General features: G+C 38.4%; 2 long non-coding RNA genes across 2 annotated transcripts; one reads left to right on the forward strand and one right to left on the reverse strand.

The window, feature by feature from the left end:
* Positions 1-20,814: 20,814 nt before the first annotated feature.
* Positions 20,815-28,012, reverse strand: LOC122740065. The gene is made up of 3 exons (XR_006354707.1): positions 27,899-28,012; positions 24,746-24,837; positions 20,815-21,087 (listed from the first exon to the last, which is right to left on the reverse strand). It is a non-coding gene; the product is annotated as an uncharacterized LOC122740065 (long non-coding RNA).
* A 909-nt stretch (positions 28,013-28,921) lies between these two features.
* Positions 28,922-52,352, forward strand: LOC122744287. Its single transcript, XR_006355063.1, has 4 exons — positions 28,922-29,164; positions 30,322-30,458; positions 39,044-39,187; positions 51,645-52,352. It is a non-coding gene; the product is annotated as an uncharacterized LOC122744287 (long non-coding RNA).
* The last annotated feature ends 19,737 nt before the right edge of the window (positions 52,353-72,089 follow it).

Raw genomic sequence — 72,089 nt, forward strand, 5'->3', positions numbered from 1 at the left:
GGTTGAGTGCATGTAAGACCCCCAAATATATTATTATTTTAAAAAGTAAAAATGGCTAAACTTTTAAAAAACAAAAAAAAAAAACAAAAAAAAAACCTGAAGCAAACAGAGGTTAAGCAATTTGCCCAGGGTCACACAACTAATAAGTGTCTTAGGCAAAATTTGAATTCAGGTCTTCCAGGTTCATTACTATATCCACTTCATGATCTGCCCGTTTTTATGCTCTTAACTTCAACACTTTTCCTCCTAGAAATTCATCCTTAATAGACATTCATTTCACTAAGTATAGAGTTAACTCTCAATCTTCCATGTCAGTGGATGAGAGTAGTAGGATGGAAAGCTCCAAACACAGATAATCCCCAAATAATTTCTCTTTGGCTTTAGAACATCATATATGATTTCACTGGTAGCAGATTTATGTTCCTAATTATGTTTTGTGCAAGTAAACATGAGCTTGCATTCCCGGAGTACAGATTTGCTGTTGGCAGGAAAGGCAACCCAGGAACATGCTGGGTGTCAGAGAAAATCCACTTGGGGATTAAAGAACTTGCAGCAGACTCTCCTAAAGTGCATAATCCTTGGGTGGATAATTGAGTGTTGACTGCAGGTGAGAGAAATGGAATGACAGGAAGGGACCAGAGGGAGAAAAAGAGACACATTCCAGAAATGTGGACAAAATTTTACAAAAGAACAGTTTGAATAGAAGCTAAGGACCATTTCACTTTTTGGTAGGCTCTTTTACCATGATATGACCTTCAAAATAGCCATAATTCATCTGGATTTTTTTCTTGATCCTACATATTTTGAATGTTTCATGAACAAAAAAGAATGTATTTGAACAAAAGACACACAACTCCATGGTGAATGAAAATGACAATGAAGAGTTTGAGTACTTTTCAAAATGCATTGTGAGATAATTTAGTGACCAATAAAAATGTTACCATTTTGAGGTTTGCTCTCTTTCTAGGCTATTCTCATCCCTTAGGATATTATTTAATTTCCACAGTGATTATCCCTTAGCTAGAGTTCATTTAAGATAGTAAAATTCTGGGTTCAAATCTTTGTTCCAAGATTTAATAGCTATTCTGGTTAGGCAAGTCATTTAAAATCCCTGTGCCTGATTTTGCTGAAGGGAAAAATGATTCCCCTAGCTTTTAGTGTGCCCCTCTGAAAACAAAGGTCCAACTACCATCCCTAACTGTATTGGTCTAGGGAAATCACTAGTGAGGAAAACTCCTCCTGCCAATGCAGGTTAGCATCTTCCCTGTCATGTATAATTTTAAAGCAGTGATTCTCAAAGTCTGGTCTTCGACCCTACAAGGTGCCACAAGCCCTTTTGGGCCATCCACAAAGTCAAAATTCTTTTCATAATCCTAAGATATTTTAATTTATAATATAGTAAACTCTCATTTCTTTCTCTTTCTTTCTTTAGCTATTGTATGTGTCATCTATATTTCTCTAGTCATCTATCATATCTATCATTTATTTTCCTCTCTATCTCTCTTTACCATCACCTTTCTATCTTTCTATCATTTCTGTCATCTATCTACCTATCATATACATATACACACGTATATGTTTGTGCATATGTACATATATGTATGCATACATATATGTATATAAACATCTATACATACATACGCACACACACACACACACACACACACACACACACACACACACACACACTTTGGGCTGGGTTCCTTAATAATTTTTAAAAGTGTAATGGGGTCCTGAGACTATTTTAAAGAATTTCCTAGAGCAGTGAGAGGTCAAGTAGTTTGACTAGGGTCACACAGCAAGTTTGAGTTAGAGATGAGATTTGAACCCTGATGTTTTGGACTCGAGGACAACTTTTTATTTACTACTCCATACTACCTGTCTATGTAATTACCTTGTCATTACTTTTCTGTGTAGATGTTATTTTCTCCCAATGTAAGATTATTCTTGTTTGTCCTTCATTCCTTTTTTTTTTTTTTTTGCAGGGCAATGAGGGTTAAGTGACTTGCCCAGGGCCACACAGCTAGTAAGTGTCAAGCGTCTGAGTCTGGATTTGAACTCAGGTACTCCTGAATCCAGGGCCGGTGCTTTATCCACTGCTCCACGTAGCTGCCCCCTGTCCTTCATTCTTGAAGATGACCATGACAGATGTCATGATTTGCAATGAATTGGATTTAAGTGAGGAAGGGCTGTGCAAAGTCATCAGTCTCACTCTGTCCTCCAGATCCATCTGGGTCCAGTGGCAAGATATATTATCAGGACAATTAGAGATGGCCCTAAATGCAGTGGGAGACCTTGACATTTTAAGCTCGAGGACACAGACTATTGTTTTTTGTTTTTATATTTCCAGTATTTAGTATAGTAGTTAGTGATATTTCTGTCTACATCTATGATTTCATTGCTGTAGGAGAAATTCTCATAAAGACACTCTCCTTACTATTGTAGGTGTGCAAATTTTCTGTAGTTTAGAGTATTAGAGTCACCTAGAGGAACTGAGAGGTTAAGTGACTTGCCCAGAGTCAAACAGCTAGACTATAGAGACAATGTTTGAACACAGTTTTTCCTAATTCCAAGGTCAGCTCTCTGACCATTATACCATGATGCCTTTCACTTGGCATATAGTAGTTGCTTCATAAATTTTTATTGAATTGAATAAAATAAATTGTTTGGAGGAGGCGTTGGCTATTATCCTCATTCTTGAAGAGGACCAAACTGACATCAATATGTTGGGGTCAAGAAACTGTATGTCAGACTGTTGCTGATCAGACCAATAAAATCTCAAAAGACTCTATTACAGGTTAGGCACAAATAGTCCATATGAACATTTAGAGTGGAGATGTGTCTAAATTTGTGCATCTCACATTTCTTTTGAGATACTGCAATTCTTTGTTCATGGGTGGAGGGATGAAGATATAGAGAAGAATGCATTATAGTTATTGACGAGAAACAAATTTAAATCACACAACATTGTTATATTTGGGATAAAGCAGAGAACTAATATAACATATCTTTCTATTATTATTGCCTAGGATCTTGTACATCTCTGGTAATCCATTGGATTTGTGATCACAATGATGTGAGTATTTTTGCCAACATCACACATTTCAACCTATTCATGGAGACTCTTGTCCTTGCCTCTTGTTTATGTCCCCAATATCTATGGTGATAATAAGTAGCACCTACTTCCCATAGTTCTTGTGATGAGATGATGTGTAAAGTGTTGAACAGAGTGCCTGGCACATAGGAGGCACTCAAAAATGCTTAGTCCCTTTCCTTCCTTCCTATTACAAAACTCATCCTTCCCCTATACCACCTTTTATCTATCCTCTTTCTTTTGAATGTGGTATGCCCATCCAACGTCATTGTTCAGCTGAGGGTTTCATCGGAGATACCTAAGGTATGCCATATTATGTGTAAACCAATGCACAGTTTCCCCTACTGTCTTCAGTGGTGGAGATTATCAGCCTTATGGTATTGATCTACTTGTGGGTATTTATACCTCAACCTTTAAGCACCCAGTTAATACTTTTTACAGCCAATGATGACTTCTTAACAATGTGACAACCCTACTGGAATTCCTTTTCTGTGTTTCAATAATTCTACAGCTAAAACCAGAGCCACATCTTATTGCCCCTTAGCTTTGCTCAAGTTTTAATTTTACCAATTTGTTCCAGCCAGCAATCCAAGCAATTGATCCACTTAACCAATGTTACCTTTTCATACTTAGTTTGCCTTGGCTTGTCATCTACTTTTTCTTTATTCTTCTTTGATTATCCTGTGAGTCTACCACCTCAGGTTCTCTCTAAACCTTCTCCCTTGAAAGTCAGAAGTAGAAAAAAAAATATGATTCACTCTTTTTGTATTAGGTCACTGCCTTATATTTTAGCAGAAAGGATTTCCAAGGATGAATGCTGAGATGAGTCCTACAATGAGTGATAGAGGAAAATTATAGCATTAGTGTTTACAAATTTCTTTGAGAAAATAGTAAATGTCCATCTTTGGATGGATCAGGAGTAGAGACAGTGAATGTGGGTCTAGGTGATTTCCCTGTATCCTTAGTCTTTTTATTCTCACTGGGAAAGATAGTGAGTGAAGTGTGTTTGGGTGTGTGTGTTTATGTAAAGGGATTTCTGAACATAATATTTCCTGACTGGTAGAAATTCATTCACTGTGAGGACACCAAGTCAAATATTAATTATGCCATTTTTGGATTGATAGTAAATATAATTTTGAAGCTACATAATTAAAGAACATTAGAGCTATAAGTGACCTTAGGGGTCATCAAATCCAGTTCTCATGGATGTGCTACTAAATGTTTAACAACTGGCTTTCTGACGGGGGGGGGGGGGGGGGGGGGGGGGGGGGGAGGCCAAAATCACATTTTAAGTTGGATTTGCATTATTAACATTTCCTCCATCACTTTAAGTCTAAGCAATCAACAAAACAGTAAAATCATTCCCTGATTTGTAGAGTTTATAGATTTGTAGTGTTTATAGATCTGTAGTGTTTATAGAGGTGTAAATGCTCTTTCTGAAAATTAAACAGTTGGCTTTCTGGAGTGGGTTCAAGCTGGCTCCAACACACCCCTACGGGGCTGAGAGAGATTAGGTGATTTTTCTTAAGACAAATAGCCAATTAGGCTTGTAAGATAATAGTCTATGTAGAGAAAATGATGGCTGACTCTACACTATGAAAGAAAAAGTGGTTGGTGTATAGTGCATGTTCTAAAATCTGTGACTCACTCCTTTTGGATGAAGTAAGTGTTGACATTAGACAATTTCGTGGGCTGCATGTATTTGTCTATTTATTAAAATGTCAGCTGGAACACTGGGAACACCTCCTAAAAGGCAGGCAGGTGGTGGTCTTCAAAACACAGCACTAGAAGAGGATAAACCCTCTATGCTGGCTTCATGGGATGACCAAAACTGAGTTAAATATATCCAGGATATCAAAAGCAAGGACATTTTATAAAAATGTATAAATGCTCTCAGAAGGAGTAGTGGATAGTATGTTATACTCTAAGTCAGGAGATGTGGGTCTGAACCTGGCCTCAGATGCTTACTAGTTGTGTGACCATAAACAGATAATTTAATTTCTCTGAATATCAGTTTCTTTACATGTAAAATTTTAAAAGCTTATACTATTTACCTAATAGGGTTATTGTGAGGAAAGTACATCACAAACCTTAAAATATTATACAATCATGAAGGTTTTTTTAAAACTAAAAACAGATACATAAATACATTAAGCTATATTTATAAGCAATTGTATGTTAAATCAAGGGAAGGCAAACATCCAAAACATCTACTCTTTGAGCAAGTTCATTAAGGCCCTGCCAATATTTAATGTTTTGAAAATCACAAATTATACATGTCCCACGAAAGGTCAGTATTAACTCAGGTGAGTGCTAAGGCCATGTAGTCATTGTATCTTTGCTTGATATAGAACTGTAAAAAGCCAATTGCCTAATTTGGTTTTGGTGGTCAGTTCTGTACTCTGTGGTGCTCTTTTAAGTGACTAGGACTCCAAGGGACTGACCAATTTGGGCTTGGCTTATTTTGTTGCTGGCATATGAGCACTGTTTTCAGGAGTTCCTTGGTATACAAAATGAAGTGGAAAATGGAAGCATTTCCATTGATTGCTCAAGCCCCCAATGGCTTCTGCCTCAATCAGTTAAATATTTCAGCTAAAATTAAGTGAAATTGATACACCCTCAATTCTCTATTTCCCTTTGCATATGTATGGAGAGTCCACAAGAGCCAAGTGTTTGCTTCTGGGAAAAGTTATTTTTGTAAAGTTAATGTAGTTCAGTCAGTGTCCTAAGAAGTGATCTGCCTCTGGAAGGATTTGAGCGGAAGTGGTAAAACACAAACCGTAATGATGTTATTCTCCTAATTCTGGCTATAGGCTAAGGCTCAAAGCAGGCTAGATGTTATAACCTTTCCTGTCTCTCCCAGAAATCTTTGGGAGAAAAAAAAGATGTTGGCTTGTTCAAATCACAGGGAAATATAAACGGAGGGCAAGAAAACCACAACATCTGGAACATGAGTAAAGATTTTGCTGGAAAAGACTTGACGAACTCTGAAAACAAAGTTCTAGACTTTACTAATTTGTTTTGGCTGCAAAGTCGAGCTCCATGCAAAGCTCAAAGAGGATTTGTCTGAGGCTCCTTCTGAAGAAATAAAACGCCAACATGAACCAATATTAATGCATTGACTACATAAACAGTCAAGATAGTTATCTGATACAGGAGGAATATTGCTATACTGAGACTTTTTTGTTATTTATGGGGTTATTATTGGAGGAAACAGGGCAATTAGATACCTCCTCACTCTCAGAGCTAAGGAAAAGAGGAAAGGTGTCAAACATGGTTTTTCAATTTAACTTCTTGATCATTTCATTCTTGCTACACTTTGTAATTAAAATACATATGTCCCTGTTTTGCTGTGCACTGTAAAAAACCTTTTTTCCCTTTTCACTTTATATATTACAAATATTTTTTATGGATTTAAATAACGTATGGAGAGTTTTGTCTTACTATATGTTCATTGAAAACAAGATTTCTTTTGATGTGGTGAGACTAAATTTCTCAGTACCTGATCACAAGCATACCATAAGAGACTTCAGCCTCTTGAAGGTAGTAGTCAATCAATCATTGTGTTTCAGGGAAAGGAACACTGACTCAGCAGTTAGAGTTCATTGGGACTCTCATTCAAATTCTGCCTCTCATACTTACTATTAGACTGTGAGCTCCGTAAGAACAGGATATATTTTCAATACTTAGTACAGTGCCTGGCACATAGTAGGCACCTAATACATGTTTATTTATTGATCTCTGTGACTGTGTAAGTCACTCAACCTTGAAGATACGTGGTGCAGTGGATAGTGGGCTAGGTCTAGAGTCAGGAAGATTTGAGTTCAAATCCTACTTCAGACTAGCTATGTGACTTTGAGCAAATCACTTAAGCTCTGTTTACCACAGTTTCTTCAATTAAAAAAATAGGAATAATAATAGTATCCGCCTTGCTGGGCAGTTGTGGGGATCAAATGACATAGTATTTATAAAGAACCTAGCATAGCACCTAGAATATAGTAGACACTATATAAATGTTAGTACATAAGCTATATAAACACTATATAAATTCTTGTTGTTTTTCTTCTTGTTCTTGTTTTTGTTCTTTTCCTTTTTCCAAATAAAAGGGTGAGGTTCAAAGTTATTATATGACAGGACAGCTAGGATTTGAACTCAGGTCTTCTGACTTCAATTTCAATGCTCTTGTCACTAAACCATCCTTTTTTCCCTCCTTGTTTTATCTTCCTTCTCCATGGTTTATATTTATTTCTTGATCCTCCTGGGGGTTGTCTATACTTCTCTTCATTCTGTGTCAAGCTCATCATTCTTCAGGTTCTAGGTCACATGGTATTTCCTCCCTGGGGTCAAAGCCAGATGACAGGTCTGTTCCATTTCGCAGTCTAGGGCAATACTAACTTAATTCTGGCTGAAACAACCCTTCATCGATTCCCTATGAGCAGTTGGGATGAAACAAGGTATCAGTTAGTTTACCCAGGGCCACTCAGAACAGGCCACCTGCCAAAAAGGGATACCATGTGGTATTAAATTCTGTATGATGGGATATAGGATTATGTTATGATAAAACTTCCAGGGATATATATATAAGCAACCATATGGAAAAGGGTGAAAATCACTGCCAGTGAAGTTAATATATGTGTTGTTCTAAAATGTACAACTAGAAATGAATATAAAATGATTCAAATGTATTCTCTACATCAAGCTGACCTACTCTGTGAATAGAAAAGAAACTACCAAATGCAGTCCTTCATTTAAAAACAAACCAACAATCAAACCTAATCATCACTAGGTTGCTTTTCCCTTTTGCTTTCAAAAAACTTTAACTTTCTGTCACTGAGAGCTACTGGGTGACTAGGAGTAGAGACATTAGCCTTGACTCATTGGTAATGAGCCTGCATTTTCTTCCTAAGTATTTGAGTGAGTGAGTGTCAAACTGTGTTTTTTTTTTCCTTTGCTACAGACTTGAACTAAGATTAAAGAAGACCAATGTGGGTAAGAGGTATGTCTGAGTCGGCAGCAGACTGTGTTGACTTCAAAGGGGGAGCATCCAGAGGGTGATTCACTCTGAACCATTCTTTTTTTGCCAATAGTTTACTTCCATGTGGTGAGAGGAGTCAGATAGGACAAAGATATTTGAAAAAATAAGCCTTATTCCAAATTTGGCTATCTATATTTAACTGAATGGAAACTAAAATATTGTGGAGGGATATACTATAATTTTATTGGGAAGTGGTCAAGTAATGATTTCCTTTTATCATGCAAATTCAATATCTATTTAGCGACCTTGTAGCCATTTACTGGTATGATTGAAAGGACTTGGTTGTCTAAGGCTACCTCCTGGTCCATGGGCATCCATAGCAAGGGATGTATTTTTTATGACTAAATCCAATTTACTACCTACAGTCCTCTCTGCCCCAGAGTTAATGAGCCAGCAGTTGCTGATCATTAGAAGGGAAAATCATCAGAAAAGAGTGAGGAATTCTACATCACCATCCCTGTCACTGGGGGATGACTATTCCACTTTATTTCTTCAGACTGTCCTTTGGCTTTCCCTGAAATAGCCTGAGGTTATCAGAAATGCTACTGGTAACATATTCTATTTCCAGGGCCCCTGTTACTGAAGCAGTAATGTCCAGTGGGCTGGGAAAGATGAAGTCTACACTAACCATCAGATCAAGAAGTGAGCTTCCTTCACATAAGTGGACCTGACCATGGCTACATCATTAATTTTCTGGCCACAAAGTCCATGCTTGAGAAGAAAAGGTAGATATGGCACGGCACCCCAGCAATCAACCAAACTTGGAAAGAAACTGACATCTACTTTTGCTCTTTAGAAGTTGGAAAGTACATTCAATAAGGGAGGCAAAAATAGTATGTGTGTTTTATAGTATTGAATTTCCATATATTTATCATATTACTAGCCAGAGAGATCATTTGGAAGGAGACAGAAAGAAGTTTGTTCTGTCTGTATGGGCTATTGGCTGATTGTGGGTTGTTGTTTTTTATGTTTGAGGAAGATTTGGGTAGAGAACTACTTACAATGCAATGCTGACCAATGCAGAGCCAGCAAGAAGAGCTTTTTGGTTGAAACAGATCATAAGGCTAGGCTGTTCTTGCCAAACTCCATTGATCCACAGGATTGCAAAATATAAGAGGTAGAACAGACCTTAAGATAGATAGCTCATCCAGTGTGCAATATGCTCCTAGGACAGGTGAGGAAACTAAGGACCTTAAATTAAAGTAACATGCTAGAAAGTGGTAAAGTCAGAATTTGAATCCAGGAATCCTGGCTTTACAAGCAGTACTCTTTCTACTGTACCACAGCCCTGTTTGACTTCAACTGGGACTGGGACCCTCTTTAGTTAGGGTTATTCATTTGTAACATTCCCAAAGTTTACAGAATAGCCATTGGTCATCTCATTAAAGGCTTCAATAAGATAAAAAATCACTTCTAACTTTCCTCTTCTTCCTGGATTCAATTTTGATGGATTTCAGTAAAATTCAATGAAGGGGTGAAGTTCAGAAGGCTATGCTCCAGGACTACAGTGGTCCTTCTAAACAAAAATTGAATGCCTCTCAGGGAACAGAACTACCTCATGGGTGTTAGGAAGCACTGTGGTTCATCTAGAGTACTTTTTGATTGAAAAGCAGTACTAAGCTGGCTAGATCCTATCTGAATTTGAGGGGTTTGACTGGAACCAAACTGTTGGTTTTTTTTTTTTTAACAATTTAAAGAGTTGAATGAATAACTTAATGAATTCTAATTGCTTGATGCATCTGCTTTCTTATGGACATGTTGAGCATCCTTCAAAATCATGTTACCTGGAGTCTTCCTGTTAAGTCACTCTAGCTACTCAGTTTTCCCTGGGAGTTTCAAAATTTGATCTGTATATTTTCTCATGAAAAAATCAAGTAAAAGGTCAAAGGACTTTTACCTCCCATGTAAAAACTTAGGCTTACAAGACAGTAGCCCTCTAATAGTCCTATCTTCATCATCTATATAGTCCACATGATTCAGAGCATCAATGAAAGGATGGGTATAGATGCTCTTGCTTTTTAACACCCCCCCCCCCTCGCCCGAGGAACCATATGGATGCTTAAGCTTCTCCGCAGGGAACATGGTCTATCTTGACTCTTTGCTTTGTCATTCCTTGTACTATCTTGGTTTTTCCTCTAACAGGGGTTGGTGCTTCTCTCTCTTGTATCAGTTTCCCTTTGGGTGAATATTCAGAATTGTAGAAACTTAGAAGGGGGGAGGAGAATCCATTTAGTTCAAAAGATACCTGAATAAGGATCTTCTAGACAACATACCCAGTAGTTAGTCATCTAGTCATACCTCAAAAACCTCCAGTGAGGGGCAATCCTCTCATTTTATAGGCAACCAACCTATTCTACTTTTGGATAGTCCTGATGGTAGGAAATTTTTTCTTACATAAATCCTACATTTTCTTCTTTATAGCTTATAGCCGTTGCTTTTAGTTCTGCCTTCTAGGACCAAATAGTGAAGACATTTAATTACTTAAAAATAGTTATGACCTATAGAAAAAGAGATGGTAACAAGCCTGAAGTTCTCTTCTCCAGGTTAAACATCTCAGTTCCTTTGATAGATCTTCACTTTCGGAGAGGACTAACCAACAGGGGCCAAGACCTTGAACCAAGTGTACATATTCTCTATTAAGTTCCAGTTCAATACCTGGAGCTTCAAAAGTCAGTTTTGGTCCATGATCATTTGGGGGTTCTTGCTGTGTGATGACAAAAAATCTTCTACTTGGCTATAGATTGAGGACTGATGACTCTGGAGGCAATGAGTCAAAATGAATGTGCTAAGTGAACCTGCTTATCTCTCAATCTCTTTTCCTTAAGATTTAGAGTGAGGAAGATTGCTTTGAGCTGATGGGTGGGGGAAGGGAGCAGGCCACTCTCTTAATTCTCTTCCCTCTCCACATGTCCATAAACACTGACACTTTTGTTTCTTCTTTCCTGGTCCTAGATGAATTACTCTTGATCTTAGGAGGATTATGAGATGAAGGGTCTGGGCAATCATGTATTTGAAAGATTATGAGGTCCCCCCAGCAGTGACAGTGGCAACTGGAGTCAGTAGCAAAGTCCACCAACACTGTGAACAATAGCCAGGGGGCTGTGTGTGTGTGTGTGTGTGTGTGTATGGGGTGTATGGGGGGGGGGGATGCCTGAGCAGCAAATCTTGAGATGAACCTGACCAGGAAATGGCCTTGCAAGATGTAGAAAGATTTCAGGGTGGTAACTGAGTGGCAGCAGAGTGAGCTAGCCAAGCATCTTCCCCTTTTTGTAACCTGAGCAGAAGTTCCAGAGAGGGTGGGGAGGGAGTGGCTACTAGAATGGCAATGGTCAACAAAAAAGGAAGCATACTAATGGGAAAAGACAGTCACTTGAGGACAACAAGGATTATAACCCTCCCCCCCCCCATTGAAACAAGTAGTGTGCATGGACTCTACAAAGGCACTAACTCTCCAAGTCCAGAAGAAAGCTATGCCCAAGGGGAACTTCATGAGGACTCTATGAACAGGCTTTCATTAATCAAGAACTATGAAGAATTTTTTTTCTGAAGTGTTTGAAGATTTTATTTCTATTTGAAACCTCTATACCTTAACTGTGTAGGGGAGAGTAAACCTGCTGTTTGGGAAGAAGATTCTGTACCAGTAGTTATTCCTATACCTTCTTTTAAAATCTTTTTCCTTAGAAGTTAGAGTTCAGTTGGTTGATTTGTATTGGGAGCACACCAGTAGGGCCTCAGGAATTACAATATTAGACTTCACAACTCTTCTGGATGTAGAACTCTGAAGAAAGAAGTAATAAAATGGCCTTCTGGGAATCTCAGTCCTTGAATATGAGTGCCCAGTTAGAATGAGCTCAGAGAAATCATTACACAAGAAAGACCCAAAGCAAGATGGTTTACTATTTTGTTAGAGTATGTCTTGTCTAGGAAATGCCATACCTTGTCCAAAACACAATAGAAGGGAAAGAAGCTTACCTGAATTCTCATCAGGCATGTCTAGCTACTTTGAGATGTGTGTGTATGAATGTTTGTATGTATGTGTATACATATGTTATTGTTATATTATATATATACACATACATACACACAGATATATACATATTTGATTTAGAAGACACATAAATTAAGTTGGTTAAATACCATAATCTGACCTATTAGACATATTCAGGGTATATATGAATATTCAGGCATATTCATACTCTTCCTCTTCCTCTTCCCCCCTCTTTTTATCATGTCTCTCCCCCTCTCCTCCCTTTCTTTTTCCTACCTCCTTCCTTCCTTCTCTTCCTTCCTTCCTTCCTTCCTTCCTTCCTTCCTTCCTTCCTTCCTTCCTTCCTTCCTTCCTTCCTTCCTTCCTTCCTTCCTTCCTTCCTTCCTTCCTTCCTTTCTTTCTTTCTTTCTTTCTTTCTTTCTTTCTTTCTTTCTTTCTTTCTTTCTTTCTTTCTTTTTTTCTCCTCAACAATTATGGTTTGTTTTGGGTTGTTGTTGGTGGTGGTGGTGGGTTTTTTTGTTTTGTTTTTGCAGGGCACTGAGGGTTAAGTGACTTGCCCAGGGTCACACAGTTAGAAAGTGTCAAGTGGCTGAGGTCAGATTTGAACTCAGGTCCTCCTGAATCCAGGGCCGGTGCTTTATCCACTGTGCCACCCAGCTGCCCCTTTCTCAACAATCATAAACATGTACTGAGTAACCTACTCTGCTGAAGACACTATGCTAATCCATTCCAATCCATTAAAAAAAATTATTAGATGCCTACTATGTTCCAGGTACTTTGCTAATACTGGGGATACAATTATTAAAAAGAAATATGGTCCCTGTCCTCAAGGAGCTTATATCGATTTTTTAAATTTATTTTATTTTTTTTAAAAAACAGAAGCATGTTTTATTTCAATCCTGTTGGGATGAAAAAAAAAACACAAAATGAAGTATTCTTTACATATGTGAAATCAAAACCAACTTGCATGGAACAATACTCATCTTTTTCCTGCCTCCTATATGGGATCCAAGGCTGGTTGGGGAGGGAAAATGGGGCAAGAGTTAAGACACTATTGGCACAGTAACATGGCCAATGCACTAAAAGACAGGAGAGAAGATAACTTCCCAGGAAGCCCTGGGCTTCAATGGTTTCCCCAGCAGAGGGGGAGTGGAAAACCTTTGACTCATCAAGAGTAAAGTTGGCAGGGATCGGGGTTCCCCTCATGGGCCAAGGAGCTTATATCTTAAAGGAGGAGACAACACACCAAAGAGTTGAAGGGGCATCTTGTTCCATGGAGTTGAAACCAGGCAGAGGAGCAGAGATAAAGTGGAGAGAGCTGGTGCTATAGCTCTGTGGGGAATACAAACAGGGAAAAGACTTGATCCCTCCTCTCAAAAGGTCTATTTACCAACATTAAGATAAAAGGATAATGGGGATTTACAGGGCAAAGACCTATAGGAAAGCTTTATCTATGTGTCATCTCCAGTAGATTATCCAGGACAGAAAGGAGTCACCATGATAAGTGAATGTCCCATTCCTTCCTGGCTGCTCCCTTGTAAGGTGTATGGTTTATCTGTGAATCTCAGAAGACTTCTTGCTCATTCATCCCTTCTGGCAGTACAATAGTCCTTTCATGTCTTATGGTCTGAGCAGGCTAAGGCTTTTCTATACTCAGCTTCAAATTATGGGATTTGGTGATGTTGTATCTTCACTTTGACTCTCAGTTAAAAAACTGGAAGCTCCAGAATTTGTCATTTCTAGATATTCAGTTCCTCACCATACAAACAATCCCATTCAAGGTACAGGATTGAAATGGGAAAACATTTAATTGGGATAGAAATGACCAGGAAAGCAAAACCAATCACTGCCAATATCACTAGGAATTATAAACTTTGTCTTTCTCAAGTCCTCTAAATTCCCATTTCTAATAGAGAGGGCATGGACACAGCACAGACTTCAAAGTTTTCAGAATCCTTCTCTCAATATTTTCCAGCTTATCTGTGTCCTTCTTAAAATGTATTGTCCAGTACTAAAACCAAATCAAACAAACAAACAAAGAAAAAAAGTCCAGATACAATCTGTCTGAGGCAGATTATAATAAGACTTTCATTTCCTTACTTCTGGGAGTTATGTTTTTTCATCTAGACTAACATCACATTAGCTTTCTTCTTTGCTTTACCGCCCTATTGACTGATATTGAAATTGTTGTCCACTAAAATGCTTAGATCTTTTTCAATCTGCTGGTCAGTTATGTTTCCTTATGAAGTTGAATTTTGAACCTGAGTTTTCAGACTTTAGATCTATAACTGGTCATTTTCCTTCTATTATATAAGGCCCACTGTTGTAAATTGTCAAGATCTTTTTTGAAAGCTGATTTTGTGTTAACTATTCCTTACAGCTTTCCATCACCTGTGAATTTTATATGGATGCTATTTTATCTCTAATGAAGTCATTGATAAAAATGTTGAACAAAAGAGCAATAAGAACTATACTAGAGACTTTATCAGTTGACAGCAAATCCTTAATGACTACTCTTTGGATCCAGCCATCTAGCTAGCCCCAAAGCTATTTAATTGTATCATCATCTAGTAGATAAATGATGGATGGAAAAGATAGATCATAGATGAGATATAAATAGATGATAGTGAGGTAGCTAGATATATGAAAGACAGATAAAATGAAAATGCAGGCTTTGAATCCTGTCCTAGACACTTAATAGCTATGTGGTGATCATGGAGAAGTCACTTAAATTCTCTGATCATCAGTTTCTTCATCTGTACAATAAGAGGATTGGATTCAATGACTTCTAAGGTCCCTTCCAGCTTGAAATCTATGACACTATGATGCAATAATTGTCTCCATCAAAATCTGTTTGCTTCTGCTGATCTTGATCACTGCAAGGTTAAGTAAAACAACTAAATATTATGTATAGTCATCCCTCAACATTTGTAGGTTTCACATTTACAGATTTGCTTATTTGTGAGTTGGTTATTGATAATTAAGTGGGAAGTTTTGGAGATCTGTGCATACTACAGAAAATCCCAGATGATGGGCACTCATAAAGAAAACGAAAAAAATCAGCAAGTCATAAATGCATAAATACTGTATAACATTCATCTGTTTTACTATTTACTAACATAAGTATACGTGCATACATTTATTATAAACTGTTAAATTTTATTAAGTGTTTTAGTACACTAAGTAACCATAGGCTGCTCCCTTTGGGAATGCATTCTCTTTGTCTCTCTTTGGGAATTCCTCCTCTTTGTCCCTCTACCACCTAGACTCAATCATGTTCCACTGTGATCATTGTATCTTCTGCTTTTTGTAGGAGAAGGAAATCCATGGAGCAGTTGTTGCAGCTACACACCACTGCTTTGAAGACTCTGCATAGTGTGAGAAATATTAATTTCTCTCACATAGAAACATTTTATGTGTGTAGTGTGTTGTTGTACTTGTTTTACGTATTAAATAAATATGATCAGAATGATTAAAAACAAAGTTTTGTGGTGGGGACATGAGTTATTAGTGGTTTTTCACCTTTGTGGGGGTCCTGTACCCATAACCCCCACAAATGTTGATAAATGCCTACATACATACATAGAGACACATACATATGCCAATGTGTATCATCAGCTCATTGGAAAAAGATTAGACATTGATTGCCAACCATTAAATTAATGTTTCTAAATGTTCTTATTACTGTATTATTCTTAGCATCTTTGCCCTCTTTTTGGCTATTATACAACTGTCACTGAAGAAGTGAAAGGGTGCTGCATGAATTTGGGTCTAGCTTGTGTTTTGTCCTTTCTGTCAACAAGTCAATAAATATTTGTTAAGTGCTTACTTACTATGTGCAGGCACTTTGCTAAACACTAGAAATATAAATACCAGCAAAAGAAAAGCTGTCCCTACCTCCAAGAAGCTCAAGTTCTAATTAGAGAAGACAACACAAAAAAGGAGCTGAAAAACACCAGTGAGGGTGGGAGAAGGTACCCTGAGTTGGGGCATGGTGGCAAAGTTTGGAGAGTTAGAAAGGGGACCAGGAAAGGAGTGAAAGATTGATGGCTTAGGCACTTCCTCAAAATGGAGGTTCCAGAAGGAACTCATCAATATGAGGAGGGGAACACTGGGATGGAAGAATCTTCCAGGGGAAGAAAGCTGTAGGCATGAAAGGATCTTCCATGGTGAGATGGAAGCTGGGGTATTATGGTGAAATCCAGAGAGTCAAGAGGGTGGTTAAAAAAAAAAAAAGAGTGAAGAATGATGGGTCTGGGAACTTCCTCAAAAGGAAAGTTTGGGAGGAACTTGGGAGGTGGGAGCCACAAAGGTATAAGGAGCTTCTTGGTGAGAAGGTACTTGAGGCATGGGTATGCATTTCTATTTGCTGTATTAAAGCTAATTAGGTAATAGTCTCTTGTCTCTGACACGTGTTTAGAAACCAAGAACTAAGAGTCATATTCAGTTCTCTATAGCACCTAGTATAATTCACCTTAAGTATAATAGATGTTTAATAAATATTTGTAGAATGAATGAAAGAATATAAATGAAAATTTATTAGGTACAAACTTCTCAGTTGCCATACTCACCACCACATATAACCCTATTTCCTGCATTTATGAAAGCAAATATGGAGTATTCAAATAGAGTCATTATTTTGCCAGAACTCTCCCTACTTTATCATACATTGCTCAAATTCTCACTTCTAGCCAGGTTAATGTCTCTGATGTCTGAAAGCACACTTGACATATTCTACTCTCTTTTTCCTTTTACCCTTCTTGTTCTTCAGAAGGATTTTTTAAAATCTGTTCTATCAAAATCCAGTTCAACTCCTCTTTTTAATGATCATTCTATATGTATCTATAATGTATTCCCATTCGTACAGTAAATTTCTTGATATTAGGGACTGTTATGGGATTAGGATTAAAGTTTAAACTGACCAGCTAAACTAAAGGACACGAGTCTGGGGTAACTCTCCTTTATAAGCTAAACTCAAGGACAAACACACCTTGAGAAACAAGAGAGATAAGCCCATTAGGCATGCCTGCTGCCTGAGTGGTGCCAGGGGGATGGAGATGGCTTCAGAGATCAGAGCAGTCCACCCCCAATATGACCATCTATAAAAGCTATGGCATTTCTCCTGTTCAAACAGGTATCTCAGAGAATCATTTCTCTGCCATCTCCCTATTATGTTTCTTTTCTCTAGGGCTTAAATAAAACATTATTTCTCTTTTCTTTCTTTTTGTGAGGCAATGAGGGTTAAGTGACTTGCACACAGCTAGTAAGTGTCAAGTATCTGAGGCTGAATTTGAATTCAGGTCCTCCTGAATCCAGGGCTGGTGTTTTATTCACTGCGCCACCTAGCTGCCCCCAAGAGTGTAATTCTTTAAAGAGGAACACTTAAGGACTCCCACACCAACCACTCCACTTCCCTGTGACAAGGACCTCATCTCTTTTAATTTCCCAGAGCACCAGACACAGTGTTTTGTATATAATAGGTACTGAGCCTTTGTATATAAGAGGTGTTTAAAGATTTGATTACTTTGGAGGCCACTGGTTCTCTGCCTTTATCACCACTCTTATTCTTTTAAACTTGATTCAATGAGTATTTATTAGATAGCTGCTATGGGTCTACTGTTCTACTCTCCACTGTTTGGTGGCATAGAAGAGAAATGTATGATTTAGCTCCTGCCTTTTAGAGGATTTTAATTTAGTTAGTCAGGGAAAAAAATCAGTTCACACAAGATAATTAAAGAATAATGAAAAATAGGGGGCAGCTAGGTGGCACAGTGGATAAAGCACCCTGGATTCAGGAGGATCTGAGTTTAAATCCAGGCTCAAACATTTGACACTTACTGGCTGTGTGACGCTAGGCAAGTCACTTAACCCTCATTGTCCTGCAAAGAAAGAAAGAAAGAAAGAAAGAAAGAAAGAAAGAAAGAAAGAAAGAAAGAAAGAAAGAAAGAAAGAAAGAAAGAAAGAAAGAAAGAAAAAGAATAATGGAAAAATATAAGCAAAATGGAAGGGTCTTGATCTGAAAGAGGGAGGAAAGTACCCCTAATTAAGCCACTATTCTTGAAATATTTATCTAAACTTGCTGTTCCAATAAAAAGTGAACAAAGAAGAAGCAATATTGTGTAGTACCTAGAGAATGGCTGTGTAATCAGAAAGATGTGGGTTCAAATGCCATTTAGGACACGTTAGCCAAACAACTTTGGTCAAGTCAACTTAACCTCTTAATGTGCCCAAGGAAACTCTCTAAGATTGTAATTTGAAAAGAAGGTGACAGTCTATATTGTTTGAGAAAGTTTCTAATGTTTAGTGTCCTCCACAAATTAAATCACAGAACGACTACCCCTCTTCACACAAAGTCAAAGAACAACCTTGAATCCATATTTGAATAAGGAAAATAGAAAAAGGTAGAAAGGGGGCAGCTAGATGGTGCAGTGGATAAAGCCCTGGATTCAGGAAGACCTGAGTTCAAATCTGGCCTCAGACACTTGACACCTACTAGCTGTGTGACCCTGGGCAAGTCACTTAACCCTCATTGCCCTACCAAAAAGAAGAAGAAGAAGAAGAAAAAGATAGAGGAAGAAAAGTTTTTCTTCTCATTTCTAAAATTACAGGGAGAAATCTTATGAACCATATCAGTAGATTAATTAGAAAGACTCAGTGATATTATTAAAAATACTGGTGTATTTTCCATTCTGATTGATACAACTTGAGACCATTCCTCCTACATGATACTCTATCTCTTATTTCTGTGTTTTTATACTAGTTACATTCACCCCACCGCACCCCCATGCCTGAGATTTACTTCCAGGGTTAAGGAAATGTCCGTTACTATAAATCTTTAAAAGGGAGAACTTTGTATATTTTCATATTCTTCCCTCAGTCTGAACCCAGTTTTGCTATCCTGGGAATGACATGTTGGGAATCTAAGTCAAGATTGGACCAGGTATGGCAAAGAATTGAAAATCGAGGGGGAATGGCTGAACAAATTTTGGTATGTGATTATGATGGAAAATTATTGTGCTGTAAGAAATGATGAGCAGGATGCTCTCAGAAAAAACCTGGAAAGACTTACATGAGCTGATGCAAAGTGAAATGTACTGTGTACCAAGTAACAGCAATATTGTAAGATCACTTGTGAATTACTTGGCTATTTTTAGCTATATAATAATCAAAGAGAACCATGAAGCACTTATGATGAAAAATGCTGTCCATCCCCAGAGAAAGAACTGATGGTGTCTGAATAGAGATTAAAACATATTTTAAACTTTATTTTTCTTGAGTTTTTTTGTCTGTTTTCTTTCACAATATGACTAATATGGAAATGTTTTGCATGACTATCAATGTATAACCCATAGCAAATTGCTTGCTTTCTCAAAGTGGGGGGAAGAAGGAAGAGAATTTGGAACTCAAAATTTTTAAAATAGATGTTAAAATTGTTTTTATAAGTAATTGAGGGAAATAAAACATTAAAGAAAAAAAGAAAAAAAAAAGATTGGACCAGGTAGTTCATCAAAACGACATGGAATGGGACATGGGTGAAATATACCAATGAAAGATGAGAGAGCAGGAGAATTTAGAGATTCCAAATAGTTGCAGGGTTGAGAACTTAGTGGAAAGAAAAATAGTTGTATAGGAAGAGAGTTCTTGTAGTTCTACAAAATTGCAAATCATCGCCTGTCCTTTTAGGCTCTAAAAAAGTCTTTAATGTTCATGATCATTGTTGGCATGACCAGATCATGACTTTATCCTTACTGAACATAATGGGAAATGTGTCTCACTATGGACCCTAATTTTCTGATTTAGAATAAATGTGTGAGTCTTGTTCTAAGGGAAAGTGGGTTCTAAATAGAGGTATGCTAAATATTAGTTCCTAGAGGTAATTTCCCAGAGAACAACATCAATATTTTGGGAGTAATAATGATGAAGCCGTGACATATGTTAAATGAATGACACTGTTCTGCCACCTATAATCTCTACACAGGAAAAGAGGGAGTTTTGCAACAACAACAACAAATATTTAATAAGTATTTAATATGTTTTGAGCACTATAACAAGAGCTCGAGGTAAAAAGAATGGCAAAAATAGTCCTCACCTTCCAGAAAGTCACATTCTAATGGGGGAGAACACAACAAATCCTAAGTCAAATGGGATTGTGGTTTAGTAGCAAGTGGTGAAATAGTTGGGAGTTTATGTGAGTGGATCTTTTGCTAGATATCAATCTAGTATTAAGTGCTAAAAAATAGACTGTGGGGTCAAATAACTAGCCAAATAGGGTCCAGGAAACATGGAAAATTCAGCTGGGCTAGGATTGATTTCATGGAGTGTATAAGCAATAGCTTTATGTTTTTTTGCTCAAAGACTTCTGGGATCCATATGCTTTTCAAGCTCTTTCAGTTCTTAGAGGGATGATGAGACTCAGCTGGGACCAACACCATCCCAGGTACATATGCCTCCATTACAAAAATTCATTCTTCTTCAGCATACATTAAAGCAAAAGAACTTGTGTTTTGTTTATTTCACAAAAGGCAGATTTCATATTTGAAGATACATACTTTATTTTAAAAGATTTAATAGCATGTCTTTAAAATGTTTCTGATTACATTTAAGATGTTAAAACAAATCTGGGTGTAAGATTAGTTTTCATTTATGTGAACTGAATAAAATTTCTCATTACTGTATCTTCTTGATATTTTATTTTGAGCTATTTGAACAAGTTTTGATGGCCATGTTGGGTCCAAGCAATAGTCCTCTCTTACCCAGCATGTGTTTACTTTCATTATATCACTGGAAGGGAAGACTTTAGTGAGTGCACAGGGAATATTGATTTTCTTTTTTTGGATTCAGTGTTCCTTTATCACACATCATCAACTTGACCTTCTTTTTGCATTCCATTCAGGTTCCTTCCCTCAATTTCTCTAATTGCTACCCTTTTATCTTTTTCCTCGAAGTCATTTGAAAAAGAATGAGAAGGTCCTAAAAAAGAGAATTGTATTCAATTTAATATATTATTTTAAAAATAGCCTATCTACCCATTTTATGATTCCCATATAGGGTTGGCCTTATGTGTCAGGGAAACTGAAACTCTCAGAGGTTAAATGATTCTTACACACAAGTAGTGAGAATCAGAAGTGGAATCTGAACACATTGTTTGGCTAATTCCAAGCCCTAAATTCTATAGGTATGCTGCATAAATTGGCTCTTATTTCTCCATCTGAAAAATAAGATAATAATACTTATAACAGTCAGTCAGTGAACATTCATCTATTAAGTCCTTACGATGCGCCAGGCACTTTGATAAATGTAGTTGCATATAAAGGCAAAAGACAGTCTCTGCTTTCAAGGAGTTCATGGTCTAATGTGGGAGACAACATGAAAACAACTTTGTACAAACAAGATATTTATAGCATCTGCCTTACAGGAACGTTATGAAAATTAAATGAAATAATGTATGTAAAATGTTTTTGCAAGTCTTAAAGTATCACATCAACTAGGTATCCCTAAATACTTTCTTCTCCCCAACTCACTCAACATAGCACCATTGTTAGTGATTGTTGAGTTAAACAATCAAGAAAAGGTCCATTGCTTAGAAATTACTTATAAAATGCATGTTATTTTTGACTCATGGAAGAGACCTTGGAATTTCATTCTTCTTTCAAAAACATACTGGCCCTGAGAGTTCTATCAAGTTAGCCTATTGTAGCTTTTGAAGTCACAAAGAACCTGATCATGAAGGATTGAGATAAAAATTAGATACATTTAAAGGGCTGGGGCAGCTAGGTGGTGCAGTAGATAAAGCACTGGCCCTGGATTTGGGAGGACCTGAGTTCAAATGTGACCTCAGACCCTTGACACTTACTAGCTGTGTGACCCTGGGCAAGTCACTTAACCCCAATTGCCTCACCCACAAATAAATAAATAAATAAACGAACGAACGAACAACTAACTAACTAACTAAATGAATGAATGAATGAATAAAATGTTAAATTTAAAGGGCTAACTGAAGAATGAGAACATACTTAGACAAGGTATAGAAAAGGGTGTGTGAAAGGTCAACTCTGGGTCAGGGAGGGAACGCTTAGGCCATGGGATGCCAAGGCCTTGAACCTAAAGGAGTATAACAACAACAACAAACAACAAACAATAGGTATAGCTCTTTCTAAGGTTTGCAAAGTGCTTCCGAAATATTAATTTTTCTCACAATAATCCTGGGAGACAGGTGCTATTATCATCCATTTTTTACACATGAGAAAACTGAGGCAAATAGTAGTTCAATGACTTGCCCAGGATCACACATTTAGCAAACATTTGAGGTCAGATTTAAACTCAGGTCTTCCTGATTCTAAGTCCAGTGCTCTAACCATTGTGATACCTATCCACCTTGATGAAGGATAAAGGCAGAGATTCCATGAAGTAGAAGAGTGAAAAGAAGGAAATATGGACTTTTAGCCCAGAAAAGAGATGATTTGGAGGGGACAGAGAGGGGAAAGATGTTGTCTTCAAGTATTTGAGAGATTCAATTTGTTTTGTTTGAGCCCGAAGTACAAAGCTTAGAAGAGTGGATAGAAGTTGTAGAAAGGCACACTTAGACATGGTTTAAAGGGTGGGGAGGGGGGGGGGAAGAACTTCTGAACAATTAATTATCCCACATTGGAACTGTTTGTCCCAGTGGAGCTTCTTTTTCATTGGAAGTTTATATAAGTAAAGGTTGTATGAACATTTGTTCAGTTGGTTGTAGGGGAAATATTCTTGTTAAGGGATGTATTCTTCCCCAGTTCAATGTATGTAACTCACTTAGGACCATGATTTAAACCAATACTTTATTCAGAAAAAATTCCTCTCTCAATCTTGTAATCTGTTTGGGGACCATTCCTCTATTTGGTAAGAACAAGGGCACTCAAAAGCTCTCAGATACCCACCATAACATTACCAATAATGTTAAAGATAGAGACCTTGCCTGACCTGAGATTTGAGCCAGATGGCCTTTGTGACTCTCTGATTTGGAGATTTTGTGTTTCTTATTCTATCAGTCTCTTTTTTTTTTGGTGGGGCAATGAGGGTTAAGTGACTTGCCCAGGGTCACACAGCTAGTAAGTGTCAAGTGTCTGAGGCCAGATTTGAACTCAGGTCCTCCTGAATCCAGGGCTGGTGCTCTATCCACTGTGCCACCTAGCTGCCCCCTGTGTTTCTTATTCTACATACAGTGGTGAACATAGGTTGGAAAAAGTACCTTAATTACCTTGGTTGGTTGTTGTCCTTTGTGCTCAGAGAGGACCAAAATGACATCATCATTTTGGGAATAAAGTACAGTGTGTCATACTGTAGCTGATCAGACCAATATTAGCTCAGAAGGCTCTACCATAGGTTGTACACAAATAGTCCAACTGAACATTTGGAGTGGAGATGGATCTAAATTTGTACATCTTGAGTTGCTTTTGAGCTACAGAATTCTGCTTAGCTCACAGAGCACAGCACCTTCTTTGATGTGGTCACATCATACTGGATGGTCCTGTGCAAGTGACTCGCATGTCTCACAATCAATTCCAAAGTTCTTCAGAGGGAACTTGAGAGTTTGATTGTATTGATTCTTCCCTCACTTGTCTTCTAGCCCATCCCTTTCATTTTTTCAAGTGAAGGAACTAGGGCCCAGAGTGGTGAAATCACCTGCTCAAGGCCATAGAACTTTAGTGGCAGAGCTGTTATTTAAACTGGGTCTCTTCATCTTGCTTCTATCCTCTCAGTTGCTTTCACTCTCTTGCTCTGAGTACTTACTGGCTGCATGTATTGTCTTCCTCCCTCTGACTCATATTTGAGTCAATTTCCCAGCACTACACAGAGAGACTAATTCCACTCTACTCAAGGTTATCAAGCTACCTGTTTGTGTTTTGTTTCCCCAGCCTCCCCTTTTCGAATCCCCTTCCTCCTTTTGGGATGCTTTTCAGGGCCTCAGTTGCCTCATGCTCTCTTTTTCTTCCCTTCTTATTAAAGTAATGGCTCAGGAAAATAAAGCTGATATGCTCACTAATGTAGAAATCACATAAGGCTTAATGGCCTTTGTCTTCGAGAGGGTCACTTTATTTTACAAAGTCTCCAAATAAAAGTACCAGTAATGGTAGAATTTTAGACATTAATAGGTGAGGATATTTGGGGAGGCAATGAAGCCTTCTGGGTAGTCCCCAAATCTCCCCATACCAATAGCAACTTTCATTCCTTCTTCTCAAGCCTGAATAATAGAGAGGACAGGAAGGATACCTAGTCTCTTTCATAGCTATGACTCACATAGCTGGTTAATAGCAGAGCCAGGACTAGAATCCAGCTCTTCTGCATTTCAGTCAGATGCCCTATCATCCTCCCTAGCTTCTCTGACATTTCCTTATATTTCCCTTCTTGATCTTTGGGGAATTACTCCCAGCAAATGACTTTTTTACAAATTTCAAGTAATAATTTTTTTCAAGGGATTTTAATGTTCTCGGTCAATATTTCAAAGCTGAGGAAGAAAAAAAACCAATTTATATGAATTTACTGAAAATTATTCCCAAGTTCACATTCATAAAATGCTACTAGGAGAAGATTAATTATGATGGTAATTAAAATGTAATATTTACTCATAAAGCCATGAATGGTACTTACATACCCGAGACTTTCACTTCAGAAGAATTCCCCTTTGCCCTCTTTTATAAGCAGTATTTTTCGTCCAGAAAGAGAATGTAGCTTTTTCTTTCTTTTCTTGAGAAAAGAAAATTGCATATTAACTTGGGCTCAGACAAAACAATAGGGGAAAGGGTTTTAATGGTGATGCATTCAGCCATTCCAGCACTTCAATCCTGGATATCAAAAGTTGGGAAAAATGGAAATGTTGACATTTCTTTAAACAATAAAAATTACAACTGATTGCAAAGGTGCCATGAGCTGACATTTACAGAGATTGTTCACCTATTACAAATATGAAATATCATAAGTAATTAGCTCCCAGTAATTACCTGTCCCTTGTTATTTTGCTTTTAGAATATTTTTTTAAAGCTTAGGTTACTAAAATTTCAAATAATCCTGGGCGGTGCTGTCATGGTTCTTTATCCAAATGAATCGTAGACTCTTGTAAACAGTCCTATGATCTGATTTCCATTGGGACAGGAGTTGTGAAAGGCAGGGGATTTGCAATGGATTTACACGTATACTGTTTCAGTTAAGTTACCAAGGTCGACTTAACAGCCATTTTCCTCAGTCTTAAATACATTTGCCACCCAGCCTTTTTCTACCGCATGCAAAGAAATGGGTGATGAGGTTAAAATGGGGGGCCCCTGAACTTCAGTGGAAATTACAATTACATTCCTTCAACAGTCAGTGGAGTCTCCCTTAACGAGCCTTGGTCAAGTTGCTGGAAAGCTGACTCTTTGCAAACATGCTACCTTGCAGGGAGGGGGGCAGATGGCTTTCCTTTCAGAAGGGGTGCTGCTAGCAAGTAAGACCAGTCACTGGGGCCTGTATATGGCTGTAGGGGCTTTGCCCAAATAAGATTACTTCAAGGAGTATTAGCATCAGAAGAAGTCTATTCCTCCCAACTGCCTTGCTCATCTTTTCCTCCTTCCAGAAAAAAAGAAGATTGGCCCTACACTAATAAACTGGCCTTCATAAAGGATGCTTAGCCCAGACTGGAAGCATAACAAACAAATATTAATGACAAACCATTACTGGCTACATTTTCAATGAAGTTTAAATTGTCTGAGTTATGATGATTAGCTAGAAATGTACAGATAATAAAGGTAAATGAGATTCATATTTAATCCCCAACTCTAAATGACTGGTTTGATTGTCTCATTCACTTGGCAAACAATTTCTTTTCTAAATGTTATTTCAGCCACAGATATAATTTCTTTAACGCAGCAGAAAGGATCCGATTAAAATATGATACAGAGAGAGCACTTACCTTGGACTGATTAATAATATGCTTTGGCTGTTCCCATGTCACCATGCTTAAAAGCATAAAGACATGCTTTTCTACCCTTACTGATAGATTGATAGATAGAGAGATAGATACCTTTTGTGTGCCAGGAAAACCTCTTTGATTAGTCATACTAAACCATTGCTTAAGTGGTATATATTCCTTGGGTATATACTTCCCCTAATCAAGTCATAAATTATGAGGCTATTCAAAAGTAGTGCTGCCTTCCCTATAGGGGGGTAGAGAAAAATTCATCAAGAGTTTCTCTAAAAAATATTAGAGGGGCAGCTGGATGGCACAGTGTATAGATCACTGGCCCTGGAGTCAGGAGGACCTGAGTTCAGGTCCAGCCTCAGACACTTAACACTTACTGGCTGTGTGACCCTGGTCAAGTCACAACCCCAATTACCTCACCTAAATAAATAAATAGATAGATAGATAAATAAATAAATAAAAACTATTAGAAACAAAATGCCTAAGTCACTCTGAGTAAACTTCTCCACTTACATAAATGTTCAGCTTTTAACCTCTGGTTACATGGCAAAGTGATGAAAAGTCTAGAGCAAAAATCAGTGGAATTCAATCAAGTCGTACAACAAACTGATTTGGATTGAATTAATTTACTTTGGCTTTAATAGTAGAAGAGTCAGGCCTTTAGAATCACCTCCACTTCTCCTCTTTACCTTGCTTGTGAAGGCAAAGGCATGGAGGTTATGACATATGGTTTGGACTAAAAATATCCCTATACTAGTTTCCTAGAATCACAGAACATTTTGTTGTCTTGTGGTCATCAATTCCTGACCCTGAGTGAACTTACACATGATTCAATTTCTATTTAACTGGGCTTTGCCTTCAGATCAAGGACTGCTCAGAAGGTAGAAAGAAAATCTATCCTTGAAGGTAAAAAGAAAATACCTTTGAAAAATCCTCTCCCTTTTTTCATTCACCAACCAATTTGAGCTTCTTAAAGTTGGTCAAGACTGTGTTTGCTCACCAACACTCTTCCTCCCTCCCCTTCTTTGCCTTGTTCTATGATGTTTCACTCCCCAGAATCCCTCCCACCCCCTCAAACCACCCCCATTTGGCATCTCTGGGAGCTAAAACTTCAGCTTTGAGCAATTATGATGGGAAAGTGAGGCTTTGAACTTGCCATGAATTTGGGAAACTGGAAGAGCTGCAAAATATTCCTCTACCCCATGGTCCAAAATGACAGCATTCTTTAAAACTCTGCATGAAATGAAATTCAATCTAATTCTTCTTTCTTACTCATGTTACAGGACCCTTGGTGTAAAATATTACATTTTCAAGTAAAAGTGCAAAGTTAATCTATCACAATGCACCTCCAGGTGAGATTTATTAGAGGTGGCTTTCTAAAAAACGGTGTGTTCTCTGCGCATATGCGTGCCATATTCATCTTATTATTATCCAGTTGAAAAATTCCCAGTGTGTGCAACGCCTCAGATATAATACCAGGCATGCCAACAGAATATGACACTTATGCTAATCTGCACCCTGCTGTGGAAAAACATACACAAGGATTCCATTACCACATTCATTAGGCTGCAAGGCACTTCATTCTGAATAGGGATTATGAACCAGAATGGGCTGAAAACAGTTGATTGAACCCACTTAGCCAAATCTCTCTGACATTGGCCAAATATTTCAGCACTGGGGAAGAGTCTGTCTCATCTTCTGTTTGGAATAAATCCTGTTATGAAAGTTTGACACTGCTTAGCAAGTGTCAAAGGAGTCTTCGGAAAGGGTTGGTTATTAGCTGAGTTGGAGAAACCTGGAACTAGCTACTTATCTGTGCTTTGATCTGTAAAGGATCATTTCAACATTTCTTACCATTCTAATGGGCCATGCACCTGCTGCAGTTCCTTTGGCACTCCCAGTCCACACTTCCTTACAGATCCCAGGCAAAGAATGAGTCGTCTGGCGACTTGGTTGGATGAGGAGAGGGGCTAATTAGGATCAGATGAAGAAGATGGCCAATTCATTGTTGAGCCCGACAGTGTGCTCAACTGTGTACTCCTGGCTGTGTGCTGCTATAGGCAGGCCACAGTAGTCGATTGATAGCTTGCCTTTCCTATTCGGCAGAAAAGTGAGCTCAAAATATTTTAAGCATGTTCAGAAACACTATAGGAAGGAACCCAAGTTACTACTTGGGAGATATGAAATTTGGTGGGTGCAGCCAGAAAAGGGTAGTGGAGAGGGGAGGAGGTTTAAATCTTTTCCATGTATAATAATTTTTAAAGATTAAAGTAAAAACCTTTTGCTTTTAACAAGTTTTCTGATGCAGGAATCGTTTGTCTCTGTCCATCCTTGGTCGATGTGGCAGCTAAAGAGCTACAGTGCTCTCTTGCTGTATGAAATTGTCGCTTCCAATTGACGTATTCCTGTGAAAGTTAGGGATGAATCCAATTTTCGCAAATCGAATCACTACCCCAAAACACCAGCGAACTTCATAAGTAAAGGAGATCTGTGGTGAATTAGGGGGCAGGAGTAAAATGAACTATCCCATTGAAGCACAAACACCGTTTAGTTTATCTATCCCCTAAATTCGGATTTTTATTGGCCGGGTTTTCTTAAAGTGAGCCTCGCCTGCAATGGCAAGCGGAAAGGGGGGGGGGGGGCACAAGTCAAAGAGCACGGACTGACTTACAGAAATGGAGCCAGTGCTTCCCCTCCCCACCCCTCCCACCCCCGAGAAAATGGAAATGTCAGAGCCGGAGCAGCTTCATTTTTCTTTGCATGCTTAGGTTGCGTCATGTATTTGGGAAAAGCATAACTAACCCCTTGTGTTTTCTCAAAATAAACCCCATCAATAACGGCGTAGGCTGCCCATAAATCCACGGGAGGACTCGTGGATGCGCCATCAGCAGCCTGCGCTTCTTGGGGTGAGGGAAGGCACGGTTGGAGGGCAGGCAAAGTGTGATTATTGCTAACTCGCCGACGCAGCCCAGCGCCAGCGCCAGCGCCAGCGTCTGCTCCAGCTTCAACTCCAGGAGCGAGGGGCCGGCGGCCGCTGACTTCTCACTGTCTGCTGCGAGAGCCTGCAACCAACTTCTCGAGCTCGGCCTGGCTGTCCAGGGAGCCAGCCCTGGAGACAAGGTGGATTTTCTCAATTAGCTCCCTTTCCCACCCCCACCCCCAGTCCCATTTTCCAAAGTGGCCTAGTCTGGGTTTTCCAGCCCAGAAAGATAACGGGGAAGCATCAAACAGGTTGGAGGAGGCTGGATTTTTTTTTTTTTTTTTTTGCTAGAGGAACATGCCCCCTTGCACTGCGATTGTAATACAATCCTTCCTCTCTGGGGCCGCGCAAGCTACAGTGCAAAACTGTGTTTGAAACCTCTTTTATCATTCATCCTCTCCAGACTGAAATCATTTTTGACAACCTCTGCAGAAAACAAGCAGCTTTCTGGCTACTGGCGAGCCGATTAAAGGGAGGAAACACATGTTCACTGTCAGACAGAGCCCCTGGAGAAAGCATTGACAACCTTTTAACCCCCTTTCCCAGGGAAAGTGCCCAAATGTCTCTCTGGAACAAAACCCCCGCATTGTTTAAGCATCTTTTCATTTAATGTATGTTTTCCCGCTTCTTATGGCAAAATGGTTAAAAAACAGCCTTTGGTCTTTCCATTTTTATTTTGGACACCGGCTGACCCTTTCACATTCCGCTAAGGAAGATGGGAGGAAGAGTGGCATTAATAATGAACTGTGTCTTTTTCTTTCTTTCTTTCTTCCTTCCTTTCTTATTTTAAATGAACTGCCCCCACCCCCACCTCCCACACACTCTTGAAAAAACAGTGGGCCTATAGTCCAAATACCAACACATCGACTAGTTCAGTAACCTCTACAGTGATTTCTCCAAATCAGCCAAGAAGCTGCAGGAGTGAAATTTTCTGAACAGTAGGAAAGCTGAGGAGTGGACATTATTAGCACCCCAAGCTTTAAGAGCTGGCCATGGAAACTTTTGTGAACTTCATGACATTGTGCCAGGAAGCTCTGTACCTCTGTACATTACTTATGCATATGTTATCAAGCTGAATACTTTCCATAACTGCTTCAGTGGCTGCCAGAGGGAGAAGGAAAATGTTTGACTCAAAAGCTAAAAGTAGATATTTGGTGTCGGGAGTTTCTTTTTAAAACATCGTTTTAAAATGTTACTGGGTTTTTGTTTTTTGCTTTTGTTTTTGTTTTGTTCTGTAATTTGCTGGTTGTCAGTCCTTTAACCCTATAACATTACTATATTTTTGCCTCCCTAACAGTGCCTTGGAATGTTTTGTCTATTGTGAAGCTTTTGCTTTTGCGGCTGAAAGATTCAGTTCCAGGGGAGAGAGATGCCATAAAGTCGCTGCTCAGAAGAGGCTGGGGCTGGGAGATGTACTATCATTTGGCTACCGTGGTAAACCGTTCTCTGCTTGTGAACAATAACAGACTAAAGCATTCAGCAGATATTCAGGCATTCCATATGAAGTTTCCTCCAAGACTTCATTCCATTAGAGGTTTTGGTCACAATGCAGGTTGTAAATTGAAAATATCTACCTCCCCCAGATGCACTTATCCAATAAGAAATCAAGCATGAATTGTGTATGTAAGATAATGGAGATAGAAAAAGAAAAAAAATCCCATACCTGTCCTCAAGTAACTCACATTCTACCCCGATTTAATTAATTTATTTTTAAAATCATAAAAGTATTTTATTATTTTCAGTTACTTGTAAAGATGGTTTTCCACCTTTGCTTTTAATAAGATTTAGAGTTCCAAATTTTTCTCCTTCCCTCCCTTCCCTCCCTGTTCCCCAAGGCAGAAAACAATCTTATATAGGCTATATATGTACAATCACATTAAACATATTTCTGCATTAGTCATGTTGTGGAAGAATCAGAACAAAAGGGAAAAACCTCAAAAAAGAAAAACAAAAAAAGTAGAATCAGTATGGTTCAATATGCATCCAGATTCTACAATTCTTTTTTCTGGATTTGGAGAGCATTTTCCATCATGAGTCCTTCCTTAGGAATTATCTTAGATCATTGTATTGTCCAGAAGAATTAAGTCACAGTTGATCATCACACAATGTTGCTGTTACTGTGTATAGTCTTGTTCTGGTTCTGCTCACTTCACTTAGCATCAGTCCACTTAAGTCTTTCCAGGTTTTTCTGAAATCTGCCTGCTCATCATTTCTTACAGCACAATTGTATTCCTTTACATTAATATACCACAACTTGTTCAACCATTCCCCAATTGATGGGCATTGGCTTGATTTCAGATTCTTTGCCACCAAAAAGAGAGCTGCTGTAAATATTTTTGTTCATGTGGGTCCTTTTCCCTTTTTTATGATTTCTTTGGGATACAAACCTAGTGGTGTCTACCTGGCTTTTAACTCAGAATTCAAAGAAACTGCCCTTCCCATCACTATCCCCATAGTGATACCCATTTTCTCTTAAATCTTGAACATTAAAGTTTGCATACACATAAACAACCCTACACACATTTTCTTAGTGTTTCATCTTAAAAAAATAAATTCTTTGCCCTTTTAAAAATCTAAAACTTATCAAGTTTTTATTCATTACAGGCACCTCAAGATGAAATTTGGCAAGAAATTGCTTCAAGGGCAGTTCATATTCTTTCAGCTAAATAATACATACTTAATTTTTTCCTAACATACCTAAGTTATTTTTCCTCATGAAGAAATGAGAAGAATGAAGGAAGTTATAGTTTCCTTGTACCAGTAACAGAACAAATATATGCTGAAGGTTGATGATTATTTTGGGTAAAGAAATAACCTGGGGGCAGCTAGGTGGCACAGTGGATAGAGCACTGGCCCTGGAGTCAGGAGGACCTGAGTTCAAATCCGGCCTCAGACACTTAACACTTACTAGCTGTGTGACCCTGGGCAAGTCACTTAACCCCAATTGCCTCACCAAAAAAGAAAAGAAAAGAAAAGAAAAGAAATAACCTGTGAATTTGCTACAATATTTTAACAGGACATCCTTCTGAGGATTCTGAGGATAAATAGATTCTTTTCAGGCCTAGTTATGAAATTGGTAACTGACATCTTACAAGAATTCACAATGACCTAGAAGAGAGCTACTGTTTATGGGAATCAGGCAGAGAAAGCCTTTTGGATAAGCAGAAAGAATTTGCCTGCCATGAAAGTCTTTCTGATCCCCTAAATCTTCTCTTCTCTACCATCCTCTACTATCTAAACCTCTTGGGTCTACCAAGCTTGAAATTCCTCTAACATGTCTTTATTTCAAAACTTAAAATAAGGACTAAAATGCAAATAACCCTTGAAGAAGTGTCTAAAACTTACTTCACCATTTTTATACTCCAGTGCAGCGGGGCTTTCATACATATGGTTACTCCCTTCTATGGTACAGATTAAACCCCATCTACATCTTCTCATGCCATGGGACTCTTCCCCATGTCCTCCCACAAATACTTTGCTGCACTGGGTGTGCAGGGGTGGGAGGGAGTTTCTTCTTGGTTTCTTGCCATTCCATGGCAACCACTAAAGTCTATAAGTTGTGTATCTATTATCCCTTGACCTTACTATATGACTAACTCACCTTCTTTCCTGATTATATATATTTTGAAGGTCCTGCTTTGTGGGTATAATTCATCATGCTATATAATCTCCCCAATATGATCCCACTTTCTCCCATTCATTTCTGGCACCAGTTCACTGTTCATCTACAGTGTCTATATAAAATATACTGATAGGCTAGGTCTTTGGGCTATACAATTGCATAGAATAGTATTGTTAATAGACATTTTTCATCTTTTTTTTTCTTGTGTAGTTAGTGGGGAGTGTTTGTTTTGGTGGGGTGAGTAGTTTTTCAGGAATTTCTTTTGATAGCCAATATTATAGAAATATTCTTAAGGATAGAATAAAGGAGAGAAGAGGAGAAAGGAAAAAGGATAGCTCTATGATAACTCTTTTAGTGACTTTCAAAATAAAAATCCTTGAATTCATATCCATAGCTACTAAATAACATCGGAAAAATGTTCTTGTGACCAAAGTCCTTTGCAAAGTCAGTCGGGTCAATGGCAGAAGTTGACTGGATTATATCAGTGGGAATGTCATTAGAGAAGAGGGGATGCCATGGTTTGCTCCTGCACTCTCAGGACCAGACCCTTCCATCTGACTTGCAGTAGAAAGTTTCCATATGGACCTCTTCTTCCATTATAATAAGAGCTCCTTGAGAGTAGGGGGCTATCATACTTTTCTATTTGTATCCCCATAAATTAGGACTGCGCTTTGCACATTTGTTCATTCCTCTCAGTTGTGAAAGAATCATAACAAAAGGGGAAAACCTCAAAAAACAAAAACAAAAAATGTAGAATCAGTATGGTTCAATATGTATCCAGATTCTACAATTCTTTTTTCTAGATGTGGAGAGCATTTTCCATCATGAGTCCTTAGGAATTGTCTTAGATCATTGTATTGTCCAGAAGAATTAAGTCTAAAACAGTTGATCATCAAACAATGTTGCTGTTACTGTCCTGGTTCTGCTCACTTTACTCAGTATCAGTCCACATAAGTCTTTCCAGGTTTTTCTGAAATCTGTCTGCTCATCATTTCTTATAGCACAATAGTATTCCATTATATTCACATAACACAACTTTTTCAGCCATTCCTCAATTGATGGACATTCCCTTGATTTCCAATTTTTTGCCACCACAAAGCTGCTTTAAATATTTTGTACATGTGGGTCCTTTTCCCTTTTACTTCTATTTTTTCCTTTTTTTTTTTTTTTTGGAAAAGACACTGGAGTGATTCCTTCTCTAGCTCATTTTACAGATTATGGACTGAGGCAAACAGGGCTAAATGACTTGCCCAGGCTCACATAGGTAGTGTCTGAGGCCAGATTTGAACTTAGGAAGATGATGAGTCTTCCTGACTTTAGGCCATGCACTCTATGAATTGTGCCACCTAACTGTCCCTCTTTCCACATGATAAACTTTTTAATAATTTAAAAAAATTAATCATTCATTTATATAGCACCATTATTTTTATAAAGCACTTACCTACAAGATTATCGTGAGTTAGATAGGATAAACATTATTGTTAGCCATATTTTATGAGTAAAAAAACCTGAGACTCAGAGTAGTTTAATAATCTGTCCAAGGTTATACTGAAAAAATTTACTGGAATTAAAACCCAGGTCCCCCAACTCCAAATCTATCATCCTTCTCATTGAACCACACAATCTCTTTCCCTTTGTATAGGGTTCCTAATTTACAACCAAATAAAATTTTGTTCTCAAACTCCACCTATTTTTGTCTACTTTTCTCATCTTCTTCCCTTCCTTCTTCACTTCCCTGAGCCATATGCCCTTTTCCATTTTCTTTTCTCCTACCACTTAAAAGCCTAAATGACGACTATGAGAAGAGATAGAGAACAATTTCAGAGTTAGTGGTGGCAGAGGAATGCTGGTTTTACCTTTACTCTCCATCCTTACAATACTCAGTCATTATTTATTCCTTCCCTGCAATAATCAGTATGCCAGTGCCTTTCTGAGTGATGGATAAATGGTATAAAAACAATGATCCAAATATTTATGAAGAACAGATAGAGGAATTAAACATAGCCAAACCATTTTCTTTCTATGTCACATATTATTGGTTTTCCTCTAATTAAAAGTCACAATAGTCATTATCATTATACCTACATTTTCCCTTCTTTTATATTTAAATTGGAACCATGCTGCATGGTAAGAACATTAAATTCCATTCATTGTTCTCTTTCCATCCATTCCTCTTTTTTAAGGACTGTTACCTATTCTTAGAGACAACTTTTTTTTAACCTCACTAGAGTTTTTTGATGAAGAAATATTCAATATTGTCAGTCTCTTTTACATCACCAGGCTCTGTGTTTTTCTCAGTAAACTGAAGGACAAGCTGGTCTCTGGCACAGAAACCCACTGCAGTAGCCATAATGGGAAATTTTTGTCATCTGTTTCTGTGATTTTTCCTTGTTGACTGTCATTTACATTAACAGAAGATTTCTTCATCTGCAGAAGCTCTGGGCACTGGACTGTGATCTCCCCAGTGGTGATGCAAAGAGAACCAAAAACATTTCCATTTTTAGTTTCAGGGAGTACAAAGAGAAGGACATCAGAGACCAATCTAGAGGAACTCTAGCAGCTGCAGTTAGCTCAGTAATCTGCTCTTCCATTGCAGACATCAGTTATGAATAACAAAGGGGGATTCAGATCCCAGGGTTTGCTCTCATCCTAGTGACAGCAAATGTTTATGGCAATGGGCCATAAAGATTACTTGAGAAGGAAGAGAAGTGTAAACCCAGTACTGGGTTTGGGTAATCCAAAGGAAAAGAGAAGTTAATCTTATATGACCAATAAGTCAGGAATAGGAAGGAAGACTTAAAAATGTGATCAAATGTTGAGGAAATCCTGCTCCCTCGTCTCCCTTCCTCCTCATATCATAGCACATCTTATATCATGTCACATCACCCAGATACCTTGTTACTATTTCTTCCTTCACTCCTCCCTCACATAGGAAATGGTCCCTCTCTTTGCCAAGGGCAAACCTTTGGCATATGCACAAGTATTCCCAGTCTATCCTGTTTTCTCTAATGGATTGCCCCCCTCTATCATCTGCTCCTTGTCTATTGGCTGCTTCCCTACTGCTTACTAACATTCTCATGTCTTCCCCATCCTCCAAAAAAACACACTTGATTCCTCCTTCTCTATTAATTATTTCTCCTATATATAAACATATATTATCCCATGTTTCTTCTGCCTTTTAGGTTAACCTCCTTGCAAAGGTCACTTACTTTCTCTCATACCCTTTTTAACTCTATACAAGATGACTTCATACCTCATCATTCAACCAGACCTGCTCTCTCCAAAGTTACTAATCATTTCTTGTCAGATTTCTTAGGCTTTTCTCAATCCATAGCCTTTCTGACCTCTCTGAAGCCTTTGACACTGTCAAACATCCTCTTTTCCTCAATACTACCTCTGCTCTATGTTTTCTTGATAATGTTCTTTGCTGGTTCTCCTACTGCTGCAATCCTACTGCTGCATCTCAGTCTCATCAGCACCCATAGATTCAATGATCATCTCTATCCCGATGATCTATGGATCCGGGACCAATCTGTTTACTGACCTCTAGGCTCACTCTTACAACTACCCATTGAGCTAGATGCCCCATAGATATTTTAAATGCAACATGTCCAAGTCATTTTTTTTGCCCAAACCCTTCACTCCTCCTAACTTCCTTTTTACTATTGAAGGTCCCACCACTCTCATAGACATACAGGTTCACAACCTAGGTGTCATCCCTGGCTTTTCACTCTCTCTCACCCCACCCCAATATTCAGTCTATTGTCATGGCCTATCAAATTTTACCTTCATAACATCACTCACATATACCTCTTTCTTTCCTGCAACACTGGTCCCGCTCTGATTTAGGCATTCATCATCTCATGCCTAGATTATTGTTAAATCTGTCTTGTTGATGTGCCTGCCATGAGTCTCTCCAGCTGTCAAATTGATCTTCCAGTAGTACAAGCCTGACCAGGTCACCACACTACGTAATATAGAATCCCATTTTAAATCCTCTGTTTGACCTTCAAAGCCCTTCAAAACATGTCCTCCCCTCCCCCACCTCATTTCCAGTCTTCTATGGTTTATACCCTCCCCCATTTTATATGCCCACCCTGTGCTCTGGGGTCTAGTGGGACTGGCCTCCTAGCTGCTCCTTGAATGACACCTTACACCTCTACTCTCAGCATTCTGACTGTCCCCCTTTCCTGAAACATCTTCCTTCCCCACCTCTGAATCCTGGCTTCCCTGGCTTACTTCAAGTCCTAACTAAAATCCCATCTTCTGTAGAAAAACAGTACCCATCTCCCTTAATTCCAGTGTTTTCCTTCTGTTGATTATGCCCAATTATCATGTATCTAACTATGTATGCATAGTTGTTTGTATGTCTTCTCCCCCACGAGACTGTGAGTCCCTTGAGAACAGGAACTGCCCTTTGCTTTTCTTTCTATTCCAAACACTTAGCAGGATGGCTGGTATATAGCGGACACTTAATAAATGTTTATTGGCTAACTATTGACTGACTGACTGACTGACTGACTGACTGACTGACTGACTGACTGACTGAGTGGGACTCCTTACTTCAGTTATTCAAGACATGGGACTAGCTCCTTAGTGGTTAATTGCACTATGGCTTAGTACATCCCAAATCCCATTTAGATGATTTCCAAATGGGAACTATTATCAGAGCTGTCACTGGAGAGTCATGTGGAGCCTAGAGTCATTCATATAGGGGATGTGAGATTTAAAATTGGATATTAGATCATAAATCTCCCCTACTTAACCTTTCCCTTAATTTATCTCCCAAACTAGTAAATGGAAGCAGCTTTTGGTTTTCTAGATAGACCTTTTTATTTATAGTTATGATAGTCACAAGGTGAAGTTGATTAGAAGGATAGGAAAGTAGAAACACAATACAAATCGTCTTAAGTCTAAGCTTAGTCTATATTCCTTATAAAAACTCACCAAACCGACAAGGCCACCTTTGGAGAGAGAGTCTGTGCCGCGCCGTCAGGAGTCCCGCCAAGCAGGCAAAAGGGCTTACTCTCGTTCTCTCCCCCCCGGAAGTCAAAAACCCGGCAGGCAGTCTGACATGCGCAGCAGGTGGACTGTACCCGGCAGGCAGTCTGACATGCGCAGCAGGCGGACTGTTCATCTCCTCCCCAAAAGGGTGGTCCTTGAAAAACTGGCGTCTTTCAGTTATCCTAACCGACTGTTAAAAACTTTCATATTTTACCACAGGGAGGACTTGAAACAAAACACATGGTATATTCCTCTTACTTTTCTCATCTCCCAAACAGTTTTGTGTTTTTTTTGGTGAGGCAATTGGGGTTAAGTGACTTGCCCAGGGTCACACAGCTAGTAAGTATTAAGTATCTGAAGCCGGATTTGAACTCAGATACTCCTGATTCCAGGGCCGGTGCTCTATCCACTGCGCCACCTAGCTGGCCACAAACAGTTTTTAAAATTTGTATAGCATTATCAGTATATCTTGTATTTATGTAACCTTGATTTTGAAATATATCTCTCCTTTTGACTCCAGCAAAATATACCTTGCAAGAAAGATTAAGGGAGAGGGGTATATAAGGCAGTTGAGTAATGCTAATCAAACACATCAACTTAGTCTTGTAGCAAGTGCAACTTTCCATACCAATAGTCCCTTTCTTCTGAAAAAAATTACCCAAATATTCTTATAAGATAAAATAATTAAAATGAATGGCAACTGTAATCTTCAAGGGATGCAGAATGAAGTATATGTATGGACAGAGAGAAAGGGAGTATTTCCTTTTTTGGTTGTTCTTATTTATTTCATAGGGTTTGAGGAAGAAAGACATACAGAGTGATTTAACATATAACTTGGAACTTCTTCATTGGTCAATTAGAATCCATCATCCAATTAAATGAATAGAAGTGAGTTCTTACTTCCAATGAATCTCAGCAGGCCAAACCAGATAGTATACGAAAATATATGTAGATAAAATGAAATCACAAATAAATAGCAAGAAATTGAAGTGCAGGAGGTTACCTCAAAACCCATGCCTATATTGTTTCTCCTCCCTTGCCTCCAAAGGAAATTCTGAGTCAAATGCCCTTTTGCTCCTCTATGATTTCAATATAGCAGGATGACACAGTTTATTTAAATTCTTATCAGATCATTAGGGAATATTATTCATCGTTTCAGTTGGGTCACTCCCCTCTCCATCTCAGAGCTTCTGTTAGTAAACATCATCTTCTTGGGAACTGGAAATTTAAGACATCAGCCTGCATGTCTCTTCTAGTGTATCTTTGTACTCAGGGGTGTTGTAAGGCTCAAAATGAAATAATGGATATAAAGCACTTTGAAAACCTTAAACACTATCTAAATGCTGGTTGTTGTTATTGTTGTTACTATTATTTATTATTATTATTTCTCTAGGCACTGGACCTCCAATCTGGTGATCATTTCATTCCCCAAGCCTTCTACTCTATTCCTCCTGAGCTCAAACAAGGTTTACAGAGAAATACAGGGACATGTTGATAAATGATTAATAACAGGCACTTCCCTCCCCCACCAAAAAAGGTATGCACATATATTTTTTAAGCTTAATTTGTAATTTTAACACTTTGTCAAGCCTATACAGTAAAAAAAAAAAAGCAATGAATTAAGTCCTGATTTGTATCAATTGCTGAATTTTGAGGTGCCGATGCTCACACTGAAAACAATGATTTTTGAATGCCAGTTAGATCTGCCTTCCACCCAGCCATACTTGCATCCATATCTCACCAGTCCAGGGCTCCAATCCCTCATCTGTGCTCTGAGTCTGGTCTAAATGTCATTGCTTATTTCTTATTCATTTCTTTTTCTAGTTTCTACTACCCTGCTTCTTCAACCCCTGTCTCATCCTCCCTCCCTCTCCTCTGATATTTCCCTATTCCTTTCACACTCTCTATGCTGGAAGCATACTCCTTCCGCTACAGCCAGTGTGCATTTTGGTTGATACCATGCAAGAAAGGCCATGCATAGGCCTCTGGGAAATGTAGTCCAATGAGAAAATGAGGTTTATATAGGAATTCCCACCCTAGCAACCTGCACATGGGTCTCATGTCTTTTGTAGGACCTTCTTTGCTCTGTAGGCTACTTAACTGAGGTATAATCAAGTTTGACCTTCCTAAAGTTCAGATGCTGTTGTGAACTGACATCCTCTATGCCTCTGTGGATGGCTCATTACAAGTACACAGGTTGGGATGTGGATGGTCCATGACCAATTCTATAAAATCAACTATGAAAAATTCAAAGCACTCATCTTACTAGCCTTGGGTCAGCAGTATAATCCATGTATATAAAAGGATATCAATTGAGATCATTGGATTATTGCTCTCAAAATAAAAAACCATGACCCATGCTATCTATTTAACATACTAATTGAACAAATTATTGGAGTCAAATTGGTTTTGAAGGGAAAGTCTGCTAAATTTCCTGGCAAAGATCAAATTTATCTCCCAGGTCTGATGTTTGTAGCTCAAATACTCGATTCCACTTTCTGCTAGCCATTTTACTCAAAGGCAGCATTAAAATTTTTTTAACCATATGCAGTTTCAAATATGTAAGATAATTTTAGTGGTTAAATTGGTAACCATTTATAGGTCAGAATCTAAAACAAATAACAAAATGCCTAATTACCAGTTATTTGTTGAAATAAGGACACGCAGACTTTTAGTTGAAATGACATAGAAAAAAAAAGTTACTCTGTATCATTCATATAGAATAAACAACCTCTGGAGTCATAACTCTGGAGGTGATGAAGTTGAGCCCATTAAATATACAAACATGATAGTCTAAGTTCTAGTCACAAAATTAAAATTTTAGCACTAGAAGGGATCTTTAGAAATTACCTATCCCAGGGGTGTCAAACTGGAGAGTAGAGCCTGAAGCAGATTAAAATGTGATTGGGAGGGGCAGCTAGGTGGCCCAGTGGATAGAACACTGGTCCTGGATTCAGGAGGACCTGAGTTTAAATCCCGCCTCAGACCCTTGACACTTACTAGCTGTGTGACCCTGGGCAAATCACTTAACCCCAATTGCCTCACCAAAAAAAAATGTAATTGGGAAATGTTTAACAACAACAAAAAACCCATAATACAACATAAATAATGTTAATTTGGAGTTTTATGAATCGTTATGCAGCCACAGGAATGTGTTTCTATTTGATCTAGACCAGGACTTATTAAACTTTTTTTCCATTTGCAACCCCTTTTTGTCTAAGAAAATTTTAGGTGACTCCAGGTATATTGGTATATAAAATAGGTATACATAACCTTTTACTGTTGGGGTCATGGCCCACCATATAATAAACTTTTTTTTTTTTTTTAGTGAGGCAATTGGGGTTAAGTGACTTGCCTAGGGTCACACAGCTAGTAAGTGTTAAGTGTCTGAGGCCGGATTTGAACTCAGGTACTCCTGACTCCAGGGCCGGTGCTCTATCCACTGCACCATCTAGCTGCCCCAATAAACTTTTATCTAGAATAACTTTCTCATTTTATAAATGAGGAAACTGAGTCCCAGAGAGGTTGACTTACCCAAGGTCATATTGGTAGGAAATAGGAGAGCTAGGATTCCAATCTAGGTCCTCCAACTCCAAATCCAGCATTATTTCTCTAGCACCATTCTACAAACACAGCAAATGTTGTTTCACGGGATCCTCAGAATAATCCTCTGAGGTGAATACCATTAGTATATCCATTTAGTGGATTAGATAACTGAAGGTTAAGAAGCTAAAATGATTTGCTTACAATAGGAGATCTGAACATAGATATCCGCTAATTCCAAATTCAGTATTATCTTTAGTTTTCAAAAAATTAAACAATATTTATTTTCCCTCTTTTCTGCCCCCATCACTAACTACCTCTTCCATTGGAAGAAAGGAAACAAAAACAAAACCCTTATAACAAATATGTGTAATCAAGGAAAAAAATTCCACATTGACCATGTCTAAAATATGTCACAAATACATGGCACATTCTTGTACCTTGAGTCAATCACATCTTTTTGAAGGTGAGTATCATTCTAAATTGTCCAACCTCTGGAATTGTGGTTGGTCAAAGTTATTAAGTCTTGTGATGTTGTAGTTATTGTACAAATTGTCTTTTGGTTTCTGCTCCTCTCTGTATCAATTCATAAAAATTTTCCTAGGTTTTCCTGAAACCATCTTTTGTGTCATTTCTTATGACACAAGAGTATTTCAGTACATTCATATGGCATAATATGCTTAAGCATTCACCAATTGATGGTGACCCCCTTGGTTTCCCAGTTAACTTGCCTCTATAGCGAGAACTACTATAAATATTTTTTTACATGGATCCTTTTACTCTTTGTTTGTTCTCTTTGAAATATAGGCCTAATAATGGCATTTCTGGGTCAAAGGTTTAATAACTTTTTTGGGCATTGATCCAAATTGCTTTCCAGAATGACTGGGCCAATTCATAGCTCTACCAAGAGCCCATTAATGTACTGAGACATTTTCCTGAAGCACTTCCAGCATTTATCATTTTATTTCTTTCTTTCCTTCTTCTTTTTTTTTTTTTGGTCAACTTGGCCAATTTGATTTGCGTGTGATAGAATCTCAGAGTTGCTTTAATTTGCAATTTTTCCAATTATTAGTGTTTTGGAACTTTTTTTTTAATATGGCTATTGATAGCTTGGATCTTTTTTTTTTTTTTTTTAGTGAGGCAATTGGGGTTAAGTGACTTGCCCAGGGTCACACAGCTAGTAAGTGTTAAGTGTCAGAGGCCGGATTTGAACTCAGGTACTCCTGACTCCAGGGCCGGTGCTTTATCCACTGTGCCACCTAGCCGCCCCAGCTTGGATCTTCTTTTTGAAACTCTTGAGCATTTATCATTTGGGGAATGACTCATCCTTATAAATTTGAATCAGATCCTTATATATTTTGAACATGAATCTTTTATCAGAGAAACTTACTATAAATTTCCCCCTCTCCTGCCTCACTTCACTATTTTCCTACTTTAGCCTATATTGGTTTCTTAATTTTAAATAACCAAAATTGTGCATTTTATCTCCTGTTTCTACCTTTGTTTAGTCTCAAATTCTTCCTTTAATAGATATGAAAATTAATTTCTTCTTTGCTCATCTAATAATCTTTACTATCTAAGGCATGTGTTCATTTAAGCCTTATATGCGGTGTGAGGCATTGGTCTAAACTTAATTTTTCCTGGAGTTATTTCCAGTTTTCCAGGTAGTTTTTGTTGATGCTGAGACCATATGCTAATTGCAGAAAGCTAAGTGGTACAGTGGATAGAGTGCTGGGCTGGAAGTAAGGATGACTTGAGTTTAAATATGATTTCAGACACTTAGTAACTGTGTGACCCTGAGAAAGTCACTTAACTTTTGTCAACCTCAATTTCTTCATGTATATAATGGGGGTAACAATAATGCTTACTTCTCAAAGTGGTTGTGAGGATCAAATGAGATCCTATTTGTGAATCATTTAGCACAGTGCTTGGAACATAGTAGACAATGCTTATTCACTTCTCTTCTCCCTTTCAAGTAGGTGGAGTATTTAAATTTATCAAAGTCCCAGGGATACATGGTTTATTTATTTCTGTCTGTTGAGTACTGAATCTATTCCACTGACCAATATTTTTATTATTTTTATCAGCAGCAAATCAATGAGATGATTACTGATTTGTAGACTAGAGATGTGGCCAACACTCTTTTCAATACACCATACAAATGAACATTCTTATATGAGGGGGAATTGAGTGAACCATACTGACTCCATCTTGTGACTCAATTCTGGAGCTAGCTCAATTCTCTTTCTATTCAATTTTAGATCTATTACAATTTCTGTCTTGTGAAAAAACTTTATTCAATTGTGAAAATTGTGAAAAAAAACTTTATTGCATTGTTTGAACCTAGCCCTAAATGGCTGGGAAGCTGGAGCACCTTCACCTATTGCTTTGAGACTCTTAACTAAGGACCAAGGTTTTGTTGACCAGAAACCCAGTGAGATCCAAAGATTGATGTAAGGAGTTTTCTTACAATGATACATCTCAAGCAGCCCATGTGTTTTATCTGAAAACTGGCTTCATGTTGGGCAATCAGTTATTGTTTCCATGTTGCTTTGATTGAATACAGACACTTGGGGTGGGGGGGTGGAACGCCACTTTTCTAATTTTAGGGAATTATATTCATTTACTCTTCCACTCCCAACTTGTAAAGCCCCTAATCTTTCCTCAAATTTGAAATCAGATTAACCAATCAATTCTTAATTCTCTCACCAACCAAGAAAGAAGAAATATGTATGTAGAGGGGAAAAATATGCATCTACTCTCTGATTGTATGCAGTACATTGAATGATATGTAGCACATGGTATAGATAGATTCAATTCAACAAATATTTATTAAGTGACTACTATGAACAGGGTACTCTGGTAGATAGGAGAGGACATACAAATGGATGTATGAGATCAATGATGTAAGTTTTACCTTTAGTGATGAACATTTCACCCCATCCATGCCTTCTGATCCTATATGGCTCTTGTCCATGTGCTGCTACAAGTTTTCTAACAATGTGTTATGAAATTTTCTCAAATCCTCTTGCTTCTCTTGACATCACAAGGATATCAATGCACCACACAGGCTCTCCATCTTTCATCTTGCATGAGACTAGTCCCTCTTTTTCTAACACATATTTCTTTGATGATATTTTTTGTAGTGTTTTTCCTTTGCCATCCCTTCTTTGGGATGTGTTGCAGTCTACTCATACCCACCATAAACCCCATATTGTCCCTTTGCTGATCCTCACCTTTGAGATTTCAGAGATCATCGTGTTCTATCTATAATGCAGTCATAAGTCAATAGGAATAATATTAATCTTCAGAATATAGGCATTCATTTCAGGCAGAAACTTGAGGTCATCAAAAATATGTTGCTATTTCCCCAAGGCAACTCAGCCCATTATCCTCCTCTTTAGCTTTTGGCTCGGCTCTTCATCCAGTTGCAGCATCATGCATAAATGTCACAGACATAAATGTGTATGTATATGTGTATAGATTTAAATATATGCTTATATGTACACACATAGTCATACTTTTCCTAATGGAGGAGCTCTGTGCATGGTATATACAACTGCCCATCCTAATCTGGACAATAGACTTTCTGAAATCACGTTGTTTTTCCTGTTTTAAGATGACATTGTACTGATTGAATCAAGTCCCAGTTAATCGCCATAAGGCTACATGACATCTGTAATCATTAAAAAGCACTTGGCCTAACTATCAACAAAGGAAAAAAAATAAATGAATAAAATGAGAATTATATATATGGCAATGCCAACACAACTTTGAAACTGGTTATTAATGCTTGAGAAGGGGGTGGGTTAGGAAGAGGGAACAAGCATTTATTAAACACCTACTTTGTACCAGGCACTGTATCAAGCACTTTAGAAATATCATCTCATTTGATCCTCGCAAAACCACTGTGATGTAGGTGCTATTATTATCACCATTTTACAGATGAGAAAACTAAGGTTGATGAAAGTCCATTGACTTGCTCAGGGTCATCCAGTGAGTGAGTAACTTATTTGATTTTCCTAACTCTAGGCCAATTGATCTATTCCCTATTCCGCTTAGTTGCCGAGGAGAAATGGATGGAAGAAAAGACATCAACAAGTTCATACAGAAATTAATGAGGAGTCCAAAAGAGACTAAAATTGCCTTGGTCAGTGAATATTGATTTATTTATCAAGCAGAGAAACAGGGTTGTCAAGGACAGCATCAATCTAGAAAATAAATTCATTTGTAAGATCAAAAGCTTTTTATACTTAATAAATGGTCAGTACAGTGTGACCTTGTATTCCAGTTCTTTGCCAATAGAAATGTGCTATTATGAATATTTCGGTCTGCATTGGTCCTTTGTCTCTGTCTCTGATTTCCTTGGGGGTACATGCCTAGTAATAGGATTGACAGGAATTCCCTAATAAATAAAGTGGTCAAAAGATATAAACAAATAGTCCCTAAACCGATCTGTAAACTATAATTGACTGCATGAAAACATGATGTAAATGATGACTAGTCAGAGAAATGCACTGCTTTGGTCATCCGGTTACCATGTGTTAAAGGTAGAACCTGACTCACAAGGCAATCTCTTTTAGCCTCCCAGTTTCTTTTGATTTAATTTAGAAGGTATTACTTGTGTTCTGGAGAGAATTTCTCAACATTTTTGTTCTGTGCAACAGATCAGTGTTTGCATCAGGCCCCACAAAGATAGGATCATAATTATAACACCTAAAGGGGTCTTAGAGGTGACCTGATCCAACCTCTCATTTATGTGAGGAAAGTAATGTCCAGTGACTTCAAGATTCAAAATCATGGAGGTAACACACAGCAAACCCAGTTTTGATCCCCAGAGCTCTGACAGCGAATCCAGTGGAGATACTGAGATGAAAATGAAATAATGTTTTCTCTCAAGGAGCTCTCATTCTACTAGGGAGATGTAGCATGCTTACAGATAAGTAAACAGGAGATACTTTGATGGAGAAGGGCACACTGACAGTAGAGGAGAGGGAGAAATCAGTGAATGCTACATGGAAGATAATCAATCTTCTTTTATTTCAAGTGAATAGTAGACCTGTATAACAAGATACTTTCTCAAAGCATTTATAGATATTATGTTGGAACTTGCTTCCCATGCAATTGGAGTTTCTGTATTTTATACTGCTTCCATCTTAATGGATATTTGATCACATGGACAGACGTCCATGTCAAATTTGTGCCTGGCAGATTACATATAACACTGGCAAAACTCCCCCAGTGCAGCCTGAACCATAATGAAATGTAATTGGGAAACCAAATCAATAAATACACAAAGATACACTATAGCATAGATAACGTAAATTTGGGATTTTCTATGTCAATATAAGAGCATCAGGGATTCCTTTTTATTTGAGTTCAACACCACTATCTTTAGGAGATTGTGTCCACACAAGTAACCAAATAACCTTTGGTCAGCGACTTTGGTAATCTCATAGAAGGAATACCATGAGTAGGACATAAACTTCTTGCCCCTGCCTACTGCGCTGAACCTATCCCTTGTCAATCCCCTAATTCCCCCTGCTCTTCTGGGATTTATTATCACTTCTCCTATACAATATAGATGAGTGTGTGCATTCCTTAGGAAACCAATCAAATCACACTTGTACACATTTTTCTTTTCATTTTTGTTTTCTTTTCCCCGTGTGACTATCCCAAGGCTTTGCCTTAGATTTATAGGAGTCAAGAGTCCATCTCTTTTCTCCAAACCCTCTTTCCTGGGTTTGCTAACTTTGTTCTGTCTGTCATCCTGAGAACTATTTCTCATGCCTGGCAGAACTCTGGTGAAGCTTCTGTCTTCATTTTCCTTCTTCTCACTGTCTGGGAGTTTGGGCTTAAACTGTAGATGAAAAAAAATGTAATAGGCCGTTATTCAAGAAGACAGACATTGTATAGAAAATGAAGGTGTCTGTGGCTGTGGATGGGTCAATGTCATTAAGTTGAGCATGGTGATTATTTGCTAACAGACAGTCGAATACTTATATGATGCAATTTGAAGTACATGTAATAATCACCTATGAATCACCTATTAATGTCTACAAATATTCAGTTAATCATACATTCCTCTCCTTGAAGTATTCTTATAGGAACATAAGAAATCAGTCAGTGCCATTGCCTAGATAACATACCACTTATGGATTTTGAAGTACTTTACCCATACCATAAACTTGAATTCCCTCTTAGGATGGCTAGATGGCACAGTGGATAAAGCACCAGCCCTGGATTCAGGAGGACCCGAGTTCAAATCCAGCCTCAGACACTTGACACTTACTAGCTGTGTGACCCTGAGCAAGTCACTTACCCCTCATTGCCCAGTCCCCTCCCCCCAAAAGGTGATGAGATCATCAATAACATATTGGACAGGACATCAATCAGAAGCCATCTAGTCTAACTTCCTCATTTTATAGATTATAAAACTGAGGCCTAGAGAAGTTCCAATCTGGTTCAGGTTGTATTGGAAGTTTTGCTTTCCTTGTATATAGCCTGCCAGCCACAAATTTGACTCCTCTGTCCATGTGACCAAATATCTATTAAGAAGAAAAAAGCAGCATAAAATATAGCAACTCCATTTTCATGGGAAGCGAGTTCCAAGATCAAACAAGTACTAGTAAGTAGTAGAGGCTAATGTGAAACCAAGACCTCTAGCTAGAGATCGATATATAAACAAACATTTATTTAATCCCTACTATATGCCATGCACAGTGTTTGACATGGGAGATTCAAAGATGAAAATACTCTTGTCCTGAAGGAGCTTACACTACAAAGGGTGCCACATATACACATGTAAGTATATACAAAATGGTGATATGAAATATATATAAAGTAAATACTGGAAAATGTTAGGGAGTAGGAACTGGGAGATTTAGGAGGGCCTCATGGAGGAGGTAATGGGGTATTAAAAGGTAAAGGTGAGGAGGGAGTGAATTCCAGGCATTAAGGACACTCTCTACAAAGACACAGGGATGCATAGTGTGTGTGAGGAACAGCAATGTCAGTTTGGTTAAATTGATGACTTTGTGAAAGGGAGTAATGCATCATAATATAGGAAAAGTAGGTCAGAGCCAGGTTGAAAAGGTCTTTAAATGCCAAACAACAGAGTTTGTTCAGGTTTTTTTGTTTGTTTGTTTGTTTTTGCGCTAGAGCCAAGAGGAAGCTACTGGAATTTAATGATCAGGGGAGTGATATGGTCAGACCTGTGCTTTATGAATATCCTTTTGGCAGCTGAGTGGAAGTTGGATTGGGAAGGAGACAGATCAATGAGGAGGCTGTTGTCATAGTCTGGTGGGAGGGATGGGGGTCTGAACTGGAGGGGTGTGTGTGTGGCTGTAGAGAAGGGGTTACATGCTATAAATGTTGAGAAGGTGAAATCAATAAGATCTAGCAGATGAATAGGTAGGTAAAGTGAAGAAGGGTGAGGAGGAAAGGATAATTTCAAATTTTGAATTGGGGTACTATAAAGATGGTGTTGCTGTGGACAGAAATAGCAAAGTTCAGGAGACTAGTATGATTGAAGAAACGGCACTGCTTCTATATGTACCAGAAAATATTGTCAGCCCCATTTCATTGGAACAAGGGCTAGTCCATGTGCTCATCATTATTCACAAAGCAAAACTGAAAAAGAAGAATAGACTTCCCTGTAATAAAAGTAGATATATTATCAGTCTTTGGATCCTATCTTCTATGAAGTTTTCCTTGCTCACAAGCATCCATGGTAATCTTTGCATCCTCTGTGTTCTTATATTGTCTGAAACATTGATATTCACTGTCTTGCACAATCGTGATGTCCTTTCACGTGTCTAATCTATACAACTAAATTGTAAACATTTCGAGGGCAGGGACTATTTTTTAATGATGAACAATTCCTGGCAAGTAGGCAATGAGTTTGTTGCTTGATTGGCTTGAATGAATTCATGACTAAATTCTGCTTTGTGAAGAAACTCAACCTGTTCAACAAAAGAGATTACATTAAGGATGCTTTCTCATTCTGACCTGGCATATCAGCTAAGTGGTAAGGCAGATAGAGCACTGGACCTGGGAACAGGAAGATGTGACTTCAAATCTGACCCGAGAAATTTATTACCTTGTGAACTTAGGCACACAAGATCATACTTTTATTTGCCTCAGTTTCTTCAACCATAAAATTGGAATGACAAGAGCATTTCTCTTCCAGAGTTGTTGTGAAGGTCCCATCAGATTTTTGTTGTTGTTCACTTGTTTCAGTTGTGTCAAACTCTTTGTGACCCAATTTGGGGTTTTCTTGGCAATGATACTGGAATTAATTTGTTATCTCCTTCCTCTGGCTCATTTTATAGATGAGTAAACCAAGACAAACAGGGTTAAGAGACTTGCCCAGGGTCACATAGCTAGTAAGTGTTTGGGATCAGATTTGAACTCGAAGAGATGAATCTTCCAGGCTTCAGGCCCAGTGCTACATCTACCACACCACCTACCTGCCCTAACATGAGTTAATATATATAAAGTGCTTTGCATCATGCTTGGCATATAGTAGATGCTTAATAGATGCTTGTTTCCTTTTTGTATCATATGTGCTTCTCAGAAAAAATCTATCTATGTCAATAGGAGAAAGAATCTTCAGTGGAAACAAGACTCTCACAGGGACCTCCTTTAATCACAACAACACACATACTTTGTGTAGCACTGTATGATTTACATAGAGTATATAAAGATGAAATTATTTGACCAAAATCTTTATTCTACTAATTGTTTAATTTATTCCATTTCCCACCTCTGTGAATGAAAAAGGGCAATGGCTTTTTGCTGTACAAGAAATTCCTCCTGTCCTTATCTCTCTGTTCATCACAATTTTATATTCTGAGCAGCAACTACATCAAAACATGCTATGGCTGGGATTCAAGATTGGACATCCTCTGCATAGATGGATGGATAGTCATGGACACTGAAAAGTCCTAAGGCTGGTGAAATGAGCAATGCAATACCCTAGATAGAGAATAAGGGATGAGGATTGGTTATGGTTTGAGCATTGGGTAGATAACCAAGGAATGATTGCAGTTTCATTTTAGATCGATGATCTCCAGTTTTTATTGTCACCTGAAAATGATGCTCCTCTTTTGATTATCTTTGTATTTCCCCTCGTGCCTAGCCCAGTATATCAAATGCAGTAGGTACTTCACAAGTACATGTAGGATGAATGAACATATGCATGTTTCAATGTCCTCCATTTTTTATTTGGTGGTAGAAGATTGGGTTCTTATTGGATTTCACAGCAACCCCATGCAGTAAATACTAGATACATTATTATTCCTAATTTATAGATAAGGAAACTAAGGTCAAGAATTTAAGTGACTTAAGGATCATATTTGAACCTGGGTCTTCCAGGTCCTTCACTGTATCCACTATGATACACTGACTGTCATAGCATGAAAGCTCACAGAAATGCATTTCACCATATGACAGTGATAGTTTGCTGTCTGATCCCCAGTGTTTCATAAGTTATGTTTTTCTTAAGAAATGAAACAGAAACTGTGTGTGGTTCCATCTCTTTGAGATTGCAAAGGCAGTGCTAAGTTAATGATGTTTTTAGTTCTACAGGAAAAGGTCACAAAAATGAACCTATAGGCTGAATCAGGTTCAATGTCTTCTTTATTCTCCTGAGTTTCTTTGAAGCAAGAAAATCCTTTTGAGCCCAACAGAAGCTCCTGACCCCAAGCTGTTAAGATTATCTAGCCCTACTCAGGTAGGCCTCACTCCCCACTCACAAATCTAATTACAATGACTAATGCAGGCCTCCTAATCAAATGTGGAGAAAGTTAAAGATGCTCTGGTTGGGTCTGTCAGTCATAGTAAGACCATCATTAGTTACTATTTTAATGGTTCATTTGATTAAATGCTAAGCTATTGTCTTGTAATTATGTGTATTCAGTGGAAAAATACTCAAGTTCAATTAGGAATATATCTTTTGCTGCACTAGGTTTAATGAAGTTGCAATATCACCATAATAAGAAAAGAAGAATGATTTTTTTAAAACGGCAATAGAATTATTTGCAGAGAAGTAGCTAGCATGTGTAATCTGATGAGCTCATTTAAATGGTTCAACTGTTGATCAAAAAAGCAAATTATATAAGTGGATACTGCAACCCAGAAACATGTGGACACAGCTGGAGTGTCATGTGTCACAGCCCCAGTCAATGCCAGCTGGCATTCAAACAAAGACAGGCCGAGCCAAACAATCGCTGTTATTCATAACAGCAAATGTGCATTCAAAACACACAGTGCAGGCTTTATAAAATAACTCCGTATTCAAATGCACCCAGGCTGCTGAGTTGTTTTTTCATCGCACAGTGCTGCATGCCAGGCCAACATGGCCAATCAACTCTGCTGTCCAGAAGCTCTTGTCTTTACCCAATTAACCAAATCACTGTAACGTTTAGAGTTCTCCATGCATTTTGCAGAGTGAAGTCCAACCAGAGGCTTCCCTGGGACAGCCAATACTCCTCAAGAAGAAATCTGCTTCAGTTCTTTTGAACAGCACATGTTATATTAAGCTATTGCACACAACATGATGTGAAGACCTCTCTACACAGACCTGCTTTCAAGTCCAGCTTTAGAATTAGAATGGAACAGCTGAATGTCCTTGCAATGGTTTGTGGGAACAGGAAGACTTCCAGCCTGTGACCTGAGGAAGTATGGGGACATACTGGTGGGAGTCAACAAGTGTTCAGTTGTTTTTGCTGTTATTTTATTAATGAATTAATTTGTTCATTCATTCATTCATTCACTTATTTATTTTTTGCTTTCTTGGAGAGGTGGGGAAGCAGATAAACAAATTACATACAGAAAGATGATGTTAAGAGATTGATGAAGATCCCTGAATATTGTCAGTGTCACCATCCAGTTATTGCCCTAAAGATGTGGGAAATAAAGTCAAGTTATTGTTTCAAATTCCTCACCTATTTTCTTAAATATAAAAATGACAATACTAGTTTATGTGCCATTTTATTTCAGCAGGCATGGGGTTGGGTCCAATCAAGTGTTGAAATACATTTGTAGTAGAACCAAAAAATAAAACTGCTATCAAGTCACTCAATATCTTAGGTATCAGTTTCCTCATCTGTAAAAAATTTTAAAAATTGAATATATCTATTTGGTATAATAGGTATTAAGTTTATACTACATATCACTACTGTTATAATACAATTAATATTAAATATAATAAATAGGTACAATAAATACTAAAATACTTGTATTACCTAATTCATAGACTTTTGTATTTGTGAAAATATTTTGTAAACCTTAAAGGGCCATAGAAATGTTTCTATTGTTGTTTTTGATGCTGCTGCCGTCATAATGGCAATTATTTTTTTTCAGATGTTTCCAGCAAAGTTTCATACCAGAGCCACATTTAACCACAATACCATAGAGTCCGTGGTGCATAAGCTCTGGAAGCAAATGTTTCAAGTGTGCTCATTTCTTTGGGTAAGCCGTTTTGCACCAGGAAAGAAAGACAACATAGTACAGTGGAGAAAGCCTAAGAGATATGTGTTCAAATTCCTGACTCTCTGATTAACTTACTGTGGGATCATGGGCCAATGACTTCCCCTTCCTGGCTTTCATTGTCTCATCTATAAAAATGATAATACCTGTTCTACCTACTTCATAAAGTTTTTGTTAAGATCAAATTAGAAAACATATGAGAGTGCATTGAAAAATACAAAGCACCCTCCAAATGTATGGGATTAATGAAGGAGCTGAGGATTGGTTAGCAATAGGGGGAAAGGGTTAAGGAGTGGGAAATAATGGTCCCTTTGCTTAATCCTCTGCGCACTGCTGCTCCTTCCCCCAGAACGTCTTTTAAAAACAGGCTCAATTTTAAAGTCAAAAGTGTCTCCCTTCCCCTGACTTAAGAGGGTCTCTAGGAAGGATTTGCAAAATTTTAACAGCTGGCAAGAGCAAAATGGTTCGCATTATTTTGTTTACAAGTAGCCTTCTTTCAGTGACTGATGCTTCAGTCATACAAGATATGGTTTCAATTTTGCCTTTGAAACCTCGAAGCAGCCGCAGTGGTAGAAGCTGGTCCATGATGTATCTGTAGATCCTATTCTGGTGAGTTGTGATGGGGCCACTAGACTAGTTTCATCTGTTGATATATAACTGGGATGTCACATCACAAAACACACCAGAAAAAATGTTCGTCCTGATCCCAACTCTCATCTCTTGCTGAGGTCTTAGAATACATTGAAAAAAGCTTCTGCTTTCCCTTATGCCTCCTATTAAACAGTCATAGGAATTTTTTTCCCTGCCAGTTCAAATTCTCAAAGTCAAAATATGCTGACCAGTAAAGTACCCACAGTGGCCCCAATTCAGTAAGACGTGCCACAGCAGACCATGGATTTTGATCTGCCAGAATAACAATACTCCATGTTAACACTGTGCAAAAATTGGGGTTGCTGGGCATGATGACAGATATCTTTGTATGTATAGTGACTAATTTCTCATTTAAATTCAATAACCATAATCATGATCATAATGCCAGCTTGCAGTGCCTTGCATCTTAAAAGGTTTTTCAGAAATAGCAATCTAATTCAAAACTATCCCTTCTCCCACGTACCAAGTACAGACAGTTTGAGGGGAGTGGACTCATAATCAATATCACATTTCTATAACACTTTTTGGTTTCCCAGTATTTACAGTCAATAAGCATTTATTACCCGTGTGCTTTCCATATAATCACCCTGTGAGGTAAGTAACATGAGAATATTCATTCCCAAATTACAGATATGGTTGGGCTCAATGAGGCTGTCCACTCAGTTATACAACTAGTAAGTGTCAGAGGTGGAATTTGAACCTGTGTCTTTGGGTGACATTTTTAGGGACCTTTTCATTATCTAAGAACACACCTCTTTGATTAGCTCTGGAAATTGATGGTGAGTCCAAATGATAGGAAGAGAAAGAGACTAAGAATTTGGAGAATATACAGTCTATAGACTAAGAATCTGGAGAATATGCAATCTATCTTTTACTTTATCAGTGACAAGTTATGCGAGCCTGGACAAGTCATTTAGCTATCCCACGCCTCAATTTTTCCATAGGTAAAGTGGAAATATCTATGTACCTCACAAGATCATTTGAGGGTCAAATGAGATAATATCCATAAAAATGCTTTGCTAAGTATAAAGTGCTATACAAATGTATGGCTTCATAGTTAATATTAAATAATATTTAATGGGTAATAGAATAATCATTAATCTTTTTTTTAATTAATAAAGTATTTTTTTCCCCATTACATGTAAAGATGGTCCTCAACTTTTGTTTATACAAGCTTTCCAATTTCAGATTTTTCTCCCTCCCTCCACTCCCTCTCCCATCCCCTAGACAGCAGGTAATCTGATATAGGTTTTATATATATATATATATATATACATATATATATATATACACACATAATAACATTAAACATAATTCTGCATTAGTCATGTTATAAGAGAAAAATCAGAGCAATGACGGCAAACCTCAAAATAGAAAAACATCAGAACCAAAACCAAAAGAAATAGTATGGTTCATTCAGCATCTACTCCACAGTTCTTTTTTTTTCCCCTGGATTTGGAGATCCTCTTCTATCATGAGTTCCCTGGAAATCTTCTGTACCATTGCATTGGTGAGAAGAATATAGTCCATCACAGGAGGTCAACACTCAATGTTGATGATACTGTGTACAATGTTCTGGTTCTGCTCATCTCACTCATCATCAGCCCACACAAGACCCTCCAGGTTTCTCTGAACTCCTCCTGCTCATCGTTTCTTACAGCACAATAGTATTCCATTGTATTCATATACCACAACTTGTCCAGCCATTCCCCAATTGATGGGCATCCCCTCAACTTCCAATTCCTTGCTACCACGTAAAGAGCAGCTATAAATATTTTTGTACATGTGGGTCCCTTTCCCCCTGTCCATGATTTCTTTGGGCAAAAGACCCAAAAGTGGTATTGCTGGATCAAAGAGAATGCACAGCTTTATCGCCCTTTGGGCATAATTCCAAATTGCTCTCCAGAATGGTTGGATCAGTTCACAGCTCCACCAACAATGCATTAGTGTTCCAATTTTTCCACAGCTTCTCCAACATTTATTATTTTCCTTTTTTGTAATTTTAGCCAATCTGATAGGTGTCAGGTGGTACCTCAGAGTTGTTTTAATTTGCATCTTTCTAATCATTAGAGATTTAGAGCATTTTTTCATATGAGAATAGATAGCTTTGGTTTCTTCATCAGAAAATTGCCTGTTCATATCCTTTGACCATTTCTCAATTGGGGAATGACTTGGATTCTTATAAATTTGATTTAGTTCCCTATATATTTTAGAAATGAGGCCTTTATCAGAAGTACTGGCCATAAAAATTGTTTCCCAGCTTTCTGCCTCCCTTCTAATTTTGGATGCATTGTTTCTGTTTGTACAAAAATTTTTTAATTTAATGTAATCAAAATCATCCATTTTGCATTTTATAATATACTCTATCTCTTGTTTGGTCAAAAACTGTTTTCCTTTCCAAAGATCTGATAGGTATACTGTTCCTTTCTCTCCTAATTTACCTATGGTATTACCTCTTATGTCTAAATCATGTATCCATTTTGACCTTATTTTAGTATACAGTGTAAGATGTTGGTCTATGCCTAATTTCTGCCATACTATCTTCCAGTTTTTCCAGCAGTTTTTGTCAAATACTGAGTTCCTATCCCAGAATTTGGAGTCTTTGGGTTTAATCATTAATTCTGATGAAGGGAAAGGAAAGGTGGCACTATAGACTAGTGATGTCAATGCAACATCACCCAAATGTGTGGACCCTTAAATCTATAACCTTATCTCATGATTTTACCTAATATACCCTGTAGGGATTTTATTAATCCCTCAATGTTTTTTCTTATCCTGTTTGTCCTGTTTGAAATGACCTCCCTTATCATAGTAGTCTATCTATCTCCTACTCATTTATTCAGAGGTCAGACTAAGGCTTACCATCTCTAAGAAATCTCTCCCATAAAGTCTTCCCTACTGATCTTTTCATACTCAGGACCCATAGCACTACTGCCTTTATCTTTTATTTGGGCTGTAAACATTTATTAGATGCCTTCTATGTTCCACTCATTGTGCTAAGCCCTGGGGATACAAAGAAAGGCAAAAGTCAGTCTTGGCCCTTGAGGAGCTCACAGTCTAATGCGGGAGATAATATGGAAACAACTATGTACAAACAAGCTCATATATAGTATAAATGGGAAGTAATAAACAGAGGGAAAGAACTAGAATTACACAGTTTTGGGAGCGGCTTCCTGTAGAAAGTAGGATTTTAGCTGAGGCTTGAAAGAAGGCTTTAATAAGTAGTATGGTGGGTCTATGGTCAACTTAGGAGTTCTGAGTTCAAGTTCCAAATCTGACATACCCTAACTATGTGAGCACAGACAAGTCCTTAACCTTTTCATCTCCCAAGCACCACTCCAAGGTTATAGGCTGAAAAAAAGTTAATGATCTACATTGGTAGAAGGTTTATTCATACTGAGAGTTTTGCATGTTGATGAAATCACAGGTCCAAATGTTCCCACATTCTCCAGTGGTATTTTATTCATGAGCATATTTTTTCTCCCTAATAAGATCATAAGGTCCCTAAGGGCAGAGATCATTACTTACCTAGGGCTTGTATCTCCCCCATAGCTCCTAATAGCGGAAACAAATAGGATGTACTCACATAAATCTTAAAGCATTGAGTTTGTTTACAGCATAAGTTACCAATGTAGACACAAAAGATAGCTGATGTGCTCCATTAGTATATATGCAATGCCTGGAGACTCTGAAGAAATTCCCCATTGCATTGGGTAGACTACCTGTAGAAAATCTTCTCACCATTATTCTAGCCAAAACATTCTTCCCTACCTACGACTACCAAATAAATGTTGTATAACCCATTAGAATGTCTTGCTTCTCTTTATGTTTTTGTATTCCTGGTTCTCAATACAATGATTGGCATGTAGTAAGTACTTAATAAATGCTCATTCATTCATTCATTTGGAGGATGAAAAGAGACTGAGAGTTAATGGACAATCTCTTAGTTGGATTGTTTAAGAGAATAGTTCAACACATTTATCAAAATAATTTTCCAAAACAAGTACTTTGACACTTGGATGGATTCATGAACTTGCCAGTGTGTATACTCCCTTCCTCCAGCTATGCAGATCTCAGTTCAGCCTTATAATAGTTTTGCCCATGCTAGCCATAAATCCTCCACAAAGGACCTATCCAAGTGACTAAAGCCATCCTCTAGGTCTTTTAAAGTTTTGTGGACATCTGTGCTGCACTCGGGCAACCATCTGCTCTCTGTCACTCTTGCTACCCAACTGCCCCACCTCCCTTTGCAGACATACATTTCCTCCACGATGCCTTTTAGACCACTTCATGTGTACTGGTAATATGTTTTCAGCTTAGTTACTAAACACTCCAATTTCATTAATGATTTTCCTAAAATATTTCAACAGAATACTCATTTGTTCAGATGCTATTGGGACTTCTACATTCAAAACCATTTGATTCTAATATAGAACCTAGAGATGCATCAATGATAACCCACACTAGGGAAATGGCAGGGCAAGAATCATGCTTTCTGTGGCATTTTTCTAATCTCAGTTTGAGAATAAGGCCTAGTCAAAAAGACTGTAAAAACTGATTTTAAATGATCCAATACCCACAAGACAGCATTGTAGGGTTAATGTCTGAGTCTTTATTGTTTCCTTAGAACCCCAGAAATCCTAGCATGTTTGAGCCAGTGGAGGGCTGAGAAATCATCTAGTCTTACTCCCTCATTGTTCAGAGGGGAATATTGACTGCCAAGGAGGGGTAGAGCCTTCTCCATGGTCACATAGGGTCAAATGGAGAGTAGTAGCAGAGCTGACTCTCAGACAGATCATTTGGCTCTTCATCAAGGGCTTGTTTCTACCCGTACTATGACACTTCTCACGATCAGTTGACCCAGGATGACATTTCCAGAGCCATGTAAAGTCTTTCCATACAAAGGTCAAGAGGAAGGCAGGATGAGCAGTCTCTACCTTTTGTATTAAAATAATGTCATTCTCAGCTCTCTCCCAAGTTTTTTCAGAGAGAATGGAAAACTAACAACAATTCCCAATTCTTCCCCTACACCCTCTCTCTAAAAATCTCTAAGCTTTTCAGAATTAATTTACCAGCTACATTTCCCTACAAGGGACAGGAAAGCACAGAGTGGCGGAGTGCCACGTTCAGGTCAAGTCAGGTTTAGTGGTACAGCAAGAGAATGAACTCGGGCCTTCCACCTGCCAGGTTCTGGGCTCCTCTGTCTCGGGTGAAATTTTCAACTGCCTTGGCCACTTCAGGGGCCTGCCCAAGACTTGAGAGGAAACTTGAGCTGAGTGAGGAAAACCCAAGTCCAGGTGTTCTTTCTCTTTGCTTTCCATTTTTTTCCCATGGCTGCTGTCATTTCTTGGCCACCCACCATTTTCCATTTGGTGGCAGGCAGACTTCTTATCTTCAAAGGGCTTTCCCTGGGCCTTACAGAGGGAATCCTGCCCCCAAGGAGAGTTCTCCATTACACATGTGTGCAGAGACCACAGTCCTCCATTGGTGGCCCAGTTGCCATGGACATTTACCAACCCAACCAGGCCTGCTTTTCTGTGTTTCTACCATGGCAAAAGGGTTCCTTGGAACTGTGCTGGCTTCTCTGGAGGTTCTTGGAGGTTTCTTTCTAAAAGCAAAAACATTTAGAGTGAGAATTCCCAAAAGACTCTGTGGGGTTCTATGTATATATATAAAAAAAATCTATTTCAGAACTGACGTGTGTGTGTGTGTGTGTGTGTGTGTGTTTAAGGTAAATGTCTTGAGTTCTTTGTCTATCAGCCAAGGTTTCCTCCACCATCATAGGATCTGGAAGCATGTGTGGTGGGTTCTTTGACTGTGTTGTCCTCTGTGTTATTTCGTACTGAGTCTGCCAGTGCTGCCTCTTGAATGCTCATTCCCCGAGAGTAACTCAAGGACCGACAACCAATGAGGTCATTTAGCAGTCTAGCCAAAGCCTGTATACCATTACAATGAAGTAATAATGTATTTATAACACACCTAACCGCTGATGGCTTCTATTTCTGCCGCTTTTTTTCCTGCCTTTGCACAGATGTCTTTTGGGGAGAACTGAAGACTCAGCCTCCAGAAAGAGCCTTGTATCAAACAAGCTTTGTCTGTTTGACTCTGGCTAGTGCTTAATAACAAGTGTTGTTAGCATGCGGGATTATGTTTCAAAATATCATTTTAATTTCTCAGGCAACATTTTAACCACGAAATGTTAATTCACTTGTGCATTTGAATGCAGCAGCTCTTTTGAATTAAAAAAAAAAGGAAAAAAGAAAATACAGACATGGTTTCTAAGGAAATATGCCCAGTGCCTGATTCACTGAAACCCGGCACAGTCATTTTCCATGGAATTTACTCTGAAATGTCATGCTTTTCTTTCTTTCTTTTTTAAACAATAAATTATGTACCTTTGTGTTTTATTAAGTCAGGCAGCATTCTCTTTGTTACACTTGAAGACTGTATGAATGGTCCCAAGTTGGCCTTATTCAATTGTTGACTACTCTTGATGCTTATCAAAAATAATATTGAAAATCCTTTAAAGAATGATGGTGCACATGTGAGGCTGGCATTAGAATTCCCATGCTGAATTTTTAAGTGTATTTTCAGAACCTTTAATATTTCCTAATATGGAGTAAGGATGTTAGACAGCACTTCTGTGCTTAAAAATCATAATTAGTATCATAGATGGACTCAAAACATTTGGAAAATTTCATTTCCTCAGTCAACTGCTTTCCCTCTCTACCTGCTCTCTAGATATCATGATATGGAGTGGCACTCCCACTGGAATGAGTTTTCCCTAAACCCATCTCTTAAACGAGGCCAGCTTTAGGGTCAGGAAGACATGAGTTTAAATTCATCCCTTTCCAAATACTATCTATGTGATCACAAGTATTTAACCTTTTTGTGCCCCAGGCAACTCTCTGAGACCACAAATTACAGATGTGTCATCAAGAGGGAGCTTCCTTTTAAGAGGTCAGTTAGTTCGGCCATATAATTATACAGATGAGTAAACTGAGTCTCTTTAAGGTTTGCCCAAGCACACACGATAGATATGGGATTTGAGCAGACATCCCCTGGGATTCCTGGTCTGATGCTCTTCTCATTAGTCCATAATGCTTCCTTTCCTTTTCAAGGCAATCCTCTTGAACATTGTTTTTCTGTATGACTTTTCAACAACTCTTTTCTTTCTGCTTTTCTGGTCTTAAAGGCAAAATCTGATTCTGGGATTTTGGACAGGAAGACAAAGACCCTCATCAATAGGAGTTAGCAAGTTTTTTAAGGCCAGTCCAACTGTTTGTTATTTCGAAGAATAATAAAGACAAACACACATTTACACAATGCTGTCAGGTTTATAAGCACTTTTTTCCCTTAGATGTAGGTAGTGCAAGAAATATTAGCCTTATTTTACAAAGAAGAAAACTTGGGCTTAGAGCAGTTAAGCAAATTTGGGGCCCAAACCATTACCACTAGGAGCAGAATTCATATCAGAACTCAGGTCTTGAGACTTCAATGCTCTTTGCATAGCCTTCATTTAAAATGATCTAGGTTTTCCTAGATTCCAATTCTTTACACATTGGTGGAATTACTTTTCTGGAAGGAAAGTCACCGGCAAGCAGGAGAGGAAAGGACAGCACTAAGGTGCAGGCTTGTCTCTCCATTTCCTCTAATTATGGTCCATTTCCAGAGGAAGCACCATGTCTTAGAGATTGAGCCTTGAAACCAGGAAGATTCAGGTCAGATTCTACCTCTGACACAGTGGCTGTGTAACTCTTAAATTCTCAATACTATAGCTAACCCTCTATTCCAGAACATTTGCTGATGTGCATTGGGAGAGAGAGTTTGGTTTTTGTTTTTGTTTTTTTAACCTGTGATTTACCTAATCCAGTGAAATCTCCTCCCCCAGGAGCTCATAATACCAATGATATTTAGATCTAGCCTCTATTCCCTTTCAGCATTTCCTACTTATATAGAATGGAAGCTCCTTGAGAGTAGATATTGTTTTGTTTCTGTCTTTGGATCCCCAGAGTCTAGTAAAGGGCCTGGGATGTAGTAGATACTTAATAAATGCTTGATCAATATTAGTTTGCCAAAGATCATATATGATCATGCAAAATATCATTTTTTTTCACCACCCCCTTCTGACTTCATTCATTCTATGGAGTGAGGACCAGGAAGGGGGGTCTGAATTCCTAAAGGTCAAAGAGAATAATTGGGGACAAGAAACCATTTGTGATACTTTAGGGAAGGGGGTTTTAAAATAGGTTTCTCATTGTACTGCAATCCCTTAAACATCACAAATGAAGGATTACTGTAACCATTATTATGGTTACAAATGAAGGGTTATGACACATATGATCATCTATGATACTTCTACATTTTGTTTTATTATTATTATATGACCATTAAAGTCTATCCCCAGCACATTTTGACTCACATTCACCTGTTGACTTGGAAGCATGATTTGGTGATACCCTCCTGGTTAGCTCCCAACATAACATATAATTTAAAGCAATTAATCCCAATATTTAGCAGAATTCTCCTTATATAATTAATTTAATATACAGAATTTATATGTACAATTAATAAATTTGATCACAAGATTTGGTGGAATGATACTCATATAATTAATTTAATATGTAATTAATATATTTGATCATTCATATAATTAATACTTTTAGTCACCAAACAGTATTTAAATTGATCTCCCTCTCCTTTTTTGTCTACAACATAAATTGCAATTCATTGGAACTCCTTGCCCAGACCACTGCCTTGGGCTTATGGTATAGAAGCCAGTTCTATATCCACTTCAGCATTTTGGAAAAGTGGATACCTGAGGGAGACGCTGGACCACCCCTTTTCTTGCAGCCATGAAGATTTCTGGTAAAGAATGCAGACTGGAGCCTGTCAAGCCTCTGGTTTGTTGTCTATATTTTATCTTGGGTCTTGTATAGACTCTGTTTAGGAGAAATAGTGTTATGGGGGTTCCACAGTCAGAAGACTATTGACATGAACTATACTGCCAGGGGACAGTGGTAAGTACAATTTTTTATTATATATTATGTATTTTTTTGGGACAGTGAGGGTTAAGTGACTTGCCCAGGGTCACACAGCTAGTAAGTGTCAAGTGTCTGAGGCTGGATTTGAACTCAGGTCCTCCTGAATCCAGGGCTGGTGTTTTATCCGCTGTGCCAAGTACCTGCCCTATTATATTTTTAAAACTAGATTTTAATTGGTATTTTTAAACTTTATATTGCCTACATTTTCTTCTATATTTCCTCCCCTCCATAAGCGATCCTATTTTTTTTTTTTTGGTGAGGCAGTTGGGGTTAAGTGGACTTGCCCAGGTGTCACACAGCTAGTAAGTGTTAAGTGTCAGAGGCCGGATTTGAACTCAGGTACTCCTGAATCCAGGGTCGGTGCCTTATCCACTGCGCCATCTAGCTGCCCCAGCTACCTATTTTTTAAAAGAAGAAATATATTTAAAAGTTGGCAAAATCAATCAACACACTGACAAAAATCTGATATTGTATGCAGTATTGCACATCCATGAATTCTTCCTTTCCCCTTTTCACTAGAGTTTGAGAAGGGGATATTTTCCCATATCATTTGGGGGGGGGCAAACTCATTATTTATAGTTTTATAGGTTAGATTATTTTATGGTTCAAGTGATATGATCTGGTCAAATCAGTTGCATATGTTACAATTAGTATATATATATAATATATATATATATATATATATATATTAATATATATATATTTATAGATATATATATATGTTTTTCCTTATTCTGCTTATAGTCCTTTGCTTCAGTCAGAAAAGTCATCCTACACTTCTCTGCATTTATCATTCCTTATGGCACAGGAATATTCATAATTACATTCCTCTACATTTACTCAGCCATTCTCTAATTCATGACATTTATGTTGTTCCAGTCCTTTTCTTTGCCAAGAATTCTTCTATAAGATAAAGATGTATATTTTCCATGTGCCAAGACTGCTTGTTTTAGGAATTTCTGACTCATGAATCCCAAGTTAGAGAGGGAGACTACAGAGGCATACTTCTGTAGTATTGCTAAGGAAGAAAACAAATTTCTTTGGACCTGAAAATGACAAAAAAATGTGCTTTTCTTTGTTCATTAAGAACTATATTCGAAATAAAAGGAGGAAAAAGTTTGGAGTTTAATATAGTGAGTGAAAGGGAATTGTTGTGGCTTGGCGTAACACTGGATTTAGAGTTCTGTAACTTGCCCTTGAGTAATGTGGGTGTAAGAATTAGGCTTATAATTTTACTGGTACAGGTAGCTCCTGGATGAAGAAACTTCCTACCAAAGCAGGTTGTCAACTTGTTGTCTTAGAGAATTGACTAGAGCATTTGGAGATTAAGTCCAGGGTTCCATATCACATGGCAAAGTGGATAGAGTTTTAGGGTTGGAGTCAGGAAGACCTGCATTCAGAACCAGCCTCAAAGACTTACTTGCTGTGTGACCAAGGGCAAGTCACTTAACTCTGTTTGCCTCAGTTTCCTTATCTCTCAAATGAGCTGAAGGACATGGCAAACCACTCCAGTATCTTTGTCAAGAAAACCTCAAATGGGGTCATGAAGAATAGGACCCAACTGAAATGCCTGAGCAACGACACACAATATGATGTGTGTCAGGGGTAGAGCAAGTTATTAAATCCAGGCCTTCATGGCTTCAAGACAAGCTCTCTATCCAGCTCTGGTAGTTGTAACCTAGTTATGGCTTTGTATGTAACCTCTCTGTATCTCAATTTTCTCATCTGTAAAGTGGGTAAAATATTACCTTTAGTACTTACCTCGTCAGATTATTGTGAGGATCATCAACTAAGGTAATGTTTATAATGTACTTTACAAACCTTAAAGTAATATAGGAATGTCAAGACTGGTCAAATCAACAATCATTTTATTTAGTGCCTACAATGCTAAAGCCTGGATATACAAAGAAAGGGGAAAAAACACAAACAAAACCAATCCCTGCTCTTAAAGTGTTCACAATCTAATAGAGGAGAGAACATGTAAATAAATTGCACAAACAAGATATATACAGTGTACATTGGAAGTAATCAGGAAATAATCAGAGGAAAGCATTAAGGGAACTCTGGAAAGACTACCTATAGAAGGTAGGATTTTAGCTAGGACTTGAAAAAGCCAGGAAACCAGGAGGTATAGCTAAAGAGGGAAAAAATTCCAGGCATAAGGGACAGCTAGTGAAAACTCAAGGTGTTGGGAGATGAAGTGTCTCCTGTAAAGAAAAAGAAAGAGGCCAGTGGCACTAGATCACAGAGCACATGTCTATGAAGTAGGAAGTAAGGTATAGGAAGACTAAGAAAGGGGTGTGTATGTGTATGGCAGGGGAGGGGGGTATTACAGATAATGAAAGGTTTTGAATGTCAAAGAGAGGATTTTATATTTTATCCTGTAAGTGACCACTGTAAGGAGCCACTAATATTTTTTAAATAGGGGGATAACACGACCAGATCTCTGCTTTAGGAAGATCACTTTGATAGCTGAGTATAGGTTAGACTGGGGTGGGGGGAACGGGGGAGGAGGCTTGAGGCAGGGAGAACAACCAGTGAATTTTTGCAGTAATCCAGGTGTGAGGTGCTGAGGACTGGCATCAGGGTTGGGGCAATGTCAGAAGAGAGAAGGGGGTGTATACAAGAAAGAGAGAGGGAGAGAGAGAGGGCAGGGGGGAGAGAGAGATGGGTCAAGGATAACACCCAGGTTATGAGTCCAAGTCACTGGGAGGGTAGTGATACCCTCTATAGTAATAGGGAATTTTGAAAGAGAGGACTTGAGTGGGTGAGGGCAGGGGAAGATAATGAATTTTGCTTTGGATATTTTGAATTTAAGATACTTCTAGCTGCCCAATAGGCATTTGGAGATGTGAGACTGGAGATAAGGACAGAAGATAAGGAAGGGTAAGTAGATTTCTGAATCATTGGTATAAAGATGATAATTAAATACATGGGCACTTAAAAGATCACTGAGAGAAATAGAAAGAAGAGAGCCTATGCCAGAACCTTGGGGGACACCTATGGTTAATGGGCTAAAGGGTTAATGGATGCAAATCCAACAAGGGAAACTGAGAAGTGGTCATACAGGTAGAAGAACAACAGAAAAGAGCAGTGTTCCCAAAACTTAGAAGAGAGTATCAAGGTGGTGATCTGCAGTGTCAAAGGCTATAGGGGAGTCAACAACAACAAATATTTATTAAGTACCTACTATGTGCTAGGCACTATGCTATCCTGGGTGGTCAAAGAAAGGCAAAAGACAGTCCCAGCTCTCTAGGAGGTCACAGCCTAATGGTTAGGTCAAGAAGGATGAAGATTGAGAAAAGGCCATAAAATTGAGCATTGATAACTTTAGAGAGAGCAGTTTCAATTGAATGATGAATTCAAAAGCCAATTTTCAGAGGGTTAAGAGGGTAAGACGAAAGGAAGTGAAACCATCAGCTATAGATGCTTTCCTCACAAAGAGAGAAAAGATATAGAATAATAGCTAGTAAGAATGAATGAATGGGGGCAGCTAGGTGGCGCAGTGGATAAAGCACCAGCCCTGGATTCAGGAGGACCTGAGTTCAAATCCAGCCTCTGACACTTAACACTTACTAGCTGTGTGACCCTGGACAAGTCACTTAACCCCCATTGCCCTGCAAAAAAAAAAAAAAAAGAATGAATGAATGAATGAATGCATCAAGTGAGGGCTTTGGGGGGGCTATAAGGGGATTTTTAGACAGCAGAGAAATAGCCAGTAGATAGGTAGATGTTGAAGATTAGTTAGAGAATGGGGATGGTAGAGGGAATAATCTCATTGAAAAGACAAAATGGAGTAGGATCACTTGTGCATGTATATAGGTAAACCTTGGGAAGGAGAAAGACCACCTCTTTATGTGAGATGGGGGAAGAGAAAAGAGTGTCAGAGGGCATCTGAGGTATGTGAAATGAGGTGGAAGGAAGAAGAGTGAACTGTCAGCAAATGTCTCCAGAAGCATCAACTATTATTACTGATAAAGCCGATTAAAATCATGAAAGAAGCATTATATTTTGCAGAGAGGCAAAGAGATATAGAGGCACATTTACGTATAGAATCTTTTCATTTGATTGGTTTATTCCTTGGGTATGATTGACTGAAATGGGGGTTAAGTGACTTGCCCAGGGTCACACAGCTAGTAAGTGTCAAGTGTCTGAGGCCAGATTTGAACTCAGGTCCTCCTGACTCCAGGGCCAATGCTCTATCTACAGCGCCACATAGCTGCCTCTTAAGACTAACTCTTAAGCGAGTTGGTACAATTCTTGACTTGACTCTATAGGTTCACATGACCCAGAGTTACATTCTTAGGAACTCCTTCAGTTTCAGAATCTCTAGCTTTGAGCTGTGGAGCCAGTCCAGAGAGTGAGTTGCTGGATCTCTCAAAGAGAACAACTAAGTAGGACTGTGAACTGTCCACATGTACTGAAAATGCATTTGGATTTCTACCATTGTGTGTGCTTAGCACTATCTTCAGTTCAGGGGAATAAAAGAGTGCAAAGCCTAGTCCATTCCAACAAGAAGCTTACCATTGAGCTGATACAATATTTTTAGGGTTATGGTTTAAAAAGTCCTCCTAACTTTTCTTGGTATAGGAATTCCTGATAAGGACACTCTCTACTAATGTAGAATGGTAACTATGGTGTAAGTTACAGTCTTAGATTTACATGTAATTTATCAAAGTAGATGTGAATAGAGAGCTAGGCTTTGTGTTAGGAAGACCGGCATTAAAAACTTACCTCAAAGTCTTACTAGCTAGAGGATGATGGTCAAGTTATAAGACCTCCTAAAACATCAATTTGTTCTCTTATAAAATGGGTTGATAATATTACCAACATCACAGGGTTGTTATAATCATCAAATGAGGTCATAAAACACTTTTCAAAACCTTAAGGAACTATATGAAATATATGAAATCAATTGTCATTCTCTATAAAAGTATCCCAAAGGTATATCTTTACTCTAAGACATTGGTGCATGTTGATCACTTACCCATGAGCATTTTCTATGTGGCATGTACTGTGCTAAACACTGGTGATACACAGAAAGGCAAAGACAGCCACTATCCTCAAGAGGTTCACTTTCTAATGGGGGAGACATTATGTAACTAGATTTAAATAACAAATTATAAATAATAAACTAAGTGTAAATAAAAGATATATAGAGAGTAGATGGAAGTTCATTGGGAAGGCACTAACAGCTGGAGGGCCTGTGAAAGGACTCTTCTAGATCAGGACTTCTTAATCTTTTTCCACTCACTCCCCCTTTTTGCTGAAATTTTGATGTCACCCCAGGAGTAGAGGTCTATAAAAGAGACATACATAACCTTTTATTGTTGCCAAATTTTTTGTGACCCGCCCTCCCCCCCCAATCCCATATGGGGTCTTGACCCACAGTTTGAGAAACTAGGTTCTAGATGGTGAAATTTGAACTGTCTTGAAGGAAGTCAAGGAAAACCAAGGGGCAATGTAAGGAAGAAGAACATCCATCTGTATAGAAATGATAACTGAACCCATAGGAGTTGATGAGATTGTCAGGTGAGATAGTATAGAGGGAAAAGGGAAGAGGACAAAATCTTGGTAGGAATCCACAGTTCATAAGTGTGGCGCAGATAAGGGTACCACAAAAGAGTCTGAGAAGGAGCAATCAGACAGGCGGGAGGAGAACCAAGACAGAGCAGAGGCATAAGAAATTCAGAGAAGAGAGGATATCCAAGAGTATAGTGGGAGGAGAAGCTAGGGAATCACCTAGAGTTGCTAGCTTTGCCTGTGTGAAATAGCCCCTTTGTGGACTGGAGCAATGACATTTTTTTTTAAGTGACTTGTCCAGGGTCATACAACTAGTAAGTGTCAAGTGTCTGAGGCTGGATTTGAACTCAGGAACTCCTGAATCCAGGGCCGGTGCTTTATCCACTGTGCCACCTAGCAGCCCCAGCAATGCCATTTTTGAAGAGCCAGGGAAATCAGGTGTGGTAAAAAGTTTTAACAGTCGGTTAGCGAGAATGGAGAGACGCCAGTTTTTTTAAGGACCACCCTTTCGGGGAGGAGACCAACGACATGAACTACGCATACCAGTCTGCCTGCTAAGCACTCGACTTGCGGGGTGCAAGCTTAAAAAGGCAAGGAGAGAACAGAAGTGGGGGCTCTTTCCTGCTCTGCTGGTCCCCTGGCTGCGCTGCACAGACAGACGCTGCCTGGAGTTCGACTAGGCCCGGCTCGCGGTTAGCAGCAAGGCTTGACTCGGTCTCTCTCCCCAAAGGTGGCCTTGGGCTTTTGGTGAGTTTTATACGGAATATAGACTAAGCTTAGACTTAAGACGATTTGTTTTCTATTTCTACTTTCCTATCCCTCTAATCAACATCACCTGGTAACTACCACACAATAAAGCTCTAACTAGAAAACCAGAAGCTTCTTCCATTTACTAGTCTGGGAGATAAAATAACGGAAAGGTTAAAGAGGGGAGATTTATGATCTAATATCCAATTTTAAATCTCACACAGGGAAAATGGTATACTCAGGATTGCCTAGGTGCAAACTAGCAAACAAATGAAAAATACTTGAAACTACTGGAACTACTGCTTGTGGGAGATACCTGGGGCCATACCAGGAAAGGGAACCAGTTACACATTGACTTGAATAGCATTGATGCTTTCTTACAAAATTTCTACTTTCACCAAATATAATTTTTAGTGGAGAATCCATGACAATTTTTTGTTTATTCAAAAATCCATTCCTTTAACACATATTTATTAAATGCCTAGGGTGCCCTAAGAAAGGGAGCTGAGATAAGTTGAAGTCAGAGGCTCTACTCTGGGGAAAAGGCATCCAGGTGGTTTCATGATACACAATATACAAATGGACAGAATGACTTGTGTTGGAGAATTCTGAATGTACAGGGCTGAATTTGTATCTGGAATCTTTCAAAACTTTGGGCCATTAAAGCAGGGGACTAGTCCTTGGGGAGGAGCCCTTCCATATCATCAGGTAATGGTCAGTGTCATAAAAGATGCTCTTATATCCCATCAAAGATTCCCTGTGGACCCTGGGCCACCTTCCTAGGAATTCTGGTTATTGCTAGCCCTGAGGGAAGGTTAACAGAAGATGAGTATATGTCATTGCACCTTCCTAGGCCAAGAGGATTGATTGGGAAAACCTCAGAGAGGGGTGTTTCCATTAATATACTTACTCTCAGAGGTTATTTTTCCATTCAACCATTCATTCAATAAATATTTCCTGCATGGTGACTATGCCCAAGGCATTGTGTTGCTTCTATGGAGGGCAAATAAAGGATGCTGAGAAAACCTAGACAACAGCTGCACCTTTATGGAGCTTATAGTTATGACTCTATGTGTCCAAGAGAATAGCACTGTTCTTCCTAGAAGTGATCACCACGTTCACCCAATTTCTCTTTCAGTGAACCTTCCATCTTGCCAGAGCTATTAGCAAGAATTCTTGGGCCCAGGGAAAACTCAGCTAAAGGGGAGGGGCTATGATTTATAAACCAAATAGGCAGCACTACTCTCTAGCACAGTAACACTATATAAATGCAAACATCATGCTACTTAATTTCCTTATCAAACATGAAAACAATCATCATCAGCCCAAAGAGGGCTACATATAAAATCTTTAGATAATGGGAAGCCTACATACCAACATCTCAATAAGCTATAAGGTTATGTATGTGTGTGTATGTATGTGTGTGCATGTATATACATGTGTTCGTGGACACACATACACATATACAGATGTATATATACATGAATGCATGCACAATATGTACTTATCTATGAGAATATATAATTATATCATGTGTATGATATTTAATATATGTATACATATATATTTTTAAAATTGGGTATGCTGTCATATCTATCCCTTTATCTCATCCAGTTTTGGATTGCTCAATTCCATTTGTCCTAGGTATAGCAAATGAGGATGAGGTAGTTGGTAGAGGGAGGTAGACCTTTGTAAAGCAGAATATTCCAGCTTTGAGTTGTAGATGTTCTCCAGAGACTTGCTGAGCTAGCTGCTAGAGGTGAAAGACAGAGCAAGTCAGTAGGTATCTTTTTTTTTTCAGGGCAAAGGGCATTAAAAGTGACTTGCCCAGGGTCACACAGCTAGTGTCAAGTGTCTGAGACTGGATTTGAACTTAGGTCCTCCTGAATCCAGGGCTAGTGCTTTATTCACTGCACCACCTAGCTGCCCTGTCAGTAGGTATATTGAGGGTGATTGTCCCGGGCTGGGAGAGGATAAAGAGTGGAAAAACCATATAGTATGAGCTGGTAAAGGACTATTGGGTATAGAAATGACAGGCCCATTTGGGAGAAAATGAAACCCTATCTCCCCCATGGACCAAAGCCTCAGTTGCCCTCCCCTGATTGTGGCTCCAATTCTGATAAATGTAGGACTCCTTGAAAAAAAAATGAATTACTTATCCTGATTATACAAGGAAGGTAGGGCAAAAAAATGCTAAAGAATAGCACAGCTCAGTAGGATTTCCACTTCTAGTTCTTTCTTCTACAAGCTCATCTGCTTCTCAGCCATGAAAGGCTATGCAAAAGCATACCTGCATTTTGTTTTCTTTCTGACTGACTGCAAACTTAGAGGTCTGGAGGGGGTGGGGGGAAGAATGAAGACCACGGATTTCAGTTGGGTGAGTTTTTCCTCATGTTCTTGACATCTTCCACCCACTCCCTTAGGAACTCATCTGTTCCAAACCTACACTAACCCTTTGTAAACCTGTATGGCTTTCAGAGCAAACAACTTCCCTTCAGGGGAGAAATGCTTCCAGACAGCTTTTGCTGAGGTTGAAAGCATTATGCAGAGAATCAAGAGCAAACCTTACAAGTTTTAACTTGCTGCTGAATCCAGGCTCCTGCAGGGCTTCCTTTATAGTCAAGTTAACCCATAAAAGAAGAGCAATAATGTTGACCTGCACATTGTGGAGATGTCTCTGAGCCTGGCAATATTGTGATGCCCCTAGAATAATCCAGACAGGAAAATTTTGGCTTTGAAGTTATCACATCTAAAGCAGTCACTGGCAATTAATGTCCCAGAGAAATAGATTTCTAGAACTTGAAGTGACCATCAAGATCACCTAGGCTAAACTGCTCATTTTAAAGATGAGGAAACTGAGACCCAAAGAGAATTATCCAGTCTTACAACAAGCGAGAGGCAAAATCAGGGCTAGGATCCATATCTCCAGGTTCTGAGTTGAGTATATTTTCATTCTATTTTATTTTGTTTTCCTTTTATAATCCATGTAACATATAACAAACACCTACTATATACAAAACATTACATAAGACTTCTTTTCAGAGAAGGGACTATGCAGATCTCATCTAAGGCAATAAATAACACAAAGAAATACCATGGGCTTCCATTTGCCAAATCCAGAGCAGAAACTAAGGTATAGGGAAAGAAAAGAAGACACTTTATGGAAGGAACCTTCTGAAATGAATTTTCAACTCCGTTTCCAAAGGGAATTGTAGAAGACATCGTAGTAGCATAAAAGTAGGGAATTCAGTGTCCTAGGGTGTATGGGAGGAGGATGGGAGGGAATAGCTTTTAGTCTTTGTGAAAGTCATATTGATAATTAAGTGCTTATTATGTACCAGGAATTGTGTTCAGCCCTGACTCTAAGTGGCTTACATTCTAATTTGAGAAAGAACATGAAAGGGACCTGGACTAAAGGGGAGAGGGGGCAAAATGAGC

This window comes from Dromiciops gliroides, chromosome 2, assembly GCF_019393635.1.
Source record: "Dromiciops gliroides isolate mDroGli1 chromosome 2, mDroGli1.pri, whole genome shotgun sequence".
Classification (NCBI taxonomy): domain Eukaryota; kingdom Metazoa; phylum Chordata; class Mammalia; order Microbiotheria; family Microbiotheriidae; genus Dromiciops; species Dromiciops gliroides.